Source organism: Pinus tabuliformis, chromosome 4_1, assembly GCF_031772625.1.
Source record: "Pinus tabuliformis cultivar Carrire ecotype Pingquan chromosome 4_1, CPIR1, whole genome shotgun sequence".
In the NCBI taxonomy this organism is placed as follows: Eukaryota; Viridiplantae; Streptophyta; class Pinopsida; order Pinales; family Pinaceae; genus Pinus; species Pinus tabuliformis.
In genome coordinates, this window is record NC_142303.1 from 467,148,421 (window position 1) to 467,220,509 (window position 72,089).

At 35.7% G+C, this 72,089-nt stretch overlaps 3 protein-coding genes and 1 pseudogene across 3 annotated transcripts; 2 read left to right on the forward strand and 2 right to left on the reverse strand.

Moving 5' to 3' along the window:
- Positions 1 to 20,834: 20,834 nt before the first annotated feature.
- LOC149176459 (uncharacterized) lies at positions 20,835 to 32,127 on the reverse strand. Its single transcript, XM_089423115.1, has 3 exons — positions 31,619 to 32,127; positions 31,447 to 31,527; positions 20,835 to 21,070 (listed from the first exon to the last, which is right to left on the reverse strand). Exons 1-3 carry the CDS (start codon positions 32,098 to 32,100, stop codon positions 21,067 to 21,069), a joined length of 567 nt encoding a protein of 188 aa, XP_089279241.1. The 5' UTR covers positions 32,101 to 32,127; the 3' UTR covers positions 20,835 to 21,066.
- Positions 32,128 to 32,425: 298 nt separating this feature from the next.
- On the forward strand, positions 32,426 to 53,907 carry LOC149176460 (ethylene-responsive transcription factor TINY-like). The gene is made up of 2 exons (XM_089419922.1): positions 32,426 to 33,299; positions 53,834 to 53,907. The coding sequence occupies exon 1, from the start codon at positions 32,575 to 32,577 to the stop codon at positions 33,169 to 33,171; it is 597 nt and encodes a 198-aa protein (XP_089276048.1). The 5' UTR covers positions 32,426 to 32,574; the 3' UTR covers positions 33,172 to 33,299; positions 53,834 to 53,907.
- LOC149176461 (ethylene-responsive transcription factor ERF016-like) lies at positions 38,899 to 39,405 on the forward strand. Its single transcript, XM_089421475.1, has one exon. It carries the CDS (start codon positions 38,899 to 38,901, stop codon positions 39,403 to 39,405), a length of 507 nt encoding a protein of 168 aa, XP_089277601.1.
- LOC149176462 (glutamate decarboxylase 1-like) lies at positions 39,796 to 43,232 on the reverse strand (annotated as a pseudogene).
- Positions 53,908 to 72,089: the final 18,182 nt, after the last annotated feature.

Below are 72,089 nucleotides of genomic sequence, written 5' to 3' on the forward strand. Positions count from 1 at the left end.
TTTCTCTTCTCCTTGGTAAATTTGTGATGGTAAATGATGTAATGTGATGTAAATTTGATGAAAAATGACTTGAGGGGGTAGATATATCAATGAAAAGTGGTTTAAAACTGAATGTATCAGTTTCCTTGGTTTTAGAGGCAAGTTGTTCCACTGCCTATTTTCTTGTTCCTAGTTTAGATGTAGTTGAAACAACTCCTTAACTCTTGGATTCGACCCTAATGGATAACTCAGATGGTTTTGATGTCTATATTATGTACTTTCTTAGTCATTTGTAAAGGTTGGACTCTTGTGGATGCTTTGAGCTTCATTGTACATCACTATAGTAGTTTGGCAAGGAAATAAACCAAGGTCTGCAGCTATTTTTGTGGGATTATTGTGGTAATGTGTCTGAGCATTGTTCTCCTTCTATTATTTGTTATTCTCAATCCAACATCTATTTCATTCCTCTTAACTAAATGAATCAGATTTGACTAAATAAATAATATTTTCATAAGAAGAAAGGGGCTAGATTTGATTAAATAAATAATATTTTAATATAAAGAAATAATTGTTAATATTAAATTGGGGAAAATAATTAATCAAAATGAAAATTTTAATGAAATGAATATCTAAAAATAAAAATAAAAATAATATTTAAGTCAAACCTAAATAATCAAAACAATAAAACAATTAGTATAATTAATATAATAATATAATAAAATAAAAATAATATTTGGATCAAACTTATATAATCAAAACAATTAATTCTAAAAACTTAAAAATAAATAAAAACAAATAAAAATAATAAATGTTCAAACTTAAAATAATAAAAATAAATTAATAAATAAATAGTATTAATTAATTAATTAGATAACTAAATAAATAAATCAATAATGAAAAAATAATTAATCGTTTATTAGTAGTCAAGAAATGCCAGGGATCCAACAACTGCTAATTTTCCAGCCATCAGCTCTATTCAGATTGCTTGACCCCCTTTCAATCTCTATAGCTTCCCTAAAATTACGGTGATGGAAATGATCTATCTTAGCAATGACTCGAGCGTCTTCAATGCAGATGTGGTGTTTTATCTTTTCCACATGTTTTGCTAATGCTGAGGAGTGGGTCCTCCCATGTTTGATGTCTATTGCATGTTCCCAAATCCTATGATTTATTGAGCGGCCAGATTGACCAACATAGGGTGTTCCACATGAACAAGGGATTACATAAACACCTTTCATATTCTTAGGGTCCATCGAGTCTTTTACAGATCTTAGGGAACTTTGAATAGTGTTAAGGGGTCTAAAGGTTGAGGGAACCTTGTGTTTTCTTAGGATCCATGCAATATTGTCAGTGATCCTTTGTATAAAAGGAAGGTGTACCCTAGAAAATCGATCATTGGGTTCTCTTTTAATCTTGGAACCCTTATCAACTTTAAGGAAAGTCCTAATACATTGGAGCTTATTATAACCATTAGTTTTGAAAGCCTTGAGGAGATGAGTTTTCTCATCTTCAAGATGAATTTCATAAAACTCTAAACGCACGAATGACTAAAGTGTTGAGAACACCCAACTTTTGAGTAGGGAAATGATGGGACTTGGTGTGAAGAAACTGCTCCATGTGAGTTTTCTTCTGAAAGACCTGGTGTGAGAATCATCCATTGTCCTTTGAGATAAGGGCATCAAGAAAATGCAGGCTTCAGCCTCCCATTGATTTCACATCCCATAGTAAACTTTATGGAGCTAGATTGATTATTAAGATGATGGAGAAAGAGATCCAACTTATCTCGACCATGAGGCTAGATTACGCAGGTGTCATCCACAAATATCTTAAAAAGATTTGGTTTATATTGACCTAAGGAAAAAGCTTTAGATTCAAAGTCCTCCATGAACAGATTAGCTACAACAGGGGAAAGAGGCGAGCCCATGGCAACACCACACATTTGTTTGTAAAATTCCCCTTCAAAGATGAAGAAAGTAGAGGTAAGACAAATCTCAACCAATTTAGCAATATCAAGATCCGTGATATGGTTGATGACCTCAATGGCCTCATTGATGGGGATATTAGTGTAAAGGGAGACCACGTCGAAACTCACAAGAAAATCCTCAGGCTCAAACCTTATACCCTTTAACTCATTGACAAATGATGAAGAGTCTTTGACAAAGGACTCTGTAAGGCCAACAAGGGGTTTTAGCTTTTGGACTAAATACTTTGCCAGAAGATAGGTTAGCCCTCTTATAGTGTTGACAATGGGTCTCAAGGGAGCCCCCTCCTTATGGATCTTGGGAAGACCATAGATCCCTAGAGTGATAAGGTTACTTTCGATGAGTTTATGGCTCAAGGAGCTAACAATGCTACTAGCTTTTATAGCTAGAGCCACTTTTTTAGAGATCTTCTTTAAGGGATTCTTATTGAGTTTTTTGTAGCTTCCACTATTACAAAGGTGGTCCAGCATTTTTTTTAAGTAATCTTCCTTATCTAAGATGACTACAGCTACACCCTTGTCTACTTTGAGAATAACAATTTCCTTGTTATTATTCAAATATTTGAGGGCATCGAATTCAAGCTTGTTAATGTTTCTCTTAGGGGGCTTTGTCTTTCTAAGGACAACTACAAGTCTTGCATTAGTGGATTTTTGAGGTCTAAAATGGGCCTCCTAAGGAAATTATAAAATAATAGTGGAAATAATAGAATAAGATTAGATTACATCATCAAATTTTAGAGGGAAAAAAAGAAAAACTATTTTTTCAACTCGTATTTTCAACTTATCTCCTTATGGGTTTACTCAAATTTCGAGCGACAACAATTGTTGGATGCAAAATTTGATTCCTCATCCAAGGAGTACCCATGTTGCATACTTTAGATGGACTCTGTTACACGAAATATGAGAAATACATGAAAAACATGATTGCAATCATGTTTTATCATGTATTTCTTATTTTTCGTGTAGCAGGGTCCATCGAAAGTATACAACATGGGTGCTCCTTGGATGAGGAATTAAATTTTGCATCCAATGAGTACTCCCGCTTGAAATTTGAGTAAAACTTTAGGGAGATAAGTTTGAAATATGAGTTCAAAAAATAGTTTTATTTTTTCTACTCCAAATGGTGAATCTTACCCCATGCTTGACATCATCATCTTGAATCCTATTGGTTCTTATAAATTTTATTTTGGTTTTACATTTTTCTTAGGAGGCCCATTTTAGACCTCAAAATTTCCCTAATGTCTGATGATAGCCTTAATCTTGTCCAATAAACTCGTAATCCCAAATTCGATGCCACAAATAATCTCATCAACATGAATTTTTTTAGGAGCAAGGGTAAAATCTAATCCTTTCTCCAGAAGACTAAAGACGGGAGGGTCAAAAGAGAAGCTAGAAAGATTAACCACCCTATTATTACAAAAGGAGGAATAAAACTTATTATCGTTATTATTACTATTAGTATTATTATTATTATTAACTACATTATTGTTATTATTATTATTATTGTTATCAACAATTTTATTATTATTGTTATTATCACAGCAAGGAGGGCAAGTAGAGGATTGCTTATCAGCGTCAATAAATACGCTGGAGGGAAGAGGGCTTTGAGGAATGGTAACAGTGATGGAATCTGGGCGAGGATGAGAGGGACAAGCTAAGTAAAGATCCTTGGAACATGAAGAGCTCAAGCAAGAAACTTCTCGAGAGACAGGCACGTTAAGAAAATATTTTTATAAAAATGTTATATATAAAAATTTAATTGTATGTTCTCATTTTTAGTTTCTAATATTTTTATAATTGAAAAATACATTTTTTAGTATTTTATAGATTAATTAAACAGTACATTTAAGGTTATAAATATTTCAGTTTACTTTGGTATATTTAAGATTAGATATAGTTAAAAGATTTTTAAGATTGTAGAGATTTCAATATGTAAAGAGAAGTCTTCTGGATACATCACATCACATAATTGAATAAATTATAAACGCGTTTAGAACCAACCAATGTGGTTCATCATTGATGATTTACATGAAGAGAAGAATAAAAAGAGGGGAAAAAGTAAGGTCAAAAGTCAAAGAAACTAGCCATTAGAAACTAATCACAAGAAAATAATAACAATAAAAAAACAAATAATAATAATAAAATCATTAAAAAACAATGGGATAAGAAAATAAATAAAAAGTTTAGGTAATAAGAGAAAGGACTAAAATATTAATGAAATGTATTCTAAATAATAATAATGATAAAAAAATCATAATTTCAATTATGTAAATATTAAAGGCGAAGAGGTAACAAATAAATAACAATTAAAAAATAAATAATTAAGTACTATAAGTATATAAATAGTTATATAACAAATATTAGGATTCAGATAAAGAAAAAGATTCAATAATAATAATAATAGATGAACTTTATTCAAAATAAAATAAAATAAAACTACGGAGAATTATGTGATAAAATTTATATAGATAATAATCACAATAATTCAAAATCAAATTATAAATTAAATAGATATAATATTATATAAATTATATAATTAAAAGAGGATTAGAGGCTAACGGTTTATAAATAAATAAATAAAATTATTATAAATGAATAATTATTATGAAAATTAAAAAAACAAAAAAATATCAATAAGAGTGGGGAGTTAAAAAGCCATGGTGATAGGAGATAATGGAAGATAGAACAAGAATAAATAAACAAGAAAGAAAATAAAAACCAAGAATGAAAAGAAAAGATGGGAAACAATCAGGGCCAAAAAATAAAGAATCAGGGAGTCAAATTATGAAGAATATCTCGAGAAGATAGCAGGAATCCAATTTTTACTAGTTTGTCAACCATTGTTCCTGTGAAGATTGTTGGTTGCTCCCTTCAAGGGAACCTAGATGGGAAAATGGGTATGGAAATTGGAATACCCAATTCGATTAGCAGAATTTGGCTAGGCTCCTATGACTCCCAGCGTCTATGATTTTGCCTTCTATTATCTAAGAGGAGCGAAAGCCAAGTTCAATTTTCCTCACCCCATCGCAAATCCCCTGTGCTTCATCTCCATCACCGCCACAAATGCAAGTCGTTGTTGCTAAGTATGCTGAAGAAGAATTCACATTGGATTCAGCTCTATCACCACCACATATTCCAGCCGTCCCCGCCCAATATGCTACATAAGAATTTTGGCTGCCTTTCGAGGATGTGGCATTCTCATTCTTCAGTATGGAAGCGAAATGTGGCCAAGTGACTTCAACGTTTTGGGACTTTCTTCTTAAAGATATGGATAATGGCAGGTCACTAGGTTTATAAGACTTTCCACCATTGGATGTGCCCATGGAGTATTTTGAGGTTCTATTTCAGTTGACGGAAAATTGGGACTATGAGGGTTTCTAAATTAGTGGACGGAAAATTAGGACTATGAGGGTTTCTAAATCAATTTTTGTTGTTGGAGATTTTCCTACGAAAATCCAGTTAATGTTTTAACAAAAATATGACTTAATATTTTTTTTTTTTAGGATGAAATCATTCAAAGTTTGACTTGAATGAAAATCATAACTATATAATCATTATCTAATCATAGGATTGCTACTTGCAATTTACAGTGCTATCACGATATCATTAACAATGACAATCTCACAGATAAGAAGGCAGTTATGGTGGATCCAGGGGCTTTGAGCTTGACCTAGGAACAATTAGTGGTTGGTAGGCTTAGATATTTGTATCAAGGATCTATCTTTCATTGTCATATATGTAATGTTTGAGTATGTTAATTAATGGATTATTTTATTTTTTAAGGATTTTGTATTTTTTTCATAAAAATATATGAAATTGATATTGAAATATCTTAATTAATATTAATATTTCTATAATTATATATTTTCTTCTTATCTTTTATATAATGTTGATATAAAATTATGTTCAATATTTTATATATGATTGAAAGTAAAATGTTATTTTTGTTATTAATTTATATATTTTTAAATATCATATGTCAACTCTATGTTAAGTATATAATGAATTAAACAGCTCTTTCATAGTATATAATGAATTAAACATCTTTTTCATGGTAGGTTGCAATATGGACAATCAATATTGCTTTCAAAAAAATCTAGCCAAATATGTACATCAGGTTTTGTTACTTATTATAACCAACAATGTGTTTTTATTTAGCGATAATTTTCTTTTGTTTATAGATGTATACATCTCAGATTGAGAACAAAAAGAATTACACATCTCCCTCATATTTTACTGTACAATATGCTTCTCAATACAATTATCATTTTTTATTATTTTGAAATTATAAGTGAAAAATGATTGGACTTAAACCATTAAAATTAGAATTAGAGTTAAATTTGAAAGATAAATGATTAATTTGTTAAAAACATTGCTTTCTAAGTTTTAATAAAAAACAATGAAAAATAAAGTAATTTAACCTTATTATAAAGAAAGAAAAAAATTGATTTCTTTTTAAGTATCATGATCATGTCTAAGATTAACACTAGAATACATCATGGTCATGTCTAAAAATAACACTCGAATAAAAAGAGAAATTAAACTAATGACTTAACATCTAGGAGTGTTTTATTATATTTTATATTATAAAAATATGTTTTATTATATTATATATTATAAAAATATTTTATTTTATTTTTATTTGTTAATTAATTTTAAAATAAAAAAATTAAATTTATAGTTATTTTATCAATTACTAATTATATAACCTATTTAAGATTAAACTAATAATTATATAATATATTTAAGATTATAGATATTTATGTTCATTTTGATATATTTAAGGATATAGAGATTTTAATGTAATTAGTGAAAATACGGAAACAAGTATAAAATGGATTTTAAGATTTCAGAACGTATGGTATTACTTTTTTTCAGCATGAAAAAATCTTTATATTGATATTATATAATCAACAAAATGCCTTTACATAGACAGCTGTGCGATATTTTTTCACATCTATAAGTATGGCGGAAGTTATGAAGAAAGTTCTGTTGTATACAAAATAATGATGGAGATTGTAAGCATATTATCTTCAGCTGTTAAACAAAACTGTATTCCATGCCAAGAGAGAAGTTACATTCATACCTTTTGCTATGTATAGTACCGATGTAAGATCCTAGCATAAGAAAAGACATAACATGAGAACAAAAACATAGATGTGAGTTATATGTTAGGGAGACAGAAATCCTGGATCTGGAAGCATTTGTTTGCCATTTTAATCTGCATCCTCCATACGCCCTGAGGGGAAGTTAGGCCTTTTTTGGATAATGCATCAGCCTCCCTGTTATTAGCTCTGACAATGTGTGAGATAGAATAGCTCTTCTTGTTGCTCCATAAGTCTGCTATTCTATCCAGCCATCCAGCGAGATGAGTGTTTTCTATTCTATGCTTTGACAGAACATGATCAATAATCAACTTAGAGTCTCTGAAAATATTTAATTTCGGAATGTCAAGGAAAGTGCAGAAGGAAAGAAGTCCTGCCAATGCCACCGCCTCAACCCTGTTGTTGGATCCCTATCCAACATTCCAATGGATTTCGAAGGACTGTTCTGCTGTTGTCTTGATGAAAACGCCGCAAGCACTGCTCCCTTGTTGAGCTGCACCATCAAAAAAGGCACAAGGAGGAACCATGGACTGACTTCTGTCGCTCCTGAGCCTGATGTTTATTGCTGTATTTTTTATCCTTTTGCAGTTCCTGATTTGTCCAGACATATCCAGGGCGTTGTATAGAGTTATGATTGAAGTAATTACATTCGAATTGGGTTCCGATTTTGCGTCAAATAGTCTGCCATTTCTCCATTTCCATATGGCCCAAATGGTCAGCAAAGGGACAGGCCTCCATCTTTTTTGCATGGTGCTCCATCTCTTGAAAGCTCCAGGAATGGAGGAGCATGAGTCGAGTGTAAAACCAAAATGTGCTGCTAAGTTTGCCTAGATAGACCGCGCTTGAGAGCATGTGAGAAATAGATGTGCAGTATCTTCAGAGTCACTCCTACAAAGGAGGCAGATTGCAGGCCCATGCCAGTTTCTTTTTTGCAAATTTTCCCACGAGAGATTCCTGTTGTGGAACACCAGCCATGAAAAAATAATAATCTTCATAGGACATCCTGTTTTCCAGAAGGCATGGGGGGAAACTTCTATGGAATTATCAGACTCCAAGGATAGAAGTAGCTGATATATCTGTTTTACCTGGACAGCCGAGGATCCGCCCAGGCCTTTCCATATAAGAGCATCATTTCCAGCAGACCGATAAATGCCATGCGCTTGTAGTGATATTATAACAATGTTCCATTGATTCTCCATATTGCCCCAAAGCTGTAATTCTTTTGTTGTTTTCCAATTAGGGACGGCTCCTTCCCATTTATTAATAGCGCTGGCCCAAAAGAAAATACCACGGCTGTGGAGCGCTTTCAGCAAATATGGGGAAATGTGAATTTTCCCAGCACCTCCAGCAAATTCGTCCTGTCCGATCATAATTCTTGCGCCTGTCTGGAATTTCCAAATGAGGTTTTGCCTGAAGAATGGTTCAAGTTTCCTGAACCCTCTCCAAATTGCGGATCCGTGTGGGGTCCCAATATGATTAGCCCTGATCCAAAAAGTCATGTCCCTATTATTCATGTATTTGGCTCGTATGGCCGAGCTCCACAGCGAGTTCCCCATGACTGCTCGCCACATAGATTTACATAAGAGCGCCTTCCTGAATTTAGATAAATCTAAAATGCCCCATCCTCCCATATGTTTAGGCCGAGATAAAGCAGATAGTTTTGTAAGATGATATTTGAAATGGTCTTTTTTACATCCCCATATAAAGCCAACAATTATCATGTTCATATTTTTTATAATTGCGGATGGAATATGGAACAGATGAGCCCAGTAAATCATTGTTTGAGCAAGAACAGTTTGGGTCAGAATTAAGCGGCCGCCTTTTGATAGATATATGTGCTCCCATGCAGCAATTTTTTTATAAAGAAGATCAGCTATCCAAGACCAGTCTGCCACCCGATACCCAATAGCTTTCAGATTAAAGCCCAGGTATTTAAATCCATTTTGGAGAGGGTTTGCTTTAATGTTGAATAAACGAGACAGGAAAGTGATAAGATTCCCGTTTATGTCTTGAACATAAAAGGAGAATTTCCCCTCATTAATATTCATACCAGTGGCGCATTGAAATATTCCCAGGATCTTATGAAGGCAAATCCAGGTTGTTCTACAAAGCAGAGCAGGGATGAGAATGTCATCGACGAAAAGGTTGTGGGGTATGGAAATCCCTCTGCATAAAGGAAGGGGTTGACAGACATTTTGTTGAATCACCCTCTTGATGTGGAGGTTGAGAGAGTCCATTATAAGGATGAAAAGCAGAGGTGACAAGGAACATCCTTGCCTAAGCCCTCTGGCAGCTTTAAAAAAAGGCGTAGGAATGCCATTGATCAATACTGCGTAGTTAACCTCTTCCACGCATGCCATGATCCATCTCGAACATCTGTTGTCAATTCCAATCCTTGCAAGTAGACAACGGATGAAGCCCCAGTCAACACTGTTGTACGCCCTTTTTAGATCGATTTTTAGAATAGCAGCTTCCATATTCCTGAGATGCATTGAATGTAGAGCTTCCTGTGTGAGAGCAACCGCTTCTAATATGTTCCTGTCTTTGAGAAAGCCGTGCTGTTCTAGAGTCAAGTGCTGAGATAGGACGTTTCTCATCCGCATTGCTATGATCTTTGATATGGTCTTATACAGAACATTACATAAAGAGATTGGGCGATAGTCAGAGAGAGATGTAGAGAGCGCCTTTTTTGGGATCAAGGCGATATAAGTGGATGTAATGCATTGACTGATTCTGCCGCTTAATCTTGATTCCTCAACCATGTTCAGAATGTCATTTTTGAACAAATCAAAGAAGTGAATAAAAAAGTCTATAGACTAGCCGTCTGGCCCAGGGAATTTATCTTTCTGAAAAGTTTTCATCGTTGTTAATAGTTCATCCTCAGATACCTTGGTGAAAAGAGCGGCATTTTGTTCCCCGCCAAACATACAAGGGTACAATTCTATGCCCCATAGGATGTCGGCAATATCACTACCTTTTTCTCTGCTATATGCCTTTTCAAAAAAATTGACCGCTTCTCGGGATATATCCTCCTGGGAGAAAACTGTTTTGCCAGATTCATTCTTAATCTCCCATATCGTGTTGACCTGTCTTCGCCTATTAGCAAACTTATGAAAAAACTTGGTGTTTTTGTCACCTTCCCTGAGCCATAAAGCCCGACTCTTGAGTCGCCATGTGGATTCTTCTTCTACCAGAATCTTTTGCTTCAATTTCTCAAGGTTCCATATTTGTTGCATATGAAGGGTATCTCTTATTACATATTTATGGAAGAATTTAATATTAAATTTTTGAATTTATCTAAATTTATATATATATTTTTAAGTTTAAGAGTTAGTATAAAAATAATCATCAAAATAATGAGTTATTTTTATATAAAATTATTTAAACGACAATATTTTTATAATTTTAATTTATTATTTTATTTGATTAGAATTTTTATTTATTATTTTATTTTTTTATTAGGATGAAAATATTATATTAATTCAAATTTTCTTTTGTATTGTTATTTTTACAATAACAGGGTATAATGAAAAACTTTGGAAGCTAATTATACTTATAACCTCACAAAGATATTTATTGTCAATATCTATTAGCCATTTTACTATCTAAATGATATGAAGTATTTGGAGGTGTAGATGCTTCAAAAGACATGTAGATATAAACAAAATTTGCACTACATATCAAACCTACTATTAAAGAATAGTTGCCAAGGAAGAAATATCTTTCCTCATTAGGACTGTTGCATCCAAGTTTACACCTATAAGATCATCTGCAATAGAATTGTTTATTCTCAACACATGAAAGAATTAATAGTAGAAAATGCTAGTTTCATATTTCCATAAATAAGGTGATGGATAACTAACTAGGAATCTCCCAACAACACTAAATCTCCTGTTTTCTTCATTTCCATAAATAAGGTGATGGATAACCAACTGAGAATCTCCCAACACCACTAAATCTTCTATATTTTCTCCATTTCCATAAATAAGGTGATGGATAACAAACTAAGAATCTCCCAACACCACTAAATCTTCTATGTTTTCTTCTATGATGAGAATGAACCCTTGCAGTAATCCATATGCCTTTACATTGTTATTTTCTCAATTACCTAACTCCCAAATGTACTCAATTTCAATTTTTCCATAGTGCCTTGAAAATAACCTCACCCACTCCCACCACCCAGGGGCTCCTGTCACGAGCTTGCTCTTTCTCTGTGTCTCTTCGTATTTCTCTGGTAGCCAACTCCTGATGAACCAGTGATGAACCTACTTGGATCTTTCACACTCGGCAGGCCTCAACAACGGCGTCCACGCCTTCAAATGGCCTTGGTGTCCCTTCGATCTTTTGGTGAACTTCCTGCGAACTTGGGATGAAAGCACAGAGAAAACTACTACCACAGCGGGCTTATAAATATACAGAGGTACTCAATAACAGAATGGCATACTCATTTTATTCAGAATGGAGAAAATTCTCACAGGATGCTTACAGAGCTTTTATAGAAATGGATTCTATACAGAGATAGACTAATCTCGCATTTACCGGACTTTTCACAGCTCAAAATTGAGCAAGTTACTACCGGAGGCTGCTGGCGAGGTATAGGCTCTGTCTCAGAATCAGACTTAACACCCAAACACTTGACTCTTCTAATGGTTCGGCCACTTTAGGTTCTTATCAGTGCCGAGCACACTGATACGCAGGCTTCTCAAACCAACTAAGGACTTTGAGTGATTTCTCGTGTTGCAAGCAGATCAGACTGGATGTCCGCAGATGCAGAGCAGGAGAACACTCGACTCAAACACACACACAAGACTCTTCAAATGCCGATGCCCAACAAATGAACCTTACCCTTCTTATATAGGATGAGAAGGGGGGACAAACATTACTGTTGGTCGGACAGAAATGACTTAAAGCTTAAAGAATCATTACTTTTCAGTCTTTATCAGAGCGACGTCCGCACAAATATTCGGGTCCATAAAACAGACAGAATAATTGCTTTCGGGTAACGCATGAGATATAGTCTGTAAAGTAGATTCGGACATTATGGCTATCTACACAGTGGATACTTTTGTACAAAAAGCCCACGGGAAAAGACTAGATAAGAATATTTACACTGTGGAAGCTTTTAAACAGTAAAGCCCACGGGAACTCTGGTCACAATTAAGCCCTTGTGACTGGTACGTAATCAAAATACAGTCAGATCAGGGAATCTGTTTCTTTTATAAAGTAGATCATCACATGCCTTTGTATAAATCCTTCGGACTATCATGGGTTTACCTAGTATGATTTGATGCTGGACTTTGGTTAAGACATACCATTCTAAGTGCTCTCTCATCTATTCCTGGAGGGAATAATTTGTCATGTGAAAAGGATCCCACTCTTGAACTGTCATTTCTTTGACTGTGCTGTATATGCGATGGAAACATTCCCCAATGTTGTACTCAAAACATCTATGACAATATTTTCTTTCATATCCTTCATGATATACTGGGTCCATGGCTGTTCTGTTAACTCCGTAATCTGTCCACCAATTCTGAAACCATTCACATTGTAGATTTTTCTGGGATGCTGCCATTGTACTGAATTTCAACTTTGTGTAATGGGTTTCTTCTCTGTCATCAACATTCAGGAAGTCCCACCACAACATTTTATAATCTGAAAAATCATAAACTGTGTTAGGGAACATTACTTTGGGATCATTTCTGGGCCATCGAGCACACGGTTGGACTTGGGGTTGGTTGATCCACAAGTCTCTGGTTCGGTAAATGCAATAATAGCTTTCATAGATTCCTGTGTCACGGCCTCCATGGTGCCAGATACCTCCAATGTCATGGAAATTCGTTTCCAGGGCCCGTCTTGCGGTTCTAGCATCTGCTTTTGCTTTGTCATACATCATATCATGGATCCATTTTCTGCCCTTTGGGTACACCTTTCTTTCAGGTACATAATGCTGGAGATCAGTGTGAGGCTGTAAGTTGGCATCAAGGACTTTTGTGTTCCTTAATTGCCATGTGGGTCTCCAATTGTCTCTGTATGTATCCCAGTCTTGATTATCTGGAATGGTTCTCAAGACCTCTTGTTTTTGGTGCTGGTCCCACTCAGTAATAATCATCATGATATGTGCTACATTCTGTTCAAGGTATTCCCTGCTGAGAAAGTCAGGAAGACAATTTTCCTCTCCTTTGATGTGCTCAATGGAAAAATCAAAATTTGCAAAGAGCGCCTGCCATCTGGCAAACTTTGCTTCTTCTGGTTTCTTAATGTCCTTGGATAGGACTTTCTTCATTGCTGACGCATCTGTTCTGAGAAGAAAAGGCTTGTTTATTAGATATACTGCAAACTTGCTAATGCAATTCCATGCAGCTTTCACTTCTCTTTCAATAACAGAATAATTCTGTTCTGCTGGGTTCCATACTCCTGAGGCAAACTGTACCACTTGTTCTTCTTTGGCAACTTTTTGTTTTAGAATCCCTCCCCAGCCTATGTCACTAGCGTCGGATTCAACTATCTTGAATGCCTCATCATCTGCTATGTATAGTATAGGCAAGGACTTTACCTTTGCTTTGATTTCTTGCACTGCTCTGGTATGGACATCTGACCATTGAGGGGGATTTTTGCCAAGCCGCTTATTGAGCACATTTCTGTCACTGGCACAGTCTTGATAAAAACTGCTTACATAGTTTAGGCAGCCAAGGAACCTTTGCAGTTGTGTCTTGTCTTTTAAGACATCTGGAAATTTGTCTGCAAAGTCAATGGCATGTTGTTGCAGAGAGATTTGTCCATTAGAAATCTGGTGGCCTAAGAACTTTATAGAAGTCTGGAATACTTCTATTTTCTTTTTACTAAGCACAAGCCCATTTTTCTTGACCAACTTCATGAAAATATTTACATGCTTAAAGTGATCATCAATATTTTTGGAAAAAATTAAAACATCATCAATATATACAAGTAGCCAATCAAAATATGGCTTAAAAATATCATCCATGACCTTTTGAAACTTTGAAGGAGCATTTTTAAGACCGAATGGCATGACATTCCATTCATAGTGCCCTGCAGGAATACTAAAAGCAGTTTTGAACTTATCTTCCTCATTAATGGCAACTTGCCAAAATCCTGCTTTTAAATCAAATTTTGAAAATATTTTTGCCCCTGCAATTCTCCTGATCAAGTCTCCTTTATGTGGAATGGGATAAGTATCATCAGCCAAAACTGAATTTAGAGGCTTGTAATTTATTACAAGTCTAGGGATACCTCTAATTTGTTCAGCTCTTTTGTTTACATAGAATCCGTAGCAATTCCAGGGGCTAGTGGATTCTCTGATCAATCCTCTGTTGAGCAATTGCTGAATTTCTTTTTGGCATAGTTCTCTGTATTCCTGGCTCATAGGGATTGCTCTGCTTTTACAGGGCTTTCCTGTGTATCCTTCTTTATAGGGCAACTTAATGGTATGTTGCTTTCTGTGCCAAAAAGCATTTGGCTCTTCTGAACAACATTTTTCTTCCAGTTTTCCTTTCAGTTCTTGGATTCTTCTTTTGATTTGGGGTAGTTTCAGCTGTTCTTCTACTCTCAATGTGCTTTTAAGATCTTTAAGATCTGATAGCAAAGATTCTGCTTTGTCTAATTTCTGCATGGCTTGAACCATTGTAGAAACTCTTGGAGTTGAAACATAAGGAAGCTCAATTCTTTTTCTTCTACCTTTAGATGTAGGTACAGAAATGAAATAACCAGCTCTACTTCCTTTCAACCTGGCTGAGCCATGAGGTTCCACTGCAGCTAAAAAAACATTCCCTAATATACAATCAACAGGGATGTCTGCTATGGCAAACTTCATGTATACACAGTGGGTATCAAAACATAGTGAAGCTCTAGGAATTTCATATTTGAGTTTCTTATTTCCTAGGCCTACAACTTCTCTTTCAGCAGAGACCCAATATTTCGCTGGAACATTTCTGATGTTAAGAATATTAATATCTGCACCAGAATCTAATAATGCAGTCATGAAAAATATCTGGCCTTGGATACAGATTTTTACCTTGACATGATGTTGCTGATATGTGATGGTAAACAATCTCATATCTTGAAAGCCAAAATTTGGGTCTGACCTTCCTTCAGCAACTTGAATTTCTTGGCTATGGGCTGTTGTGTTCCAGGATTCTTCTTCTTTTTCTTCTTGAATCTCCTTGCCTTTCTTAATTTCTGCAATTTGAGCTTTGATTGCAGAAATCTCTGCTTTGAGTTGGTGGATTTCACCGCTTACTTCTCCCAAAGTCAGGGATCTTACTTTCCCTGGTTTCTGGTGATGCATCTGGAAAGACTTAGTGTTCCTTTCATAGGATGCATCGACAAACAAAGGTTTCTTACCTGATTCTTTCGAGGCTTTTGATTTAAGCTGATCTGTGAAGTCTTCTATCAGGCGGTTCTTCATGGCTCCTTCTTCCATTGTCCTAATATGTGATAAAATCTTCATTTCTGCTTCTTCTTCAGCAGATGCCATTAGGACTTTTTCTTTAGGAGGCTTTGTTCTTTCTTCTTCTTCTTCGCTGGAACTGTACAGAAATTCAGAATCATCTTCATAAAATATATGACATGCACATTCTTCTGAATTAGAACAAGAACATTCAGATGATTCAGAATCAGTATACTGGCCCATATTAACTTGAAATTCTTCTTCTGAAGTGCTAAAAGAATCAAGAGACGATTCCTCTAATTGGTGCTGCTGGGCTGAGTCTTTGATAATAAGATTTGGGCACCTTTCTGTAGCATGGGTCTTTGATTTGCATCTCAGGCAAAAGCTTGGACCTGAATGCTCTTTTTTAACCTGTTTGGCCTTTTGAGCATAAACAGCTGTCTTTTTTCCCTTATTAAGCTTTGATTCTTCCCCTTGGGGACATCTTGAAGCTGTATGCCTAGTCTAGCCACACAACCAGCAAGTAATTTTGTTCCATTTTTCTTGCTTGGATGTATGCAAATGGATATCAGAAGGAGTATAATAATGGGTTTTTGGGATATATTTGTAGTGGCCCTTCTTTTTATGGCTTTTATCCCTTGTAGAATACTTCCTTTTATTTTTTGGATAATCCCTTCGATTTTTGTAGAAAGTCTCTTTGAATTCTCTTTTGGCCCTCTTCCTAGACTTTCTCTTTTTGACCAATGGGTCATCTATTGTCAGTCCATATTTGCTGCAAATGGACTTTCTATCTGGCAGTCTGGACAGTTTTTCCAAAGACTTGTTTACCTTCGAGCTGGTACAAAGACTTACCAGTGTCTTTGTAATAAGGGAATAAATTTCTCCCCATGTATAAGGCTCAAAAGGTAACTGAAAAATTTCTTGCAATCTAATATAGTCAACAAATCTAGAGGGTAGAGCAGCTAGATATACCTGCTTCCAGAGCAAGTTTTTGGAGTCTTTCACCTCATAGATTCGCTGCATCCAATCTCTATGGAAATCATCAAATTGAGACATCTTATGACATTTGAGGTTCATCAAAATGACCTCATGTTTGTTGGCAATTTCTGTCTCACAGCCACACCAATGTTCTAGAATCATTGATGTTAGCGCACCAATCATATTGCTTATTACAGTACCATCAGGATTATGAATAACATCTCCTTTTTCATCCTTGAGCACTTCTGCTTCCATGGTCTCAATAAGTTTAGGAGAAGATTCAGTGTCCCACCATCTGAGAAGAGTACCTGTAAAACATTGGATGATGGTTCTGCAAGCATCTACCTCTGATTTTCCTCTAAGACACATGAGTTTATATTCAGTATACATTAAATCAATCATCTGGCGAATTTGGCCAATGCTCATGTTGTCTATGTTCCATTCTCTGTGGGAATCAGGGAAGAAAGTATGGGCTTCAGGCAATTTTCCCTCCCCTTCAATGTCAGGAGCAGAATATCTGGAAAATCTATGTTCATGAGGCTCATAGATTGGGAGGATTTGTGTTTCCTGAGATTTTTGTTCTTCTGTTTCTGGTTCCCTGAATAAGGAAGCAATACTGATGTGTTCAGACTCATCAGTCTTTGAGATGGTTTCTTTGGGGAACAGTAGAGGGAATTTCTGTACATTCCTTATTGGATTCTCAATCTTTATATTTCTTTTTACCAGGAAAGAATTTGGAACTGGCTTTTCAACTTTTGTGACCTGCATCCTTTCAAATTTCTCATTTAAGCCAGTAAGGAGTGCCTTAGTTACATCAATATGTCCAACTAATTTTTCTCCTATTTCTTCAATCTTATTCAATGATTCCTTGGTGTAAGAACAAGTCATGCTGGAATCAAATTGTAAATTATTCAAACAAGAATTTACACAATTGAGAGAAGACTGTACAATATCTACTTGCTTCTTTACATCTTCTGCTTTAGCCACATTCATTTCTAGACCCTTTAGAGCAGTATTGGTCCAATTTAACTGTTCACTAGCCTTTTGAATTCTACCATCAATTCCTAAGGCATTATCATCTTTTTGAACCAGGGGAATGGCTTTGGCTGCATTTGTCTTTTCTCCCAAGATGATTCCTTTATATGGGGGAAAAGTAGTAGGGGTTTCAACTGTGGATCCATCAATTGCAGTCCATCCATGCTTATCAGTCATACTGCTAGAAGTAACACCAGTTAAAACATTTATAGGAGCAATTTTATCTTTCCATGAGTAGAAGGATATCCAAACATTATTTACTTCCATATAATGTTTCCAGTTTGTGGCTATCTTTCTTTTCTGATCTGGGGTATATCCCTGGTCAAATTCATCTGCTTGAGGATTTGTATACAAATCCCAATTCAACATTTCTTTCATCCATTTAGAACTGATTTGTGATTTTAAGCATCCATCCATAAGTGCAAAAAACTTATGCATTTCCATGACTGCAGGCTTTTTACAGTCAGAAGGAATCTGTTTGAATCTGCATTCTGGAATCAGTTCTGATTGCTCAAGTTTCCCCAACCCATACCTCGGCTTTGCTGGTCTCATTAAGCAAATCATCTGAGTAAGCCTAGGGTCTTCTTCTTCTATTGAATGGATCATGAGAACATGATCTGAATCGGGCTCAGGCTCATGTGGGAAAGGAATATCAGAACATTTAGGATTCGGGCATGAGCTAATAGAAGTGGATGGAGGAGCAACACCAGTGCGAGGATTATGGTGCAGATGAACATTCTGTTCGGCTAGAGTAAGCAGATTTACGACATTTGTACAATCTGGACATTTTACTTCTAAAGAAGAAAAATTAACAAGCTGAGCTAATTCGAAAAGCTGTGGATGTTTACAAGAAGAAAAGGATGATGATGAACAGGCGGTATCGACAATGGAAGGATCTCTGTAGTATTTGGATGATTTACAAGCAGCGTCTATTTTTCTCCGATCAATAGTTGACCTGCGAGGAAAGGATATGACTGCATTGGAAGCATTTTCAGTTATGTTGGCAGAAGTGATATTTCGGGGAATTTGTGGCCTGGAGTGGTTTACAACCCAATGTTTAGGGAATTGCATATCTTCCCACTTTATCAATAGATGTTCAATCTTTTGATTCTTTGGGTCAGTTTTGACTACCACACTTGATTTGGAATCTCGACTGGGAGTATGACGGATTGCTGGCCATAAAGTGTTGGTATGTCTGAAACAGGCTTTGATCTGGATGGCTATATTGTTCCTCTTCCTCTTCATATCAAAACCCGTAGTATGGATTTGCAGCTGTAAGATATCTTTAATGGTTTCATCAAACACATATATGGAAAAGTTTGGGAAACAATCAAAGTATACAGGGCCATCAGACAAAGGGGCTACAATCCCACCGATTATAGAATCTGTATATCTGTTATGTGTCAGATCTCTAACAGTAGCAAGCACAAATGTTTTTAATCCTTTATGGACCAAAGGATTGATGCCAACCCGAATACAACCAAGATGCAGATAATTTGTCTTTAACCGTTTTGCTTCTGCCTGTAAGGCCTGAGGATTTAGCAGTGGTATTGTCTGAATACTCTCAGAGTTCTCTTGGACTTGACTAACAGACTCTTTGATGGAAATTCTAGATGCAGCAATTAAATGGAAAGGAGCTAAATCACTATAGACTTCAGAGGGTGTTATATCTGGTAAAGCCCATCTTGCAGAAGGCTGAAATTCCTCATAAGTAAGTTCAGCAGAGTTTAAGGTTCTACTTGAACTATTTTCAAACATTTCTTTAAGAGGATTTTCTTCTGGATGAGGATCTTCTTCAAGCTCTCTAAATGAAACAGACTTTCTGAATGGTTCCATTCTTACTTAAAACAATAGAGGTCTGAGTACCAACCTTTTAGAACCAGACGTTACTGGCTCTGATACCAATTTCTAGCAGGGGCTCCTGTCACGAGCTTGCTCTTTCTCTGTGTCTCTTCGTATTTCTCTGGTAGCCAACTCCTGATGAACCAGTGATGAACCTACTTGGATCTTTCACACTCTGCAGGCCTCAACAACGGCGTCCACGCCTTCAAATGGCCTTGGTGTCCCTTCGATCTTTTGGTGAACTTCCTGCGAACTTGGGATGAAAGCACAGAGAAAACTACTACCACAGCGGGCTTATAAATATACAGAGGTACTCAATAACAGAATGGCATACTCATTTTATTCAGAATGGAGAAAATTCTCACAGGATGCTTACAGAGCTTTTATAGAAATGGATTCTATACAGAGATAGACTAATCTCGCATTTACCGGACTTTTCACAGCTCAAAATTGAGCAAGTTACTACCGGAGGCTGCTGGCGAGGTAAAAAATTTCTTCAAATTATTTTTAATTTCTATTAATTCACTTTAATTATATATTATAATTATTATTATTTAATTAATTTTAAAATAAGGTAAATTTCTATATAATAAAAAAACAAAATAGGATTAACTTGTTCACTACGTTGATATCATGTACGGCTGACAAAATACTCCTCTAAATTGCAATATAGCCTTCTTTAAATAAAAAGGCCAAAACAAACTTTATTGACTTTTAAAGAAATATTATATATCATGTAGGCAAGACAAAATATTCCTCTAAATTGCAATATAACCTATTTTAAATAAAAACGCCAACATAAATTTTATGAAATATTATATTTTAGATGAAGTCTAAGAGTAGCGAGAATTTGGCTTAAAAATTTAAGAAATTTTGTAATCATTGAATCATGTTTTTGAGGTAGAAATAGATTCAGTATCATTTTTCAAGTACCCAAAATTTTGAAATTTGACAATTGTAATTTAGATTTATAAATATTCTGCCAAACTTGATAAAAATATTAGCAAAATGTCCATAATTTTGAAGAAAAAAACAGTATCGTTAGACTATTGCTCGCTGATTAAAATAGTCCATAGGTTGTCAAATGTAATGACGTGACGCGTACAGAAGCCCTAATAAGTTGTCAATACAGACTCGAATTAAAAGTGATGTCACCGAAGTTGTTTTTGGCTTCCGGCGGGTTGATTGAATTGTGGTTTCAGGTTTTACCGCACAGTGATGCCACCGATATTATGGATGGATTATGTATCAGGTTTTACCACAAAGTGACCAAAATTACCATCTCTACACAAGGAAAGTACATCCCTTTGCTCGGTGGAACGACACACAGATATGCTACTCTTCTGTCAACGTCAATGAGATATTTTTTTTCGCAGACGACTTGGAAAAAGTGTCTAGGGGAGAGATTCCTAATGTTGTGCAGGGACCAGTAGTTGATATAATACTGGTCCCACCAAACCACCAGTGATTAAGACTTTTGAAACCAAAATTTAGACAGAAATAAATAACATTATGTATAAATAAGTATTAAATTATGTCCAAAAATCACCCATACATTGACTGGGCCCACAAGTGTCCATAAATAGTATTTTACTACTTAATATTGCAAAACATATTGACCCAAGTAGAAAACAGCTAGAGCCATAAAGGCTTCCAAACTGGTCTATTCCAGAAGTACAAAACAGCAGTCACTTCAACCCCCACTCATCAGAACTGCAACTTTGCATCCCAAATAAATATGCCTACCTGCACATAAGAAAAGGAATGTATGTCAGCATAACTGCTGTGTTGTTCAACAGCTAAACACCCTATGTTCAATAAATGACACCCAACCCAATAACAATTAAATCCACTTTGTTCAATAAATGACACCCAACCCAATAACAATTAAATCCACTTTGTTCAATAAATGATACCCAGACCCAATAACTGCAATAAATGACACCCATCTCACTCTATTTCTCATTAAAACAGATCAAAGCACATGGATCAACAAATAAACAATTCCCAACCATTAGATCACATCAAATTAAATCCATACCACACATTCAAAATGAAGCCATTGCAATCCATGTGCATCCATGTCCACCAATTAAAATCAAGTCCCCAAAACTATAAAAGAAGTCCACCCACTGTTGAAGTTCATCTTATGCTTTCAAACTATTCAGCAAACTTGAAGACAACATCACAAAACAGTGGCCAATATATTCAAGTTAGTTATATGAATTACAACTCATTCTTCTTACAGTTCTGTTTTCATTGTTTTCATTTATCAGATTTCTTACATTACAGTTCTGTCCATAGGGTGACAGTTAACCTATACAGTTACAGTTAACCTTTTTTATACAGAGTTTATGTATGTGTTCTAGCTTATTATATCATCAGCTTCATAGTGATTACAGCTTACATATCACAGAGGTTACGTATGTCGTGTTAGTACTGTAGTCATAGCTTGTTTACTTTACAGGAATTGAACCTTAGCTTACACCTTAGCTTACAGGAATTGAGCGAGCGATTATTATGGCTTGGGTTCTGCAGGAATTGAACCTTAGCTTACACCTTAGCTTACAGGAATTGAGCGAGCGATTATTATGGCTTGGGTTCTATGCAGAATGAGTTAAAACATAGAGCAAATAAGTGAATTTCTACTACTGGTGAATGGACCATAGAACTGTAAGATTTTAGATAATGAGAAAACACAATTATAAGTAACATAGCAGATGACCATCTTATTGGCCTTCATATCTTTTCACCTCGTTGAGCTCGAGACCTTAGGGTATGGAGAGCCCGAGCCATACGAAGTTGTAAAAGTTGGACCAAAGGAATGGGGATTTACATAACTCAGCTCTGTAAATTAAGTCACAGATAATGGAGAGAAATCTTGGAGCAGAGATTGTTCTTCACAATATTCAAAATAACTAAATAAATTATATGAAAAATATAAAAAATAAATGACTGCAATGAAACTCGATTAAACTGAAGTAAAACCGATTGTCTATGACACCTAGGAGACCATAGAATCAAATGTAATAGTGATTACAGCTTACATATCACAGAGGTTACGTATGTCGTGTTAGTACTGTAGTCATAGCCAATAGCTAATCACTGGAAGAAGAAACATGACTCGCTATCCTTCCAAGCAAGCAATCCCCACATCCCTTCCCGTTCCTTATATAGTTTCATCTCCCTAGCCATATCCAATCGGAGACCGAGTCTAACCTTGAATAGCATCAGAATCAAAGCCAGCATTCGAACCATTTCCAGCCCAAGATTGATGCAATGCAAAAAAAGGTAGGTAGTAAAAAGGCAGTTAGCACTGTAGTCATAGCTTGTTTAGCTTACAGGAATTGAAGCTTAGCTTACAGGAATTGAGCGATTATTATGGCTTGGGTTCTATGCAGAATGAGTTAAAACATAGAACAAAAACGAATTGTAACTTTAATGACTCTGATAAACTTAGTAATTTTTCACATATTTTCAGACCTTGACAATCATCATTGAAACATCACATTGAAACATAATCGAAAGACATTGAAACATAATCGAAAGACATGTATTTTCAGAAGCATGAAGCTATTGAGAAAGCAAAAATTTTGATATTGAGTCGAAAGAATGCAAATAAGTGAATTTCTACTACTGATGAATGGACCATAGAACTGAGGAATGGTTTCTTAGAATGGAAGCCCGAGCGGATTAGATGACTGTAAGATTTGAGATAATGAGAAAACACAATTAGGTAAACAAGCATGGTTAGAAAGAGTCATATGTAACTACTGTGTTCTAATTGCATAACTATTGTGTTCTAATACATAATCAATACATATGGATACACTGTAATCACTGTATATGTATATCCTAATGTAATACATATGGATAGACTGTAATCACTGTATACGCATATCCTAATGTAAGATGACTGTAAGATTTGAGATAATGAGAAAACACAATTAGGTAAACAAGCATGGTTAGAAAGAGTCATATGTAACTACTGTGTTCTAATTGCATAACTACTGTGTTCTAATACATAATCAATACATATGGATACACTGTAATCACTGTATATGTATATCCTAATGTAATACATATGGATAGACTGTAATCACTGTATACGCATATCCTAATGTAACAAGCTCTGTTTCCTCATTACTTTGATTTCCATGGTTCTACTTATGGCACTGATTCAACCATTAGTAATGATTACACTCTACTCTATAAGGTAAGTACATATTGAATAGACCTACTTATTACCTGTATTCCCTAATCTTTAACAGATATAAGGAGAATGACGTAATTCATACATGTTTACATACCTCATTGGTTTAGCTGTATAAAGCTGTTGAAAGTAAATGGAAAATGATATATGAAAACAGTGACATACATGTTGATAATTTCCTGTAATAGAGGAAAAGTATTTTTGCAGAAGTAATAAAGCATAATTTGACATATATTCTAATGTCTAAATGCAACATACATGTTGATAATTTCCTGTAATAGAGAAAAAGTAATTTTTGCAGAAGTAATAAAGCATAATTTGACATATATTCTAATGTCTAAATGCATGCAATAATTTTACAGGTTGTTGCATCTATGGCAAAAGGAAGTTACTCTGCTCGTACAAGGAGAAGTGGTAGGAGAGTGACAAGGGGTGCGCAGCTGCGATGCACATCGTCCGATGATGACAGGCCAGCTGATGTCAATGACGGCAATGCACCAGGGAACATTGTTGAAAATGACCATGTGACAGCCGCTGATGTTAACACAGCATCAGCCACAGAACCACCATCAACAACAGTCCAAGGGGCAAGCTCAACTAAAAAGATCAGTGCTATAAGAGGATGGACAAAAGAACAAATGTTAGTTGCAATTGACGACATAGAGTTTAATGGATACTCAGTTCGGGCATCTGCAAAAAAACATGGTATTCCTCCCTCATCAATACATTATTGGATAAATGGACTGACTCATACAAAACGTAGAGGGCCTCTTACAGTTATGACTGAGGAGGAGGAGGCCGAGGTGGTTGAGTGGTGTAAAGAGATGGCCCAACTGGGACATGGGCTAGAGTTGATACAACTCAAATCAACAGTTGCTCAAATCTGTCAAGGGAGGCCAAACCCATTCAAAGATGGGTTTCCTGGTAAATCATGGTGGTTTGGGTTTAAAAAAAGGCATCCAGAACTTGTATTGCGTACTGCTGAGGGCCTTGACAGAGACAGAGCATTAAATTTGCGCCCTGCAGTTGTGCAAAAATTCTATGACACACTTTCTAGTGCTTACGATAAACATTCTTATGGAGCAGACCATATATGGAACTGTGATGAAACAGGTTTACAGGCAGGGAGGAATTGTGGCATGCGGGTAATTGCCAAGAGAGGGAGCCGAAATGTGCCAAAGATTTTGCCCAAGAGCAGGGAGTGGATAACTATTTTATGTTGTGTTAATGCAATTGGTACTTCAATCCCAGGATTTTATCTATTCAAAGGTAAAAATCAACTGAAAAACTATATACAGAACTGTGAACCAGGTGCATGCATGGCTGCACATCCCCATGCATGGATGACTAAAGAACTGTTTCTAAGTTGGCTTTTTCACTTTGCTGCATCGGTACCAGGTGGCGTCTCGCCTAATAACAGACACCTTTTGATATTAGATGGCCATGGGAGCCACATGGCTGTACAAACAATTGAGGAAGCAAACAATTTAGGCATCGACCTGTTGACATTGCCCGCTCATACCACTCATAGGCTGCAACCCCTTGATGTTAGTGTGTTTGGCCCTTTCAAGAACTATTTCAGGTCGGAGCGTGCTGCATGGATGGCAAAGAATCCAGGGGTTGAGGTGAAAAGGTTTGAGCTAGCAGAGCTTGCAAGTAAAGCTTTTAAAAGGGCTTTGACACCATCAAATATCAAGGCTGGCTTTAGGAGGACAGGAATCTGGCCACTGAACTATGATGCTCTTATGCATGATACTGGTTGTAGCCAAGCGTTTCATGTGGATGGTCAGGAAGAAGGGAATGTCCAAACAAGTGTTGAAGTGCAAGAAGTAGATGACCAAGATGATGTTGTTGCAGCTGGCAATATGATTTCCCTGTCTCAAGGACACTTATATGCTGAAGATGATGAAACTGTATGTGAAACACAATATAACAATGAACAAATTCCTAGTAACATGGAGATTGTTCCACCAACTCAAGAAAATGAAATTCCTGTTGCTGATATTGCTAATGATATTGTTGAACATGCAGTTGACAATGACCAATTGACATTGCCAAGCCAAGTAACCCCACCTTCATGGCTAGCAGAAGCAATGATCAATATGAATGCACATAGTGTCTCAGCAACCAATGAAGAAAGCATGAACATGCCCTCACAACCAGTAGAATTGAACAGTGAAATTGTTCATTTTTTTGTGGACAATAGATCAATGGAAGAAGATGAAGGACATAATGAGGCATCAAATGAAGATAATGATATGGTTCAATCAGTTCCAACAGATACTGAAAGGGAAGTACCAAGCAATGACATGCAGGTGGGAGGGGTGGAGAAGACACTTGGACGGTTCCTAAAGCTACCAGTAGAGAGAGTATCAATGAAAAAAAATCAAGGTGCACCAGGTAGTCTTCGTCTGGGCCGAAGCTCACAGTTACTCACCTCAGAGGACTATATAAACCTGTTAGTTGAGTCAGAAAAAAAGAAATTTGAAATGCAAGAATTAAAACAGAAAAAGAAGGATATAGTCAAGGAGAAGAAGGCAGCAAGGATTGTTGCAGCACAACGTCGAGCAGAAGAACGGATTGAAAGAGATAAAGCAAGGCAAGTTAAAGACCAACAAAAGCAAATGGCAAGACAGGAAAAGGAAAAACGAAAGGCACAACAAATGCTTGAAAAGGAACAAGGGATGATCAACGATACAAGAATAGCTGATGAAACCAGGATTATTTCAAACTCATTGGACTCCATTGCAGACAATACACCATTATTCCAAGATCTCATAAACATTCAAGTGCCCCACTATCAAACTGAGGGTTTACCCACTTGCCTTGTTCCTACCAGAGCTGGTGTCAATTCTCTGTATGCTCATTACACACCTCCACTTAATGCAGGGGTCAGTAGGGAAAATGTGAGGTATGGGTACTCAGTACCTCCATGGTTGGAAGCTGCAAATTGGAATCAATCATATGGCATCAATCAACCATTTCCTAATCAGCCCTTGACTGGTAGGCCAACCTACCTGGCTCAAGAAGGTAACTCGGGGAGTTTTGGCACTCAAGATTCTCAGGGCCATAAAGAATAGGGGTGCCATATGTTTTTGGTTCTAACCACATTATGATGTGGATTTTGGATAGATTGTATCTTTTTCTTGGCACAGAAACATTTTGGCTTACAACACTAGATTGTATCTTTTTCTTGTCACAAAAATATTTTGGCTTAGAACACTAGATTGTATCTTTTTCTTGTCCTAAGAAACATTTTGGCTAACAACCTAGTAGTGATTTCTTGTGGCAACCTAACTGTGTGTTGATAAGAAATTTTCAATGGAATATGTCTTTCTGTAAAATATTAATTATGATAAAACTATTTCTATAAGTTATTCTGTGCACCCTCCCCGCCACGTCAGAAAACCACGCGTAAAAGCACATGGAGCCGATACAACACCTGTCCACCATGGAGCTCATGTGTTGGCCATCATATCATTGCATAAAACTTTGTGTTCGCGCCATTTCACAGGTTTGTTCGGGGTCATTGCTGCGATGTTTGGGGATTCAATAATAACATTTCAAGTTGCATATGAAAAAGGCTAAATATAGAAATCAAATGACCAGACAATCTTATTATGATTGAGAGCACTCATTATCAAGTTGAGTATGAAAAAGGCTAAATACAGAGATCAATGAGGAGGCAATCTACCTCACAATAAGTTTTATTAAATGTGAAAAAGCCACTAATAATTTTATTGATTGAGGGGACACTTGAGAAATTGAGAGCACTCATTATCAAGTTGCATATGAAAAAGGCTAAATATAGAAATCAAATGACCAGACAATCTTATTATGATTGAGAGCACTCAATATCAAGTTGAGTATGAAAAAGGCTAAATACAGAAATCAATGAGGAGGCAATGTACCTCATAATAAGTTTTATTAAATGTGAAAAAGCCACTAACAATTTTATTCATTGAGGGGACACTTGAGAAATTGAGAGCACTCATTATCAAGTTGCTCTCATTATCAAGTTGAGCATGAAAAAGGCTAAATAAGTGGACCGTTATCTAAAGGAACATCATTCAACTTGATAGCTCATGCTTCAACCATAATGCTTACAAAGCAATTTCTATCCATTGTATTCTGTAATAGCTAGTCAGTGAACCCCAAGACGGGTTGGAAACAGAGACTACTTCAGATATTCACACAATGAGTAAACAATTATATCATATACTAATTTACATTAGAACTTTGAAGTGAACATCTGAATCAGAGGGACCTAGGAATAAGTCATATTTGCTCATTTACATGATCCACATCCTTAATTAAATTAAAATGAACAGTAAGGCCACTGAATGTGCAAGCCCCATTCTTGGGAGCAATTGGAGGGATGACCTTGTTCGCTGGAAGTGAAGGAGGGAGAAGTATAGCTTTGTCCACTCAACTCCCTCACAATCAGATGGAAACCCTGAGACAGATACTCTTGATCATCCCGTATTGAACATTCTTTTGATTTCTATATGTGGTTCCATATTAATATGTCTCGGTTCTTCTACTTAGTGGACAGTTCACACCTCAATGGCTCAATGGCTAGACAGTTCGCACCTCAATGGCTCAATGGCTTTTCATGTGGTCAATAAATTTTGACATCAGATGTTAGGAGAGATGGGTTTGACACTCAACCCATTAATCTTTGGATGATCTTTTCTCTAAGAGCATTTTATACATTGTATTTTTTATGCCTTCGATCTCAACATTGAAGGCATCAAATTTGCAGCACTGTACAAAGCTCTAAACTCACTTATGGCTCCAATAAGTGGACCGTTATCAAAAGGAACATCATTCAACTTGATAGCTCATGCTTCAACCATAATGCTTACAAAGCAATTTCTACCCATTGTATTCTGTAATAGCTAGTCAGTGAACCCTAAGACGGGCTGGAAACAGAGACTACTTCAGATATTCACACAATGAGTAAACTATTATATCATATACTAATTTACATTAGAACTTTGAAGTGAACATCTGAATCAGAGGGACCTAGGAATAAGTCATATTTGCTCATTTACATGATCCACATCCTTAATTAAATTAAAATGAACAGTAAGGCCACTGAATGTGCAAGCCCCATTCTTGGGAGCAATTGGAGGGACGACCTTGTTCGCTGGAAGTGAAGGAGGGAGAAGTATAGCTTTGTCCACTCAACTCCCTCACAATCAGATGGAAACCCTGAGACAGATACTCTTGATCATCCCGTATTGAACATTCTTTCGATTTCTATATGTGGTTCCATATTAATATGTCTCGGTTCTTCTACTTAGTGGACAGTTCACACCTCAATGGCTCAATGGCTAGACAGTTCGCACCTCAATGGCTCAATGGCTTTTCATGTGGTCAATAAATTTTGACATCAGATGTTAGGAGAGATGGGTTTGACACTCAACCCATTAATCTTTGGATGATCTTTTCTCTAAGAGCATTTTATACATTGTATTTTTTATGCCTTCGATCTCAACATTGAAGGCATCAAATTTGCAGCACTGTACAAAGCTCTAAACTCACTTATGGCTCCAATAAGTGGACCGTTATCTAAAGGAACATCATTCAACTTGATAGCTCATGCTTCAACCATAATGCTTACAAAGCAATTTCTATCCATTGTATTCTGTAATAGCTAGTCAGTGAACCCCAAGACGGGTTGGAAACAGAGACTACTTCAGATATTCACACAATGAGTAAACTATTATATCATATATTAATTTACATTAGAACTTTGAAGTGAACATCTGAATCAGAGGGACCTAGGAATAAGTCATATTTGCTCATTTACATGATCCACATCCTTAATTAAATTAAAATGAACAGTAAGGCCACTGAATGTGCAAGCCCCATTCTTGGAGCAATTGGAGGGATGACCTTGTTCGCTGGAAGTGAAGGAGGGAGAAGTATAGCTTTGTCCACTCAACTCCCTCACAATCAGATGGAAACCCTGAGACAGATACTCTTGATCATCCCGTATTGAACATTCTTTCGATTTCTATATGTGGTTCCATATTAATATGTCTCGGTTCTTCTACTTAGTGGACAGTTCACACCTCAATGGCTCAATGGCTAGACAGTTCGCACCTCAATGGCTCAATGGCTTTTCATGTGGTCAATAAATTTTGACATCAGATGTTAGGAGAGATGGGTTTGACACTCAACCCATTAATCTTTGGATGATCTTTTCTCTAAGAGCATTTTATACATTGTATTTTTTATGCCTTCGATCTCAACATTGAAGGCATCAAATTTGCAGCACTGTACAAAGCTCTAAACTCACTTATGGCTCCAATAAGTGGACCGTTATCAAAAGGAACATCATTCAACTTGATAGCTCATGCTTCAACCATAATGCTCACAAAGCAATTTCTACCCATTGTATTCTGTAATAGCTAGTCAGTGAACCCTAAGACGGGCTGGAAACAGAGACTACTTCAGATATTCACACAATGAGTAAACTATTATATCATATACTAATTTACATTAGAACTTTGAAGTGAACAACTGAATCAGCGGGACCTAGGAATAAGTCATATTTGCTCATTTACATGATCCACGTCCTTAATTAAATTAAAATGAAAAGTCACTGATACAGTAAGGTTTTATCGTTGGAGCCCGAGAAGGGTTAGTTATTGAAATGCATTTTATGTATGAGAACATAATTCATTACTAAAAATATTTATTCTCTTATCTCTGTAACCATCAGTAACCGGTTTTGGAATCGACTGTAAAATGTGTGAACTTTTTTTTTCAGAGAAAAAAGCATCACATATTATATTGACAATATAAAAAACATCATAAGATACAAAAGGGTGGCATATGACAGCCACTGTCCGAGACATCTCGAGGAAAGGAAAATGTCAGAGGTCCGAAAACATATACATCAGGTTCAGGAAAATAGCAAAAAGCATCAAAATTAATAACCAGGAGTAACAAATTCCAAAAACGAACAAGACTTCTCTTCCTCCATAGTTAAATAACTGCAATGGTAGACTTATACTGCCCCATACATATGGCCATTAAAGAATTTGTTATTTTCAGCGCAACCAAAAAAAAACCCAAATTTGCTTAAACTGTAAATATACTCAAATTAGTCAATTGTGAGCAGCGTCAACATGGAAACAAAAAGGACTATGTATACAGGATATCCATATTGCAAAACATATACATCAGGTTCAGGAAAATAGCAAAAACACCAAAATTAATAAGCAGGAGTAACAAATTCCAGAGACGAACAGGACTTCTCTTCCTCCATAGTTAAATAACTGCAATGGTAGCCCATACATATGGCCATTAAAGAATTTGTTATTTTCAGCGCAACAAAAAAAACCCCATATTTGCTTAAACTATAAATATACTCAAATCAGTCAATTGAGAGCAACGTCAGCATGGAAACAAAAAGGACTGTGTATACAGGATATCCATATTGCAAAACATAGCAAAAAGCACCAAAATTAATAACTAGGAGTAACAAATTCCAACAAATTCCAAAAACGAACAGGACTTCTCTTCCTCCATAGTTAAATAACTGCAATGGTAGACTTACACTGCCCCATACATATGGCCATTAAAGAATTTGTTATTTTCAGCGCAACCAAACAGCGAAAACAACGAAATTTCAGATAAACCCTAAACCTTCAACAACAAACAGCTCAAAATATCCCATAAACCCTAAACCTTCAACAACAAACAGCTCAAAATATCCCATAAACCCTAAACCTTCAACAACAAACAGCTCAAAATATCCCATAAACCCTAAACCCTCGGAAAAAAATCCTCCAAAAAATGCCATAAAATGCCATAAAAGTTTACAAAATATCCAAAAATAGAGATGTTGTGTTGAAAAACACAGAGAATGCTGGTAGGATTAAAATCCTACCGGGTACATGGTCGCCGACCTCCCCCACCTTCCCTGGAGCTCGCCAGACCTTCTCCACACCTGCAACGACGTTCTGCACACCTGCAACGAGAAGAAAAATATATATTAGGGAACTGAAAACCACAAAAACACCACCACAAAACAGCAAATTGACAGCAAAACACCATTTGACCTCGAGCTCAGTAAAACAGCGACCGACTCCTCCCCAAACAACAAAATCGTCGAATAAGACCAGCAACAGAGAAATGCTAAACAACTGACATTCCAGAACGACCAAGAACTCCAGGCGGAAAAGCACAAGAAAAGGAGAAGCGCTGTGCCAACCACAAACCCTGAAACTCCAGCAAACATTCGCACCAGCACCTGCATACCAGGCGAAGCGCGCAGGTCCACAAACCCTGTCAACCGAACAAACGCCTCAAACAGCACAGCTATAAACGACGAAGTGCGCAGGTTCCGGGGCCGTCCCGTGCCATAATCGGCGGGGGGCTTCGCCCAACGACCGGCCCCGAGCAGAAACACACAGGGAAACTCATACATCGCAGCAAAAACCCCAAACGAACCTGTGAAATGGCGCGAACACAAAGATTTATGGGTTGATAAGGTAGCCAACACATGGAGCTCCACGGTGGACAGGTGTCGTACCGGCTCCATGTGCTTTTACGCGTGTTTATCTGACGTGGCGGGGAGGGCGCACATGTAATGGCGACCCTCCCCTATTTATCTTACTGGCATGGAGACACTGTTCAGCGTACTCCATGAGGAAACAGATCATCCCCGATGATGACTCATCAAATCAGATTCACCAATGAAATTACATCTCCCTTCGCATGTCTTTGCGCTTATCCACCTTTTAAGCGGCCAGGTGTACCACGCGCACACCTTACGCACACAACTCAGTCTTTTAAGCGGCCAGGTGTATTACCACATAAATCCTTTGGTGCTCAACGCGCTTTCTGTTTATCTATACATGTGCCGCCCTACAGCTAACACTATTATTCTCATCCGTTAGCAGGAATATCACTTGATAGTTCCTGAGTTCAAAACCTCTTACCAAAACACTCCCTTGGTTTAACCACCTCAAGCTTCGCAAGCCAGTCCTAAGTTAGCCTCCGGAATAGCTAGATCATGTCGAAACCCTCGCAAAACCAGACCCGGAACAAAAGATGCGAAAAGCGCTCACTGAAGTCGCGGCAGTTCAAGGGAACTCGAATGAGAAAATGGGGGAAATGGGTGTCGGAAATTCGAATGCCCAAATCGACTGCCAGAATTTGGCTAGGCTCCTACGACTCACAGCAAAAGGCTGCCCGCGCCTACGATTTTGCCTTGTGTTGTCTGATAGGAGCGAAAGCCAAGCTCAATTTTCCCCTTTCCCCGCCGGAAATCCCCTGCGCTTCATGTCTGTCACCGCCGCAAATTCAAGCGGCTGCCGCCAGGTACGCCGAAGAAGAATTCCCGCTGGTTTTATCTCTATCACCGCCAAACATTCCAGCTGTCGCCTCCCGGTATGCTGCAGAAGAATTCCGTCTGCTTTCCGAAGATGTGGCGTTCTCATCCTCCAGTATTGAAGCAGAATGCGACCAAGAGAGTTCAGCGTTTTGGGACTTTGTTCTTGAAGATCTGGACAGTGGCGGGTCACTAAACTGTCCACCCTTGGATGTGCTCATAGAGGATTTTGAGGTTCTATTCCAGTTGACGGAAAATTGGGGCTATGAGGGTTCCTAAATTAATTCTTGCTGCTGGAGATTCTGCCATGAGGATTTTGAGGTTCTATTCCAGTTACGGAAAATTGGGGCTATGAGGGTTTCTAAATTAATTTTTGCTGCTGGAGATTCTGCCATGAGGATTTTGAGGTTCTATTCCAGTTGGGGCTGTGAGGGTTTCTAAATTAATTCTTGCTGCTGGAGATTTTGCCATGAGGACTTTGAGGTTCTATTTCAGTTGACGGAGAATTGGGGCTATGAGGGTTTCTAAATTAATTCTTGCTGCTGGAGATTCTGCCACGAGGATTTTGAGGTTCTATTCCAGTTGACAGAAAACTGGGGCCATGAGGGTTTCTAAAATAATTTTGGCTGCTGGAGATTCGGCCATGTGGATTTTGAGGTTCTATTCGTTGACGGAAAATTGGGCCTATGAGGGTTTCTAAATTAATTTTTGCTGCTGGAGATTCTGCCATGAAAATACAGTTAATCTTTTCATGAAAATACGAGTTAATCTTCATTCTTATTTGAGAAACACATGAGATTATGACTTTCTACTCCACTTTAAAATAACTATTCTTCATGAAAATCTAGTGAAGCTTTATTCTTATTTTTGGAAATTGACGAGATTAATGAATTGATGCTCCACTTTCCAGAAATAAGACCCTGACCGGTTGCTTGAAAATAGGGCTATGTGTGGTCTGATCAGAGCTCTAAGTTTTATGAAGGTTGTAATTTATCACGAAGCTTGTTGGAACTTTATTGCGAAGATCTTGTTCCACTGTCATTTCAATCCAATTTAAAATTTAAAGAGAAGTGGGGCTATCTGTGGTATGATCAGAGCTCTAAGTTTTATGAAGGTTGGAATTTATCACGAAGGTTGTTCGAACTTTATTCGAAGATCTTGTTCCAGTGTCATTTCAATCCAATCTAAAATTTAAAGAGGCTTCATTTCAACCGGATATACATATAAAATATATATATATTTCAGCAAGTCTCACCAGTTTTCTCCACCCAATTCAATTTACAAATGATATTATAAATATTAATAATATTAACAATATATTTATATTCTTCATAGGGAAGATAATCACTTAAAATTTTAATTAGTAATAATTTTATTTGATTTTTAATTTTTATTTAAGTATTAATTTATAAAATATAATTAATTTAAAATTATTAAACACTTAATAATTATAAGATAATTACTTAATAATTTTAAATGGTTAAACAAAATACTATCTATAATTTTTTTTTAGGATAATTATTGGTTATTAGTATTAAATTAACTACTAATTTTAAAAAAATATATTTTAACTATATTGGAATGATTAATAAACTTAAATTGAATTTAAATTTATTAGTGGTTGAAAATCTCCATGCAATTAAACATTAGGATGGATAAATGAATATGATGGTGTTGACTTTGCTGCAAATTTATCATTCAAACATGCCAAAATTGTTATCATAATTAACTCTTTTCGATGGTTGGAAATCTCCCAGATGCAATTAAACACTAAAATGGATAAATGAATATGATGGTGTTGACTTTGCTGCAAGCTTATCATTCAAACATGCCCTCGTGAAGACAATATCACGATAAATATATGAAGGCGTTATAATATGTGAAATTAATTATTTCAACCTATAAATATATGAAGGCATTATAATATGTGAAACTAATTATTTTAACCTGATTTTTTTTAATTATTAAAGGAAAATTGGTTGAACTGTAAAGAAATTTAATCAAATTTAATATGATTATCACATAGTTTATAAAAGTGAATTTGATTAGAGTTATTTAATTTTTTTTTTAATTTTATCATATATACAAATTTTTAAAGTACATATTTATGATGTGAGAGAATGAGTCTTTAGCTATAACTATAGTATTTTTTTTATAATTTATGTATTTATTTAAATTAAAAATAATAGTAAATTGTATGTCTATTAAATACAATATCAATGTTAAAAATTTTAATAAATTAACCTTATATTATTTATAAACAATTATTCTAAAGTGAAAATAAACTTATATTAATTTTTTTTAAATAAATTTTCAAATATAAATATGATATGATTTAGGTAATTGTGTTGATAGTTGTTTCGTCTATAGGGTTGGGGTGAGGTCACATTATTGACCCCAGCCAATAGGAGGTCTCTATTTTCATCCTCCTTTGTGTAATCTACCACCAAGACTATCACCAACAATGTTTGGGCCTGTTCATTGCTCATTACATGTTTGCCCCTACACAATATATCCATAGAATCATTGCTCATTACATGTTCGTCCCTGTACAATATATTCATAGAATCACTGCCACCAAGACTATCATCAAGAGTGTTTGGGCCTGTTCATTGCTCATTACATGTTTGCCCCTCCAATATTCAGAGAATCACAGCTCAACATTCCCCATATCTCCCACACAATCTACACATTAAATATTTTTCCCTGCCCTGTATCTCCCACGCAATTTGCGCATTCAATATTCTGCCCCACCCATATCTGCACCGCCATTTGGGTTTTTACAGTTTTTGCATTCCCTCTATCTCCATGCAATCTCTACCCAAGCAATCACCTCACATTCAATAACAATATTCACTTCGAAATTCATTCAATATCCACCTTATGTATACCCAAGTCCCCTGTTTGCGCATTGAATAGGCATGGAGGCATAGCCCTCTTTCATTTACTCCATTTAATTTTGCCTCTTTAGCTTTATCTACTTTTTAAATTGTTCGGAACATTGGCTCGAATTTGTCCTGCTGCATGAGCCCCTGTTGTAAATTTTTGGTTGTTTTTGTGGGCATGCCTTCCCGTTCGTCCCCTGCAGTTGTGGGTCATGCTCCACAACTATCCTTGTTCATTATATACTAGAAAATTCACTGCCACCAAGACTATCATCAACAGTGTTTGGGCCCTTTCATTGCTCATTACATGTTTGCCCCTGCAATATTCAGAGAATCACAGCTCAACATTCCCCATATCTCCCACATAATCTACACATTCAATATTTTTCCCTGCCCTGTATTTCCCATGCAATTTGCACATTCAATATTCTGCCCCACCCATATTTGCACTGCCATTTGGGTTTTTATGGTTTTTGCATTCCCTCTATTTCCATGCAATCTCTACCCAAGCAATCACCTCGCATTCAACAACAATATTCACTTCGAAATTCATTCAATATCCACCTTATGTATACCCAAAGTCCCTTGTTTGCGCATTGAATAGGCATGGAGGCATAGCCCTCTTTCATTTACTCCATTTAATTTTGACTCTTTAGCTTTATCTGCTTTTTAATTTGTTTAGAACATTGGCTCGAAGTTGTCCTGCTGCATGAACCCCTATTGTAAATTTCTGGTTGTTTTTGTGGGCATGCCTTCTTGTTCGTCCCTTGCAGTTGTGGGTCATGCTCCACAACTATCCTTGTTCATTATATACTAGAAAATTCAACTGGAAGGAAAATTATATGTGTTTTGGTATGCTATTATCTTTGGAGGAAGCAATATTCTTTTCCTATTTTGATCTTCCTCGTAGATCTAGAGTTGGTTGTCCTATTACATAATTACGAGCAACTAGATCCATTGCTAGAAATCACCTATTTTTGTGGTTTTGAAGCTATAAAAGGCCTGCAAGTCATGGAAGCATAACACCAATTCAAAACACTAAAAAAATTTTACAACGCTGGAGGTTTGGGCACTGAGTTTGATTAATGACGGTGCTTGTATTAAAGCTAGAGAATTGTTTTCTTCTCATTGAAGAAAGGGAAATTGGATCCTCACTGGGGAGGGTGCTTGAAATTAACACATATTATGTTGTTGTTTGTATGCTTAGGATTCTTCCAACTCTTTGGAACTTGTGTTTCAAAAATCTTTTATCATTGCTTATTCTAGTTATGAAATTTAATCAGAGTAAAATACTCAAGTCTAAGTGAGCGTCCTATGTATGGCGCTTTGCCATATTGCTGATGTTTTTTGTAGGGATTACATTTGTTTAAAAGCTATAACACACAAAGTTGTTGTTTGAAAATTTTGAAAATTGTTTCACAAGCCTACTCGTGGCACTGAAGTGGACAGGGTAATACCATGGTAAGCAGTCAACTTATGTTTGGTTTATAAGACACATGTTGAGTTAGAGGACGATGAATCTCTATAATATCTCTAAAAAAAACTTCTACATAATTTTTACGGTAAAAAATAATATTGCTTAAAAAACCTCTTAATATAACACGACACCTATCAACATAATTAATACACATTAGTGTTCAACACACATTAATAATGAATTAAATACCATAAGTTTTTTTTGCTTTTCGACAAAGCATAATTAATGCACATTAATAATGAATTGAATGCCATAAGTTAGTTTTTTTTTCTTCTTCCGCTTTTGGTAAGATTTAATAAAACAAATAAATGCTTTTCCCTTTGGTTAAATTAGTTGGTGAAGGAAGGTGCTGTTAAGGCGCTCCGTAAGTAAAGGTCACCGGTTCTAGTCTCACCGATACCAAAAATCCAGCATGGTTTCTGCTGGTGCGGCGTGCGATCTCCGGGTGACTTTGACGGCGTAGATGCCCCTAAGTCGTGACCTCTCAGCGGCGAGAGAGTAAGAGTGATTTTCAGGATTCACCCACTTATCAACCAAAATAAACTACTCTAATGGAAATATAATTTTGTATGCAAAAATCATAAATATTTTTTAAAAATCATGTATTTTAAAAATAATAATTATATTCTTTAATCATTATGTATTTTAAATATAATGTGACATATACAGAAGCACGAGCAAGTCTCGAATTAAAAGTGATGCCACCGAAAATAGGGTTGGATTCACGAGACGTTGATAGAATTGTAGTTTTATGTTTTACGAAGAAAAAACAAAAAACAAAAAAACAAACAAACAAATTAAAACAAAGTGTATAGGGAATTGTTAATCTCTTCAGATAAATGCAATAGCTAGTAATAGAAACTTATAGTTTAGATCAGATCTGGATGTTTAGAGATTATTGGAAATTGGCGTTGGGATCCCAAATTGCAACAAATAGTTTATCTTCGAAACTTTACCATGACCAAAGCTATCTTTCTAACCTTACTAGAAACTTTACCATGACCAAAGCTATCTTTCTAACCTTACTATGGCCACCATGTCTTTGTGGAAAAATAACATCCCGTGCCGAAAACTCTGGAAGGACCATGCAAAGTGCAAGCGAGCCGATAAAAAAAATAGGACTCGTAAAACAACCTCAAAAAGACAACCAAATTACCATTATTACACCATCCATCTCTACATACATGCATCCATTTCCTTCGTGGAACTACAAACGTTAATGACATATTTTTTATGTTGAGCAGACGACTGGAAAAAGTGCCCGATTACCTTAGAAGCATGGAGAAAGTGTGCAACGTGCTCCATGACCATTGACGACCCATGTTATTCTGATGACTCATCAAATCAAATTCACCAATAAAATTATATTCACCTTCGCATGTCATTGCCCCGGCAGCTTTATCTATCCTTTTTGCGGCCAGGTGTATCATCCGTACGCACTTAGAGCGGCTTTTTAAGCAGCCACGTGTAACGCGGTTTCTGTCTCTCTATATATGTTGCTCCACAGCTTACACTCTCATTGTCATTCGGAAGCAGTGATATTTACTTGCCATAGTGTACAAACAGCTTTATGCGTCCTGAATTTGTTCGAGCTTTGCAAACACGTGCTGAGTTCGACTCCGGATTTCCCAGCAACAACCCAACATGGCTAAACCCTCGCCAAACCAGAACCGCCGCAACAGACGCGAAAACCGCTCACGGAAGTCACGAAAGTTCAACGGAATCCGAATGAGAAAATGGGTGTCCGAAATTCGAATGCCCCATTCGACTCGTAGGATTTGGTTAGGCTCTTATGACACGCCAGAAATGGCTGCCCGCGCCTACGATTTTGCAGTGCATTGTCTCAAGGGATCGAAATCCAAGATCAGTTTTCCCCACACCCTGCCGGAAATCCCCTGCGCTTCATCTCTATCACCGCCGCAAATTCAAGCCCTCGCCGCCAAGTACGCCGCAGAAGAATTTCTGCTGCTTTCTGAAGATGCGGCGTTCTCAACTTCCCTTACGAAAGTGGAATGTGGTAATGACGGCCAAGAGATGTCAGCATTTTGGGACTCTGTTCCTCAAGATGTGGATAATGGCGAAACTCTACTTCCCAGGATTTTCCACCCTGGGATGTGCCTATGGAGGATTTTGAGGTTCTGTTCCCGATAATGGAAAACTAGGGCAGTGGGGGGTTTCTAAATTTATTTTTCTCTGTTGAAGATTCCACCATAAAATTTGAGTTTTTTTTCCAAGTTAAGATTAAGCTAAGTACTTACGGCCATTTGATAGGTGATTTATCGTAAGGAATACTTTAATAGTGCACCTATTCACCATCAATCCAAAGTCCCTTAATCTCATAAAATTCGAATTAAGTGAGGTTTCTAAATTTATTTTTTCTCTGCCAAGGACAAGTTAAGTGGAGGTTTCTAAATTTATTTTTCTAAACTGAGGCAGTGGGGGTTTCTAAATTTATACTTATATAATAAATTTATGAGATTCCATGAACGAGAACCTGAGCCGTGGTTTGAAAATGGGATCATCTCTGGGAGCAAACAAACCTCAAAACGTTGAATCTGGCCAAATTCCTTCATTAATGTTAAAGAGAAATGACTTATTCTTTTTTCTGTGATCAGTGAGCTCAAACTCATTCTTCACACACACAAAAATTATATCTGTGAGCAGAGAAGGCAGAACATAAATAAAAAAGGAAACACAATCCCTGGGTGACATAAAGACCAAAAAACAGGGTGCCCTTAAAGCATGATCCAACGAACCATTTCCAAAGAAAAATACTAAAAACCAGGAAGCTAGAAAGCTTAATTCTGGTTTTCTGGATGGCCTGATAGCTTAATTCTGGATGACCAAAGATTGCCAAGGTTTCTGCTGCCATAATTGAAGGAAGGGACAGTCTATCCTGGAAAATCGTTTGATTTCTCGCGATCCACACTCCCAACATATAATCAGTGGAAGCATCTCGAAGGCTGGAAAGGTTGGATTTGAACTCCACGTCCTCCAGGCCTCCTCTACCGTCTCTCCTCCCCATATGCCTATTTGTCCATATCTGTTGACAAAAAGCACATTCCAGGGATTACAAGATTTAACTTAATTAAAACTGGTTCACAATTCAACCTTTTAAAAAATGATATCCATATATCTTTACAGATAAATACCAATAATTCTACTATATAAAACTTTTCAATAATATCATTTATATTTAAATTTTTTATATCTTCCCTTTGTTGAAATATTAGATTCAGTGGTTTTTTAAATTTGTAATTTATAATTCATTTTATAATTAAAAAAATAATAATAATTTTTCAAAATAAATATTAATTATATCTTTAAAATGATAAACAAATATAATGGTCGCTAAAGAAATAAATATAAATATAAACTAGCAATTGTCCCAAAAGGTACAAAGAGAGGCCGACAGGATTATTAAATTAGAATTGTTGAATTTCTTTAGAAGAGATGTTGGTCCAAGTGAATTATTAGGCAGTATAAGAGGACCCAGAGTTTAAATATGGGCTACTAAAACGCTCTTATAAGCTCACACTCTTTTGAAATTGATTACCCATAAATTAACCACAACACTCAAAATAAACAGATCTAAAGTCAACACGTTCACAACCTCTAGCTTTGTAGCATGAAGAGCATTTCAACAAATTTTAAGAATTAAATGAGGTGAGACTGAATAATCTGAACAATGCCATGAAATGGAATGGAATGCAAACGAAATGGAATGCAAACGAAGACTCGGCCGAAATCCACTGACAATGAACGTGACTGCAATGCAATGTAATGAATAACAAGAATCGAGTGGGGAGCACTGCGCTTCCCTGCTATTTTGTTTTGTTCCCTACTTTCCACCACTCATACAGCTGTGAAATTAAATTAGAAAATAGCAAGCTCTAATAATAACAGTGGGCATTCATGTAGCCCAGCCTGTAAACGAAAACAATATCGAATAATAATAGAAAGCTTCCCTTAACTTAAAAAATCTTTGAGCTTTATCCATTTGTAAATCTAAATACGAAGTTGGCTTTTGACCGCCTCATGCTTAGAAATCAATCAACCCTGTAATGTGTAACAACTGCCTGTAAACTCGGCAATGGTATTACAGCTAATAAAAGTTTGATGGGCAACAACAAACCTCGAACCCCAGACGTATGAGCTGGTAATATTGAGCAATTATTTGGCTGGCCCCTGTAGGGTACAAGGTCATGACTTTAATTCAAAGATGTTTTGTCCAAGGGAAACATCCAAATATCCCATTGACCTAATAAATTGAAATGAAATACAGTGATCATCAACTAAGAAAATTTGATTTAACCTTTGGAGAAGTTGAGGGTGAAGGTGGGCTGATCGGCCCCCAAATAGTTGATGTGAAAGATAAGATCTTCTGGGAGGTCGTGCTTTGCTCTCCAGATAACCCATCCGATTCCGGCATAGACGAGTCCATACTTGTGCCCGCTCATGTTTATGCTCTTCACCAATGGAAGCCGAAAATCCCATTCCAAATCAGGATAGAGGAACGGTGCAATAAATCCGCCGCTTACCGCGTCCACATGTATGGGTGTGTCCCACCTGCAACCATCGAGCGCAATCAAAGATCATGACCACAATCACAATTTTCAGCCTAGTCAGTCTTATTCAATGAGCAGGTAAATCGAAGGAGATCTGATGGCTCACCTTGTTTCCTTGTTTTTCTGTAGGAGGAGATCGTTCAACAGCTTTACATTTTCGAACTCGCCATTGTAAGTAGAACCCAAAATGGTTGCCACACAAATAGTGTTCTTGTCAACCATCTCGACAGCTTTGACGGGATCCATCACATAGTAGCCCTCTTTCAGTTTAACTTCTTTCAACGCTACTTCAAAATATCGAGCAAATTTCTCCCAACAAACCTGCAAAACAAAACCAAAGAATGTAGATTTGGAACAATTTTGTCACCAAGTTTGTGCAAAATATATCTAGTTGAATGACATTTGCATATAATCTACCACTCAGGTGGGATGATGATTCTGATGGACTTTATATACACTTAATCTCAAGCCTCACAACCTTCATATTACATATAAGTCCCTTTCAATCTGGGTTCTGATATTCAAATTACCAGTCCTAACGCCCACCTCACTTCTTTCGTAGTTACAACAAAAATTGTTTTTAATGGATTTGGTTTTGATGTAATTGGTTACTTCATATGAAAAACTTGATATTACCTGCACATTTGCACCAGTAACAATGTTTGGCTTGTCACATGGCTTCCCCTCTGCCTTGCGCTTGTTCTGCCATTTGCGTTTGAATGCAAGGCCCGCCATCATGATCGCCTATGAAGATCCAACCTTTCCCACACCAACAACTTCCTCTCCATGGCCGAGTGGGGCATTAAACAGTTTGTCTATAATGTTCACGTATTGATTCTTTTCCAAACCAAAAAAAAGAGGAAAGCACCCAAACCTTTCAGAAAATTTCGAGGGCCTAAATGATCAAAATAGATCTGAGAGCGGATTTCAGATCTAGAAATAATAAAAGCATAAGTTTATCACAAGAACTGCCATTACCTGCAATTCTATGGTGACAAGATACTCGTCCATGTTAGCATAGTTCTTGTTGATGGCATGCATGATGAGCTTATCACATTCAAGTTCCATCCATGTAGTCACGAAAGAGGCAAGATTGAGCTTGGGGTTCCCATCCAGCATCAGCTCGTCACTGATGATTTGATACGCAGCATCTTTTGGAATACCTTTCCGGCATTCGAAACTTGAGAACACACACATTCAAACCAGACTAGACAGATGGAAAAGATCCTGAATGCACCCATTATTTTCTAGTGGAATTTAAACGATCCTTGGAAAAAGCAAAGCAGTAGAATGGGGGTGAAGGAAGGAAGGAAGGAAGACGTACTGAGGCAAGGATTCCTGAACATATCTTGAAGCAAAAGTTGAATGAACCGATCCATCCGTATCAACCGCAGCGCTGCTCAAAGCCATTTTTGGCTGAAATCTGAATATCTAAGGGCGGATCTTCAAAAGGCTCTTATTACACAGCGGCTACAGCCAGTGTTTCGTCGGTTGCAGGGAAACTGCAGAGCGATGTCGGAGTATGGTGTTTAAAGGAGGCTTTGACAGAGGGCGAGCTTGTTCATGGCGGGAGTCATTTTCTTTGTATTGTCAACTATTTTACTACAACCAAAGGAGACTAATTAATAAACTAAACTTGTATTCCATCAAAATCATTTGACAACAAGCAAAACAGTAAAACATGAGTAGCTATAGTTGCCTCTGTTCGTAACATGTTCCGATAGTTCCATAATAGGAAATGATAGTGCTTCATGGCGGAAAGGCATGGGATTGATGATTTTTCCACGAGAAAAAGGGCAGGCTTTCTTGATTTTCTGCATAGAATCCTTTCTCGTGAGCTTTTGTGCTTTTTTGACTTTCTGTGCTTTCTTGATTTTCCGTTGTTTCGTTTTCTGGTTCAGATCAACGGTTGAAAGTTTCTCACCGGATCGAACAGAGCAAGGTAAAAGTGTTGACGAAGAAGTTGATGCATAGGAAGGCCTATCGGCCTAAAAATAAAGATTTTATTTTAAACTATTTTGAATTATTGTTTGATAATTCAAAATGAGATAAAAATTAATAATAAAATGGACAAAAAGTATTTGTTGACAATTTATAATGAATGTTTTATTTGCATCATTTGTATATGGAAATGCACAGTTGCTAGCATTCAAAAGGTTGTTGTAATTCCAAAAAAATATGATTTATCACCGTTAACTTCTTCTTCTTTTTTGTAGTTGACAACATCTTTGTATGCTTTTTAATATGATTTATCAATGTTAATTCTCTTTTGTAGTTGGAAATCTCCTTTTCACCTCCTAAAGTTTGTTCTAGTCCAATTAAACTTCCTATTATGATTTATCAATGTTAACTCTCTTTTGCGTATAGTCCCAAAACAAAAACAAAAAAAATATGATTTATTAGTGTTAACTCTCAACATCGTTTTTGCATCCCCTAAAGTTATCTTAGATAAATAAGCTATTTTAGATGAACATTGAAGAATGTAACATACCACATTAGCTGAATTGGATGAACAAATCCAATGATGCATTGAAGAAGCATTTGTTGATTTAGAAGGCCTTCCACCATTTAAGCAATCCTCGTATGAAAGAAGGTTAGTTGAGGCATACAAAGATCTAGTCAAACTCAATATGACTATAACCTAGTTTTTTAATGAAGTTGGTTGAGATATATATAGATTTAGTCAAACTTATAGACCCTTATAAATAGTAATTTCATCAGCTATTGCATATCTCTCATGTTTTTTAATCTCACTTTGGGTTATTATGTTTGAACATTAATCCTAACTTTGAGCATTAATATCAACTTTGGGATTGTTGTTGGGTATTGGTAACTTCATTTTTATTTTTTCTATCGCCTCACATTCCCTTCACTTTCTACTTGTGTTTCCCTTGCAAAATTAATTCCTATCAAATAATAGGGCATCTTTATTAGATGATTACAAAATATTTACTAAATAACAATTACAATAGACTAGTATATTTTCCTCTTTATTTATAGTTTATTCTTATTAAGAAGTTGATTTGGTCTGAACTCTATTTTATGTTTTCAATTTGAGTATTTAATTTTTGACCTTCCCAATATTTTGTCTTTTTGATGATTTTGATATATTTTTTAAAAGTTCAACATGTCCAACATGGTTATAGTGGGTTGTTGGCATGTCATTTAAAGTTGCGTTGTGTTATTTTTCAATTCATTATCTCATGCTTCAATGTACCTAGGCTTTCTAACCAATATTATTTTGATAAATTCACATCTTTTTTTTCTCAAATGTACTTTTCATTATGTATGGTAGGCCTTTCTGTATAATGGAAGTTGTTTTTGTAATATACTTAAGCAACAAAAACAATGATTATTAAGCAATTATTCAAGAAATATAAATTAAAAAAACACAAATAATAGAGACAATGATATAGAACTTACATAGCATAACTCTTGTATTGATAATCTAGAAACTAATAGAGAAATGTTCACGGGCCTCATAAAGGGGCAAACTTATTTATGCAAAGCTCCAACACAATAAGGACACATGGCAAGACATTAGATAGCATCTATCATTATAAATAGTTTCTCTGTAGCAACACCTAACTACTTGTAGCCCCTTCACTAATGAGTATCAACTACATAATGAGTTTTAATAAAGATGACCTTTTACATTAAAAAACAACCTACAAATTACTTAATGTGTGTTATTTAAAGAAGATGACCTTGAACCTTAATCACTTAGAGCTAAGTACCTGAAAGTAGGGAATTCAAGGTAGGGCCCTAACATGCCCTCCCCTTCAAGAGTAGTGTTGTCCACAAGGCTAGAGGTGTGGAAAGTACAATAAAATTTTTGCTAGTTCCCAACTAGTGTCCACTGGACATGTATCCTTCCACTATATAAGGAATTCTTGAATTATGCATTGACACAACCTACATTCTCTTATGGCTAGTATTTGCCTTTCGTTGTAAGCAAATAGAAGTCTTCTTATTAAGTTCTAGAAGGTTGGTTTTGAATTTGGAAATATTGCTACATGGCCTTCTTCAAATAGGACACATGAAGGACTAGGTGAATCATGGGTTAAAAGAGCCAATTAGTATGCAATTGATCAAATTTTTTAGAGTATCTATCAAGGTCCATTATAATTTTAGTGCTAGCTTCTAAGAGCACTTGTCTTTGAGAGGTATGCTTATAGTGCTAGAGATGAAGGAACACCTAATCCCCCAATGTTTATTGTCATATTGCATCATTTAATTATGAGCCAACAAGAGATTACTCTTAAGTATTCAAATAGTCACTATTCTATAGCTCGGTCTGCAATCCACTTTTTGAAATGTAGGATGATATCAATAAATATGAAGCAACAAAAGTATATATTTTGGACATAAATAGCCTCATATGGTGCATTTTGGTGGCACTATGATAAGTGGTGTTGTACCACCATTCAACGAGTATCGATCGCTAAACCCATTGGTGTTGTCTATCAACTATAAAACATCACAAGTAGGCTTCCAAGAATTTATTGGCCATCTCAACTTAACCATTTTTTCAAGGATGATAACTTTTGCTCATGTTCAATTGTGTGATTTGTAGATTAAACAAAGGCTTTCTAGAATTTTTTAGTGAAGGTGGTGTAGAAATTCCTTGTAGATTCAAACTGCAGATTGTAATATGCTAAAACAATTGACTTGAATCTACTCTACTCCTCAATGGAAACAATAAATGATCAATGAAATCATGAAGCATAAAATAGAAAGAATTCAATCACACATAACAAAATAATTTTCTAGGGAAAGCCACAGCTAAAAACCCCTGCTATCTGTATATTGCATTAATAAAAAAATATGAGAAGCTTACAATGCTTTGCTCAAGCCTAAGCAATCTCTGCACAATCTCAATCTGTCTCACTACCAACCTGTGCACACGATTCTCTTGGCACACCTTTCTCTCACAAGCTCCACACATAAACTTGTGCTTCCTATTGCTTGGTCTCACCAACTCGTGCTCACCAAAACAATTATTAAACTTGTGTCTTCATTCCTCCTTTTAAAGGCAATTCGAATGGTTAAAATTAGTGAGTTTCCTAATTAAGGAATGATTTATTTTAGGCCTTCTTCTGATTGCATGCACCATTTGTTTAATTTAGATGATTTTACAACTGATAATACACTATCCCTGAACTCCAATCTCAATTGGGTCTTTCTATGATTTGACATGCATGAGTTAATTACGAGTAAATCTTTAGTTTATTGGTTGATCACCGCAAGAAGCACCACACTGCACTTCAGGCAACACCCCTCTGTTCGATAGGATACACCTCACTACTGCGGGTTGCACCCCACTACTATAGGTTGCACCCCACTACTAGACCTCCCACTAATTCCTCCATCAGTTGGAACTAGTTTAACTGACTTTAACTCAGTTAGAATGAATTAAATAATTACAACTCAAAATAAGCTCAACTAGTGCTCCTAATTGTAGGAGACACTATACATGACTCTAGTTAAATCCTCAACTCGAATTAACTGAGCCAACTAAGTCAAATTAACTTAGTTAACTATTACAAGTTGTCATGAGATGTGGAATTACAATTTTATTCCCAATTTAATTCAATGACAAATTAAATTAGGATTTTTTATTGATGTTATTTTTAACATTTCTTGTTGTTATTTTCAACACTCCCTCTCAACAAGAAAGGAATTCAACTCTATCCTAATCTGATACCTTTGAAATGTTATGCATGCAACTATTGTCACCGTTTTTGTTGCTACTGCAACATCTGCAACCAAAAAGAATCTAAACCAAATAATCTGAATCAACTGTGTCTACAACTGTCTACTGGGAAAATTTTGCTATTGTTGACTCTTCTACTGACCCTGTTGCTCTGTTGTCAACACTTCTCTGCACTTCTCAGTATCTAACTGACATTGATCCTCCTGCTACTGATATTGTGGGGCATTATAGCAAGATAATGATCCATGAGGAGAATGCCTCAATGGACCCTGCCCAAATTTCTGCAATTCTAAGACTAAGGTTTCATATTGCCCCACCTCCAGTATGGAAGTGAAATGTGGCCAAGAGACTTCAACGTTTTGGGACTTTATTCTTAAAGATATGGATAATGGCAAGTCACTAGGTTTATAAGACTTTCCACCCTTGGATGTGCCCATGGAGGATTTTGAGGTTCTATTTCAGTTGATGGAAAATTGGGACTATGAGGATTTCTAAATCAGTGGACGGAAAATTAGGACTACGAGGGTTTCTAAATCAATTTTTGTTTTTGGAGATTCTGCTACGAAAATCCAGTTAATCTTTTAACAAAAATACGACTTAATATTTATTCTTTTTTTAGGATGAAATCATTCAAGGTTTGACTTGAATGAAAATCATAACTATATAATCATTATCTAATCATAGGATTGCTACTTGCAATTTACAGTGCTATCACGATATCATTAACAATGACAATCTGATAGAGAAGAAGGCAGTTATGGTGGATCCAGGGGCTTTGAGCTTGACCTAGGAACAATTAGTGGTTGGTAGGCTTAGATATGTGTATCGAGGATCTATCTTTCATTGTCATATATGTAATATTTGCGTATGTTAATTAATGGATTATTTTAGTTGTGATTGGATTATTTTATTTTTTAAGGATTTTGTATTTTTTTTCATAAAAATATATGAAAATGATATTGAAATATATTAATTAATATTTATATTTATATAATTGTATATTTTCTTCTTATATTTTATATAATGTTGATATAAAATCATGTTCAATATTTTATATATGATTGAGAGTAAAATGTTATTTTTGTTATTAATATATATATTTTTAAATACCATATGTCAACTCTATGTTAAGTATATAATGAATTATACATCTCTTTCATAATAGGTTGCAATATAGACAATCAATATTGCTTTCAAAAAAATCTAGCCAAATATGTACATTAATTTTTGTTATTTATTATAACCAACAATGTGTTTTTATTTAGTGATAATTTTTTTTTTTTTTTTTTGTTTATAGATGTATACATGTCAGGTTGAGAACAAAAAGAATTACACATCTCCCTCATATTTCATTGTACAATATGCTTCTCAATACAATTATCGTTTTTCTATTATTTTGAAATTATAAGTGAAAAATGATTGGACTTAAACCATTAAAATTAGAATTAGAGTTAAATTTGAAAAATAAATGATTAATTTGTTAAAAACATTGTTTTCTAAGTTTTAATCAAAACAATAAAAAATAAAGTAATTTAATCATATTATAAAGAAAAAGAAAAAATTAGTTTTTTTTTTTTTCAAGTATCGTGGTCATGTTTAAGACTAACTCTCATAGTCATGTCTAAGAATAACAGTGGAATACAGTGGGGAATCAAACCAATGAAATCGTCATATCCTCCAATAACACTCAATAAAAGAGAAATTAAACTAATAACTTAACATCTAGGAAGAGTGTCTTAATACCACGTGGCGTGGAGTATAAAAATATTATATATAACAATATTTTATTTTATTTTTATTGGTTAAATAATTTTAAAATTAAAAATTAAATTTATAACTATTTTATAAATTCCTAACTATATAACCTATTTAACCTATTAGATTAAATTAATAATTATATAATATATTTAAGAATATAGATATTTATGTACATTTTGATATATTTAAGGTTATAGAGATTTTAATGTAATTAGTGAAAATATGGAAACAAGTATAAAATGGATTTTAAGATTTCAGAACGTTGTGTGGTATTACTTACTAATATCAAGGGTATTTTTATTAGATATTTATGGAAGAATTTAATATGGAATTTATACTAAATTTTTGAATTTATTTAAATTTATATTCTTTTTAAAAATTTAAGACTTAGTATAAAAAGTAATCATCAAAATAATGAGTCATCTTTATATAAAATTATTTAAATAGAAATAATTTTATAATTTGAATGAGAATTTTTATTTTTTATTTTATTTTATTAGAATTTTTATTTTTTATTTTTTATTAAGATGAAAATATTGTATTAATTCATTTTTTTTGTATTGTTATTTTTACAATAACAAGGTATAATGAAAAATTTTGGAAGCTAATTATACTTATAACTCACAAAGATATTTATTGTCAATATCTATTAATCATTTTACTATTTGAATGATACAAAGTATTTGGAGGTGTAGATGTTTAAAAGACATGTAGATATAAACAAGATTTGCACTACATATCAAACCCACTATTAAAGAATAGTTGCCAAGGAACAAATACCTTTCCTCATTAGGACTCTTGCATCCAAGTTTAGACCTATAAGATCATCTGCAATAGAATTGTTTATTCTCAACACATGAAAGAATTAATAGTAGAAAAGGCTAGTTTCATATTTCCATAAATAAGGTGATGGATAACCAACTAAGAATCTCCCAACACCACTAAATCTTCTGTGTTTTCTTCATTTCCATAAATAAGATGATGGATAACCAACTGAGAATCTCCCAACACGACTAAATCTTCTATATTTTCTCCATTTCCATAAATAAGGTGATGGATAACGAACTAAGAATCTCCCAACACCACTAAATCTTCTATATTTTCTTCTATGGTGAGAATGAGCCCTTGCAGTAATCCATATGCCTTTACATTGTTATTTTCTCAATTACCTAACTCCCAAATATACTCAATTTCAATTTTTCTACAATGCTCTTGAAAAAAGGTCAGTATTGCAACAAAGATTTTGACACTGAGATCTAATGTGGTTGTACGTGGGACACTCATAGAGATGGCAGAACCTTTCCATCCATGGTGTTTTAGGAACTGCCCAATGACCCGTTTCACTATGGAGCTCATGAGAGTTCATTCTAATCTTGGCTATATTAATTTTCTTCTTTGAGCTAGTTAAAACAGAGAGATACTTTTGATCTTCTAGGGTGGGGTTGATGACCTCCTTATAATATCTTAATTTCCTTTTAGCTGCTAAATCTTTCTCACACCACATTTTTTCTTTGAACTTAGAAGTACAACATTTTTAATGTTATTAATGTTTTGCAATGCAACACTCTCGTCGATCTCCCAATGGTTTAACCAGGCCTTGGTGTCTTTATACCAACCTCGTTTGAGCCTTAGGTGGTTTTCGCTGGAATTTAAAGCTAGCTTAGGAAGTCTATGGTCTCCTATGTTATTGAGTTTGTGCTTGTACAATAGAATCCTAGTCATAGCTAGGCTCTCAATAGGGGAAAGACCCACTTCTATAAGGAGAATAGGATAGGGTGTGTTGCTTTTAATTTTGAGGTTATACGTTATAAAACGTTTCTGGATTTGCTCAATCTTTCTCTAGGATTCTCTAGAGATGCTACAACCCCAAACCTCGCATCCATATAAAATAACCAGAGTGACTAAAGTTTCAAAGAGGAACTTCTTTCTATCCCACATTACGAGGTTTGTCGTTTTACAATTATTTTCAAGACCAAAATAAGCTTTCCATCCCCCATTAATCATTTTCCCAATGCTATAGTTCCAATTGAGCTTGTGATGAATATCAATTCCTAGGTACTTGTAGGAAGACACTTCCTCTAAGTTACTATTGTCATACATAAAATTAGTGTAAGTGTCCTTCTTGGATTTGATAATCATAACCTTTGTTTTGTCAGTGTTAACAATCATACCCATGGTAGAGCAGAAACCCTTAAGAAGTATAAGTTACTTATCAAGATCAGATGGGCACCTCGCGAGAAGAAAAATATCGTCAGCGTAGAGAATAAGGATGATGACTATCCCAGCTAAGATCGTGCCAGCACATCTTGCTTCCTCTAAAAAACCTTCTAGCTTGTCGATGTAAATGCCAAATAGGGTAGGGGAGAGGGGGCAACCTTGTTTAACTCCGATATTACATTTAATATCTTTCGACCACCCCTCATTGCTCTTTAACTTGGCAATTACATTCTCGCATAACCTTATAGCGGCAACTCTCAACTCAAAAGGAACCTTTAGCTCTTCTAATCTGTTCCAAAGGTTGTTTCTAGGAACTGTATCGAAAGCCTTTCTAAAGTCCACAAAGCAACAAAAGAAATTGGATTTATCATTGCGGCATTCCTCCATAATGATCCTAAGAGTAAGGAGGTGGTCTATTGTTGAGTGCTGCTTTCTAAAACCCGCTTGGCCTTTAGCCCGCTTACCTTCACTTTCAAGCCATATGCTCAACTTCCTTTCCAAAATAATACCATATAACTTGGCTAGGAGAGGGCTGATCATAATTGTCCGATAATTAGAGGGATTATTTGTATCCTCACTTTTAAAAATAGGGATAATGAAGCTTTGAGTCCATGGTTTAGGGAACCCTTGCTTGACCGCTTTGATTGAAAAACTTGTGAATGTGGGGATGAGGAGAGGACCTCCAATTTTTAAGATTTCCGCTTGGTAACCTTCAATGTCTTTAGCTTTCCCATTAGCCAAGCGATTAACCCCAAAATCTATGTCTTCTAATGAGAAAACTTCTTTAGTTGTGCGCAGGGTTTCATGTAGGCAAGACAAAATATTCCTATAAATTGTAATATAACTTCTTTTAAATAAAAAAGCCAAAATAAATTTTACAAAATCTGGGTTAAAAAATTAAAGAAATTTTGCAATAACTGTGATTGAATCATGTTTTTGAGGGTAGAAATAGTTTCAGTGTCATTAAAAACTTTTAAGAGTACTCAAAATCTTGAAGTTTGACTGCTGCAATTTAGATTTACAAAAATCTTGCTAAACTTCATCAAAATATTACCAAATTTTCCATAATTTTTCAAAAAAAAAAAAACACAATGTCGTTACACTATTGCTCGCTCATTAAATTACTCCATAGGTTGTCCATTGTAATGACGTGACCCGTACTGAAGCCCTAATAAGTTGTCAATACAGACTCGAATTAAAAGTTGATTGAATTGTGGTATCAGGTTTTACCGCACAGTGATGCCACCGAAATTATGGATGGATTATGTATCAGGTTTTACCACGAAGTGACCAAAATTACCGTCTCTACACAGGAAATTACATCCCTTTGCTCGGTGGAACGACACACAGATATGCTACTCTTCTGTCAACGTCAATGATATATGGTTTTATTTATCTTAGAAGCATGGAGACACTGTTCAGCGTACTCCGTGAGGAAACAGATCATCCCTGATGATGACTCATCAAATCACATTCACCAATGAAATTACATCTCCCTTCGCATGTCTTTGCGCTTATCCACCTTTTAAGCGGCCAGGTGTATTACCGCATAAATCCTTAGGTGCTCAACGCGCTTTCGGTCTATCTATATATGTGCCGCCCTGCAGCCAATACCTTTATTCTCAACCGTTAGCAGGAATATCACTTGATAGTGTATAAACAGTTTTATGCGTCCTGAGTTCAAAACCTTTTACCAAAACACTCCCTTGGTTTAAGCACCTCAACCTTCGCAAGCCAGTCCTAGGATAGCCTTCGGAATACCAAGATCATGTCGAAACCCTCGCAAAACCAGACCCGTAACAAAAGATGCGAAAAGCGCTCACTGAAGTCGCGGCAGTTCAAGGGAACTCGAATGAGAAAATGGGGGAAATGGGTGTCGGAAATTCGAATGCCCAAATCGACTGCCAGAATTTGGCTAGGCTCCTACGACTCACCGCAAAAGGCTGCCCGCGCCTACGATTTTGTCTTGTGTTGTCTGAGAGGAACGAAAGCCAAGCTCAATTTTCCCCTTTCCCCGCCGGAAATCTCCTGCGCTTCATGTCTGTCACCGCAGCAAATTCAAGCGGCTGCCGCCAGGTACGCCGAAGAACAATTCCCGCTGGTTTTATCTCTATCACCGCCACACATTCCAGCTGTCGCCGCACGGTATGCTGCAGAAGAATTACGTCTGCTTTCCGAAGATGTGGCGTTCTTATCCTCCGGTATTGAAGCAGAATGCGACCAAGAGACTTCAGCGTTTTGGGACTTTGTTCTTGAAGATCTGGATAGTGGCGGGTCCCTAAACTGTCCACCCTTGGATGTGCTCATAGAGGATTTTGAGGTTCTATTCCAGTTGACTGAAAATTGGGGCTATGAGGGTTCCTAAATTAATTCTTGCTGCTGGAGATTCTGCCATGAGGATTTTGAGGTTCTATTCCAGTTGACGGAAAATTGGGGCTACGAGGGTTTCTAAATTAATTCTTGCTGCAGGAGATTCTGCCATGAGGACTTTGAGGTTCTATTTCAGTTGACGGAGAATTGGGGCTATGAGGGTTTCTAAATTAATTCTTGCTGCTGGAGATTATGCCACGAGGATTTTGAGGTTCTATTCCGGTTGACAGAAAATTGGGGCCCTGAGGGTTTCTAAAATAATTTTGGCTGCTGGAGATTCAGCCATGTGGATTTTGAGGTTCTGTTCCGGTTGACAGAAAATTGGGGCCCTGAGGGTTTCTAAAATAATTTTGGCTGCTGGAGATTCTGCCATGAAAATCCAGTTAATCTTTTCATGAAAATACGAGTTAATCTTCATTCTTATTTGAGAAACACATGAGATTATGAATTTCTACTCCACTTTTAACATAACTATTCTTCATGAAAATCTAGTGAATCTTTATTCATATTTTTGAAATTGACGAGATTAGTGAATGGATGCTCCGCTTTCCAGAAATGAGACCCTGACCGGTTGCTTGAAAATGGGGCTATCTGTGGTCTGATCAGAGCGCTCTAGGTTTTATGAAGGTTGTAATTTATGACGAAGCTTGTCGGAACTTCATTGCGAAGATCTTGTTCCAGTGTAATTTAAAGAGAAATGGGGCTATCTGTGGTATGATCAGAGCTCTAAGTTTTATGAAGGTTGGAATTTATCACGAAGGTTGTTGGAACTTTATTGCGAAGATCTTGTTCCAGTGTCATTTCAATCCAATCTACTTCATTTCAACCGGATATAAATTAAAAAATAAAAATAAAAAATAAATTCAAAAAGTCTCACCAGTTTTCTCCACCCAATTTCAATTTACAAATGATATTATAAATATTAATAATATTAACAATATATTTATATATTATTAATATATTTATATTCTTCATAGGGAAGATAATCACTTAAAATTTTAATTAGTAATAATTTTATTTGATTTTTAATTTTTATTTAAGTATAATTTATAAAATATAATTAATTTAAAATTATTAATAATTTTAAATGGTTAAACAAAATACTATCCTAAATCTTTTTTAGGATAATTATTGGTTATTAGTATTAAATTAACTACTAATTTTAAAAATATATATTTTAATTATATTGGAATGATTAATTAACCTAAATTGAATTTAAATTTATTAGTGGTTGAAAATCTCGAAGCAATTTAACACTAAAATGGATAAATGAATATGATGGTATTAACTTTGCTGCAAGCTTATCATTCAAACATGCCAAAATTATAAATCAGAGTTAACTCTTTTAGATGGTTGGAAATCTCCCAGATGCAATTAAACACTAAAATGGATAAATGAATATGATGGTGTTGACTTTGCTGCAAGCTTATCATTCAAACATGTACTCGTAAGACAATATATATCTTAAGGCATTATAATATGTGAAACAAATTATTTCAACCTATAAATATATGAAGGCGTTATAATATGTGAAACTAATTATTTTAACCTGATTTTTTTTTATCATTCAAGCAAAATTGTTTTTTTTTTTAATCATTAAAGCAAAATTGATTGAAATTTAATCAAATTTAATATGATTATCACATAGTTTATAAAAGTGAATTTGATTCTAATGTATAGAGCTATTTAAATTTTAAATTTTTTTCTAGTAATTTTTCATATATACAAATTTTTAAAGTACATATCTATGATGTGAGAGAATGAGTCTTTAGCTATAACTACACATTTTTTTGGGTATAATTTATGTATTTATTTAAACAAAAAATAATAGTAAATTGTATGTCTATTAAATACAATATCAATGTCAAAAATTTTAATTTAGTTAAATCAAATTAACGTTATATTATTTATAAACAATCATTCCGAAGTGAAAATAAACTTATATTAATTTTTTCTAAATAAATTTTCAAATATTAATATGATATGATTTAGATAATTGTTTTGATAATTATTTCTTCTATAGGGTTGGGGTGAGGTCACATTATTCACCTATTTTCATCTTCCTTTGTGTAATCTGCCACCAAGACTATCACCAACAATGTTTGGGCCTGTTCATTGCGCATTACATGTTCGCCCTTGCACAATATATTCATAGAATCATTGCTCATCACATGTTCGCCCCTGCACAATATATTCATAGAATCACTGCCACTAAGACTATCATCAAGAGTGTTTGGGATCATTCATTGCTCATTACATGTTTGCCCCTGCAATATTCAGAGAATCACACCTCAACATTCCTCATATCTCCCACACAATCTACATATTCAATATTTTTCCCTGCCCTGTATCTCCCACGCAATTTGCGCATTCAATATTCTGCCCCACCCATATCTGCACCGCCATTTGGGTTTTTACAGTTTTTGCATTCCCTCTATCTCCATGCAATCTCTACCCAAGCAATCACCTCACATTCAATAACAATATTCACTTCGAAATTCATTCAATATCCACCTTATGTATGCCCAAGTCCCCTGTATGCGCATTGAATAGGCATGGAGGCATAGCCCTCTTTCATTTACTCCATTTAATTTTTCCTCTTTAGCTTTATCTACTTTTTAAACTGTTTGGAACATTGGCTCGAAGTTGTCCTGCTACATGAGCCCCTATTGTAAATTTTTGGTTGTTTTTGTGGGTTTGTTTTTGTGGGCATGCCTTCCCGTTCGTCCCCTACAGTTGTGGGTCATGCTCCACAACTATCCTTGTTCATTATATACTAGAAAATTCACTGCCACCAAGGCTATCATCAACAGTGTTTGGGCCCTTTCATTGCTCATTACATGTTTGCCCCTGCAATATTCAGAGAATCACAACTCAACATTCCCCATATCTCCCACACAATCTACACATTCAATATTTTGCCCTATCCTGTATCTCTCATGGAATCTACGCATTCAATATTCTGCCCCACCCATATCTCCACCGCCATTTGGGTTTTTACGATTTTTGCATTCCCTCTATCTCCATGCAGTCTCTTCCCAAGCAATCACCTCACATTCAATAACAATATTCACTTCGAAATTCATTCAATATCCACCTTATGTATGTCTAAGTTGCCTGTTTGCGCATTGAATAGGCATGGAGGCATAACCCTCTTTCATTTACTCCATTTAATTTTGCCTCTTTAGCTTTATCTGCTTTTTAATTTGTTTGGAACATTGGCTCGAAGTTGTCCAGCTGCATGAGCCCTTGTTGTAAATTTCTGGTTGTTTTTTGTGGGCATGCCTTCCTGTTCATCCCCTGCAATTGTGGGTCATGCTCCACAACTATCCTTGTTCATTATATACTAGAAAATTCAACTGGAAGGAAAATTATAAGTGTTTTGGTATGCTATTATCTTTGGAGGAAGCAATACTCTTTTCCTATTTTGATCTTCATTGTAGATCTAGAGTTGGGTGTCCTATTACATAATTACGAGCAATTGGATCCATTGCTAAAAACCGTCTATTTTGTGGTTTTGAAGCTATAAAAGGCTTGCAAGTCATGGAAGCATAACATCAAATCAAAACAGTAGAAAAAATTTACAACGCTGGAGGTTTGAGAACTGAGTTTGATTAATAAAGGTGCTTGTACTAAAGTTAGAGAATTGTTTTCTTCTCAATGAAGAAAGGGAAATTGGATCCTCATAGGGGTGCTTGAAATTAACACATATTACGTTATTGTTTGTGTGCTTAGAATTCTTCCAACTCTTTGTAACTTGTGTTTCAGAAATCTTTTATCATTGCTTGTTCTAGTTATGAATTTAATTAGTTATGAATTTAATTAGAGTGCAATACTCAAGTCTAAGTAAGCGTCGTATGAATGGCGCTCTGCCATATTGATGATTTTGCGGGGGATTAAATTTTTTTAAAAGCTATACACAGCGCTGTCATTTGAAAATTTTGAAAACTGTTGCACATGTCTACCTGTGACACAGAAGTGAACAAGTTAATACCATGGTAAGTTGTATTCACCTTCGCATGTCATTGCCCCGGCACCTTTATCTATCTTTTCTGCGGCTAGGTGTATCCTGATGACTCATCAAATCAAATTCACCAATAAAATTATATTCATCTTCGCATGTCATTGCCCCGGCACCTTTATCTATCTTTTTTGCGGCCAGGTGTATTCTGATGACACATCAAATCAAATTCAGCAATAAAATTATATTCACCTTCGCATATCATTGCCCCGGCACCTTTATCTATGTTTTTTGCGGCCAGGTGTATCATCCGTACGCACTTAGCGCGGCTTTTTAAGCAGCCACGTGTAACGCGGTTTCTGTCTCTCTATATATGCTGCTCCACCGCTTACACTCTCATTATCATTCGGAAGCAGTGATATTTACTTGCCAATGGCCATAGTGTACAAACAGCTTTATGCGTCCTGAATTTGTTCGAGCTTTGCAAACACGTGCTGAGTTCGACTTCGGATTTCCCAAGCAACCACCCAACATGGCTCAACCCTCGCAAAACCAGAACCGCCGCAACAGACGCGAAAACCGCTCACGAAAGTCACGAAAGTTCAAGGGAATCCGAGTGAGAAAATGGGGGAAATGGCTGTCCGAAATTCGAATGCCCCATTCGACTTGTAGGATTTGGTTGGGCTCTTATGACACGCCAGAAATGGCTGCCCGCGCCTACGATTTTGCCGTGTATTGTCTCAAGGGATCGAAAACCAAGTTCAATTTTCCCCACTCCCTGCCGGAAATCCCCTGCGCTTCATCTCTATCACCGCCGCAAATTCAAGCCATCGCCGCCAAGTACGCCGCAGAAGAATTCCTGCTGCTTTCTGAAGATGCGGCGTTCTCAACTTCCCTTACGAAAGTGGAATGCGGTAATGACGGCCAAGAGATGTCAGCATTTTGGGACTCTGTTCCTCAAGATGTGGATAATGGCGAGACTCTAACTTTAGAGGATTTTCCACCCTGGGATGTGCATATGGAGGATTTTGAGGTTCTGTTCCCGATAATGGAAAACTGGGTTAGTGGGGGTTTCTAAATTTATCTTTCTCTGCTGAAGATTCCGCCATAAAATTCGAGTTAAGTGGGGTTTCTAAAAATATTTTTCTCTGCTGAAGACTCCGCCATAAAATTCGAGTTAAGTGGGGGTTTCTAAATTTATTTTTTTAAACTGGGGCAGTGGGGGTTTCTAAATTTATACTTATATAATAAATTTATGAGATTCCATGAATCAGAACCTGAGCCGTCGCTTGAAAATGGGGTCATCCCTGGGAGCAAACAAACCTCAAAACGTTGAATCTGGCCAAATTCCTTCATTAATGTTAAAGAGAAATGACTTATTCTTTTTTTCTGTGATCAGTGAGCTCAAGCTCATTCTTCATACACACAAAAATTATATCTGTGAGCAGAGAAGGCACACAGAACATAAATCATAATGTACAGAACATAAATAAAAAGGAAACACAATCCCTGGGTGACATAAAGACCAAAAAACAGGGTGCCCTTGAAGCATGATCCAACGAACCATTTCCAGAGAAAAATACTAAAATCCAGGAAGCTAGAAAGCTTAATTCTGGCTTTCTGGATGGCCTAGTAGCTTAATTCTGGATGACCAAGGATTGCCAAAGCTTCTGCTGCCATAATTGAAGGGACAGGCTATCCTGGAAAATCGTTTGATTTCTCGCTATCCACACTCCCAGCATATAATCAGTGGAAGCATCTCGAAGGCTGGAAAGGTTGGATTTGAACTCCACGTCTTCCAGGCCTCCTCTACCGTCTCTCCTCCCCATAAGCCTATTTGTCCATATCTGTTGACAAAAAGCACATTTCAGGGATTACAAGATTTAACTTATTTAAAACTGGTTCACAATTCAAGCTTTTAAAAAATGACATCCATATATCTTTACAGATAAATACCAATAATTCTACTATATAAAACTTTTCAATAATATCATTTATATTTAAATTTTTTATATCTTCCCTCTGTTGAAATATTAGATTCAGTAGTTTTTTAAATTTGTAATTTATAATTCATTTTATAATTAAAAAAATAATAATAATTTTTCAAAATAAATATTAATTATATCTTTAAAATAATAAAGAAATATAATGGTCGCTAAAGAAATAGATATAAATATAAAAAATAAAGATTCGATTTTAAACTCTTCTTAATTATTCTGTGATAATTCAGAATGAGATAAAAATTAATAATAAAATGGACCAAAAAAAAAAGTATTTGTTGACCATTTATAATGAATGTCTTATTTGCATCATTTGTATATGGAAATTCACCGTTGTTAGCATTCAAAAGGTTGTTGTAATTCCAAAAAAATATGATTTATCACTGGTAACTTTTCTTTTTTAGTTGGTAATATCTTTATAGGCTTTTTAATATGATTTATCAATGTTAATTCTCTTTTTCAGTTGGAAATCTCTTTTTCACCTCCTAAAGTTTGTTCTAGTCCAATTAAACTTCCTATTATGATTTATCAATGTGAACTCTCTTTTGCGTGTAGTCTCCAAACAAAAAAATATGATTTATTAGTGTTAACTCTCAACATCGTTTTTGCATCCCCTAAAGTTATCTTAGGTAAATAAGCTATTTTAGATGAACATTAAAGAATGTAACATACTACATTACCTGAATTGGATGAACAAATCCAATGATGCATTGAAGAAGCATTTGTTGATTTATAAGGCCTTTCACCATTCAAGCAATCCTAGTATGAAAGAAGGTTAGTTGAGGCATACAAAGATCTAGTCAAACTCAATATGACTATAACCTAGTTTTTAAAATGAAGTTGGCTTTTATATATATATATATATATATTCAAACTTATAGACCGTTATAAATAGTAATTTCATCAGCTATTACATATCTCTCATGTTTTTTTTATCTCACTTTGGGTTATTATGTTTGAACATTAATCTTAACTTTGAACATTAATATCAACTTTGGGATTGTTGTTGTGTATTGGGTAACTTCAGTTTTATTTTTTCTATCACCTCACATTCCCTTCACTTTCTACTTGTGTTTCCCTTGCAAAACTAATTCCTATCAAATAATAGGGCATCTTTATTAGATGATTACAAAATATTTACTAAATAACAATTACAATAGACTAGTATATTTTCCTCTTTATTTATAGTTTATTCTTATCAAGAAGTTGATTTCCTCTGAACTCTATTTTATGTTTTCAGTTTGAGTATTTAATTTTTGACCTTCCCAATATTTTGTCTTTTTGATGATTTTGATATATATTTTAAAAGTTCAACATAACCAACATCGTTATAGTGGGTTGTTGGCATGTCATTGTTGGCATGTCATTTAAAGCTCGTTGTGTTATTTTCCAATTCATTATCTCATGCTTCAATGTACCTAGGCTTTCTAACCCATATTATTTTGATAAATTCACATCTTTTTTTCTCAAATGTACTTTTCATTATGTATGGTAGGCCTTTCCGTATAATGGAAGTTGTTTTTGTAATATACTTAAGCAACAAAAACAATGATTATTAAGCAACTATTCAAGAAATATAAATTAAAAAACACAAATAATAGAGACAATGATATAGAACTTACATATCATAACTCTTGTATTGATAATCTAGAAACTAATAGAGAAATGTTCACGGGCCTCATGAAAGGGAAAACTTATTTATGCAAAGCTCCAACACAATAAGGACACATGGCAAGACATTAGATAGCATCTATCATTATAAATAGTTTCTTTGTAGCAACACCTAACTACGTGTAGCCCCATCACTAATGAGTATCAACTACATAATGAGTTTTAATAAAGATGACCTTTTACATTAAAAAACAACCTACAAATTACTTAATGTGTGTTATTTAAAGAAGATGACCTTGAGCCTTAATCACTTAGAGCTAAGTACCTGAATGTAGGGAATTCAAGGTAGGGCCCTAACATGCCCTCCCCTTCAAGAGTAGTGTTGTCCACAAGGCTAGAGGTGTGGAAAGTACAATAATTTTTTTTCTAGTTCCCAACTAGTGTCCAATAGACATGTATCCTTCCACTATATAAGGAATTCTTGAATTATGCATTGACACAACCTACATTCTCTTATGGCTAGTATTTGCCTTTAGCTGTAAGAAAATAGAAGTCTTCCTATTAAGTTCTAGAAGGTTGGTTTTGAATTTGGAAATATTTCTACATGGCCTTCTTCAAATAGGACACATGAAGGACTAGGTGAAACATGGGTTAAAAGAGCCAATTAGTATGCAATTGATGAAATTTTTTAGAGTATCTATCAAGGTCCATATAATTTTAGTGCTAGCTTCTAAGAGCACTCATCTTTGAGAGGTATGCTTATAGTGCTAGAGATGAAGGAACACCTAATCCCCTAATGTTTATTGGCATATTGCATCATTTAATTATGAGCCAACAAGAGATTACTCTTAACTGTTCAAATAGTCACTATTCTATATCTAAGTATGCGATCCACTTTTTGAAACATAAGATGATATCAATAAATATGAAGCAACAAAAGTATATATTTTGGACATAAATAGCCTCATATGGTGCATTTTGGTGACATTGTGATAAGTGGTGTTGAACCACCATTCAGCAAGTATTGACCGCTAAACCCATTGGTGTTGTCTATTAACTATAAAACATCATAAGTAGGCTTCCAAGCATTCATTGGCCATCTCAAATTAACCATTTTTTCAAGGATGGTAACTTATGCGCATGTTCAATTGTGTGATTTGTAGATTAAAAAAAGGCTTTCTAGAATTTTTTAGTGAAGGTGGTGTAGAAATTCCTTGTAGATTCAAATTGCAGATTGTAATATGCTAAAACAATTGACTTGAATCTACTCTACTCCTCAATGGAAACAATAAATGATTGATGAAATCATGAAGCATAAAATAGAAAGAATTCAATCACACATAACAAAATAATTTTCTAGGGAAAGCCACAGCTAAAAACCCTTGCTATCTGTATATTGCATTAATCAAAAAATATGAGAAGATTACAATGCTTTGCTCAAGCCTGAGCAATCTCTGCACAATCTCAATCTGTCTCACTACCAACCTGTGCACACGATTCTCTTGGCACACCTTTCTCTCACAAGCTCCACACATAAACTTGTGCTTCCTATTGCTTGGTCTCACCAACTCATGCTCACCAAAACAATTATTAAACTTGTGCCTTCATTCCTCCTTTTAAAGGAAATTCGAATGGTTAAAATTAGTGAGTTTTCTAATTAAGGAATGATTTATTTTAGGCCTTCTTCTGACTGCATGCACCATTTGTTTAATTTAGATGATTTTACAACTGATAATACACTGTCCCTGAACTCCAATCTCAACTGGGTCTTTCTATGATCTGACATGCATGAGTTAATTATGAGTAAATCTTTAGTTTATTGGTTGATCACTGCAAGAAGCACCACACTGCACTTCAGGCAACACCCTGCTATTCGATAGGATACACCTCACTACTACAGGTTACACCCCACTACTATAGGTTGCATCCCACTACTGGACCTCCCACTAATTCCTCCATCAGTTGGAACTAGTTTAACTGACTTTAACTCAGTTAGAATGAATTAAATAATTACAACTCAAAATAAACTCAACTAGTGCTCGTAATTGTAGGAGACACTATACATGACTCTAGTTAAACCCTCAATTCGAATTAACTGGGCCAACTAAGTCAAATTAACTTAGTTAACTATTACAAGTTGTCATGAGATGTGGAATTACAATTTTATTCCCAATTTAATTCAATGACAAATTAAATTAGGATTTTTTATTGATGTTATTTTTAACATTTCTTGTTGTTATTTTCAACACTCCCTCTCAACAAGAAAGGAATTCAACTCTATCTCGATTTGATACCTTTGGAATGTTCTGCATGCAACTCTTGTCACCGTTTTTGTTGCTAATGCAACATCTGCAACCAAAAAGCATCTAAACAAAATAATCTGAATCAACTGTGTTTGCAACTGTCTACTGGGAAAACTGTGCTATTGTTAACTCTTCCGTTGAGCTTGTTGCTCTGCTGTCAACACTTCTCTACACTCCTCAGTGTATAACTGACATTGATCCTCCTACTACTGATATTGTGGGGCCTTGTGGCAAGATAATGATCCATGAGGAGAATGCCTCAATGGACCCTACCCAAATTTCTGCAATTCTGAGACTAAGGTTTCATATCGCCCCACCTCACACCTGGAGTTATGGATGCATGTGCTCTTTCTGCTCACTTGGCTCGAAATTCCCCCCTACTAGAGGTCTATGCTTGAGTTGATGGTTCTACCATGTCTCCTCTCTGCTTCTCCAATTATGGTTTCTCCACAACTTTTTGAGGTTGCATGTTGAGAGGTAATTCATGCTCCCTCTCAATCATGAAGTCTCTAACCTTTTCCTTTCTCCTCAAAGCTTTGCATGCATGAGCTAAATATGATCTACTCATATTGTTGTTGCTACTGCTCTATTGTTGCTTCCCCAATGATGTTGCAACTACTGTAATAATGAGCCTGATCTCCCCATATCTTGAAGTACTAGCTTCCATAGGGATTCTCCCTTTGAAACTAAACTCCCTCTAAGTTTCGATCTCCCTATGGGAAATATCTCCACTCCCTCCTGGAAACTTGCACTGTCCTCCTGCACTAGAAACTGGACTACAAAGCTCTGCGATGGGAATCTCCTGGCTGGAATTGCACCTGCGTATTGCAATTGGAAAATTCGCACTGCCTATGTCTACAAGGACTCGAATCCTTCTCTTATATCGTGATTTCAACTCTGATACCATGTATAAATTTCTTATAGATTCAAACTACAAATTGTATTATGCTAAAACATTTGACTTGAATATACTCTACTCACTAGCTAAAACAATAAACTATCGATGAAATCACGAAGCATAAAAGAGAAATAATTCAATCACACATAACATAGTAGTTTTCTGAGGAAATCCACAACTAAAAACCCCTGCTATCTGTATATTGCATTAATCAGAAAATCTGAGAAGATTACAATGCTTTCCTCAAGCTCAAGAAATCTCTACACAATCTCAATCTGTCTCACTGCCAGCTTGTGCACAATATTCTCTTGGCACACCTTTTTCTCACAATATCGACACACAAACTTGTGCTTCGTATTGCTTGGTCTCACCAACTCGTGCTCACTAAAGAAATTATTAAACTTGTGCCTTCATTCCTCCTTTTAAAGGAAATTCGAATGGTTAAAATTATTGAGTTTTCCAATTAAGGAATGATTTATTTTAGGCATTCTTATGACTGCATGCACCATCTATTTAATTTAGATGATTTACAACTGATAGTACATTGTCCCTTAACTCCAATCTCAACTGGGTCTTTCTCTGATATGACATGCATGAGTAAATTATGACTGAAACTTCAGTTTACTAGTTGATCACTACAGGCAACACCACACCGCACTTTAGGAAACACCCCAATGTTGGATAGGTTACACCTCACTACTGTAGGTTATACCCCACTACTACAGGTTACACCCCACTACTAGACCTCCCACTAATTCCTCCATCAGTTGGAACTAGTTTAATTGACTTTAACTTAGTTAAACTGAATTAAATAATTACAACTCAAAATAAACTCAACTAGTGCTCCTAATTGTAGGAGACACTCTACATGACTTTAGTTAGACCCTCAACTCGAATTAACTGAGCCAACTAAGTCAAATTAACTTAGTTGACTATTACAAGTTGTCATGAGATGTGGAATTACAATTTTATTCCCAATTTATTTCAAGGACAAATTAAATTAGGATTTTTTCTTGATGTTATTTTTAACATTTCTTGTTGTTATTTCAACAAGTGGCACCACATTATAAGTGAGCATGCCATGCAATTTGAAAATTTGATCCATGAAGGCTTAAGCCAATGTGGATTGAATAAGTGGTTCACGTTGCAAAGAAAAAAAATGAACATATTTATGAATATGGCCATCTACCACCATGATGATTGATTTTTTCTCTACTTTTAAGAGGTCCATTGTAAAATCAATGGACATTTCAATCTAGGTAGTGGTTAGAATTGAGGTGGTTGCAATGTCCCAGGAATCTTCATTGTTTCACCTTTGTCCCTTAAACAAACTTCACATTCAACTGCAAAAACATGGATGTCCTTTCATGCCTTCCTAAAAGAAAGAGCACTGAGTTCATTTACAAGTTTTATGAAAGCCAGATTGACCTATTGTAGAGTATGAATGCAATTCCTCCAACACCATTTGTCTTAAATTAGAATTATGCACCAAAAAAATATGCATTTTCATTTTGCAAGGTGTCATATTGCCAAGTATAGTCTTTAGTGGGTTTCGAGTTCCCTTGAAGTCTTTGAATGAGTTGACCACTACATCATTCACCCACCATTTTTCTTGGGCATCTATAAGCTAGTTGGGTATGGGTAAGGATAATGTGAAGATCGATTCTTCATCCTCATATTTCCTAGACAAAGTATTGGCCACCAAATTCTCTCTATTTTTATTGCATATGATCTCATAATCATACCCAAGCATCTTAGTTACCCACTTGTGTTGCTTCAGGAATTACAACCTCCTATTTCATAAAATAATTCAAATTGTGATAGTCTATCATGATTTGGGAGTGCCTCTTAATGAGATATAGGCACTAGTATTAACTACATAAAGGATTTCCATCATTTATTTCTCATAGACGGAGTTTCCCAATTTTATGTCACACAATCGTTAACTAGTAAATGTCGGTAAGCACCAATTTTACATTAGCATTGCTCCAAGACCTCTACCTAAGGTGTCAAATTCTAAGATAGAAGTCATAGTGAAATTAGGCACTTTAATATAGGAGTAGTACACATGACTTCCTCTAAATTTGAAAAGGTCTACTCTACTTCCTTAACCTAGGAGTTGGAAATGTTGAATCCATAAACTTGAACATAATAACTAGAATTGCAGCCCAAGTAGACTCCAAAGGTGATTTGCAAAGCTAGAATTGCACCCCAAGCTGAATCCAAAGGTGATTTGTAGTACCACACTTGAGATCATGACCACCATATTACTCATGCCCATTTATTAATGAGAATGTATCGTTCACTCAAAATCAACTTTAATATGATCATGTAGGGAAGCCATGAAAACTATGCCTAAAACTTGTACTTCTTGATCCTCATATTAAGGAAAACACATGTGAGACTGAATAGGATAGGGCCTAATTGATTGGTAATATGGAGGCCATAACTCTCACCTCTTACCCACCACAAAGCTTTTCCAACACTAATTAATCCAAGTCAAAGTTTAGCTATGGATTAAGATGGAAGAGAATTCTTGAAATTTTTGGTGAGCTTGATGGGTGGTGTGCGATGCATCTAAGAAATAAAAGGTTTAGATATGTAGAAGTTGTTAGGGTCCTATAATATAGGTAATCAAAGTCTATCTGTCCAGTTATTTATTTTGGGAATATGTTTGTAAAGTTTAGCCTAGAAATCCACCAGATCTTGTAGTCTAAATTGTTTTTGTACAAAGGTACCTAAGGGGTCATCATTGAGGTGTCATGAGTGTCTTGTCATAAGTGAATGTTGGAAAATTGATGGTGGTTGTGCTAGTATTGTGCATGAATGTTGGAACTGATGTCAACCAGACTGGCAAGAATGTGTGTTGCAATCCATGGCTCAAAAGGATCCTTATGGTAGATGCAGACTTTATGTAGAGGATCATCATGGTGGGGGTGATTCAGCTATCCGAAGAGAAAATCAGTAGAGAATTTTGCAGTCATTTTCCAAGCAACAAAAGGACTCAAAACCTACAACGAGCCCTATCCGTTAGAAAGTGCTTTGAACAAGATTTCCATTAGTATGTGGAAGTCCAAAAATGGACTCTTGGATCAAAATATATGTCCTGTTGAAGGTTAATGGTTTGAAGCCTTTGAAAGGAAGGAAAAAGAGCATACTGTCGATCAACGATCAACAATTGGATGTCTAAGGCATATTGGAGGTCCGAGAGATATCACATATCGCATGTCAGAGGTCCAGGCCACATTGACAATCGCATATCGCATGTCAGAGGTCCAGGGCACATCAACAATCACATATCGCATGTAGGAGGCACATGGCATATGGCATATCGGCAATTGGCGATCGACGAATTGAAAGTCCAAAGAATATCAACATTCAGTGATCAACGATCGACAAATTGCAAATAGTGTGATATGAAATGTTGCAATATATAAATGCGTTGATATGCAATGTTGTGATATACAAAGGGGACGATAGTGTTAAACTGTCGGGAAAAAGCGTTGATAGTGTTAAATTGTTGGGGAACGCCAAATCAAATTCACAAAGGATTTTCATCATAAAATTAGAGGTGGACGACCCTTTCCTCTCTCCTCCAGCGAGACACGTGGTGGAATATGATTAGTTTCAATAAAGTTACGTGGCATATGACGTCAACATGACATGGCAGTACGATAGACATCTGGTAGACAGTTTTGGTGTTTTGAGGTGTCATAAGGGGGAAATCAGGGTGACACGTGTCACCACTTACGAGGTGCCACGTGGTAGTGATGATGTCATATCGTAGGTTGAGGATATCGGCATTTTGTAACACTTGCGACTTGAAAATATCTGATTTAAAAGTTCTGATAAAGGGTTTGGCACGCGGACGTTAAGACTCAAAGAACTCGGGCGCTGAAGCATCTAACAAAGGAAAATAGCCCCCGACAATGAGAAAAAAATGCCTAGGACCTCAAGGGGTAAGCCGATGGTCATTGCCCTCAGTCCTATGTTAAAAAATGTAGGAAGGGCTAAATCAAAGGGAGCTAGGATAAAATCGGAAATTCACGTTAAATTACATTATAAAGGGGCTTTGGTATAGCATTAAGCTGATATTCACTGGCCTAGTTATATAAAAAAACAAAGGCCAAAGGAGAAAAAGCGCAAGGGGCTGAGGAGTATGGTAAAACAATAAGGTGGAAACCTCTCTGATAAGACCATATAGAGAGTTAACAGATGGATGGGTCGACAATTGTTGAAATCACAGGAAAAGAGGGGAATGGTAGTTTGAAATGGATAGTCAACAAACTTGTGTGAAAACAACTACAACCACTCCAAATTTAAAGGCAGAGGATCAACATTAATAAAACAATTTCCAGTTTTAAAGGCTAAAGATTTTCCAGCAGTTCCAGATTTCCTGTAGTTTTCGAGTGATTGTTTTTATCTTTAGTTTATTGTTCATATTTTTTCTAGAAATTGTTAGATATTATTTTGTAATCAATTCCTTTTTGGAATACAAAGTTAGTTCAATAGAAAGTCTATAAATATTTTGTAATAAGACTTAGTAAGGGTTGGAATGTGTTGGAATATGTTGGATTATGCATGAAGAAAAGAGTTGTACATTGATGTAAGTCATGGATTGTACTCAAAGTGATCAATTTATAGAAATACAGAGAAAGTTTGTTCCAGGATTCCCGTGTCAAGCAATTGGTGATGTGTTTTCTTATGTTAAATTGTTTCTTTTCTCAATTTCCATATGTTTTTCCCCTCCTTATTGTTGCAAGAAGATTAAGGGTCGAATTTTCTTAAGTGTACTCTGCTATGGCTTGTTAACAATATCAATGTTTTCTTTATGATATTAAGTATAGAATTCATCTTTGTATGCTCTATATTTAAATTGATCCTAAATTTGATTCATCTCATTCACACCACAAGCATTCTATAAGATCTAGGAGTTTTCCTACCCTGCCTTGTTAAATTTCCTTTGTCATTTTGTAATTGATTAGTCAAATCTTATGACTCCATGCCCAATGGATTTTCCAGCATATTTCAACCAAACTTTTGAAAAAACCCACCCCAAATCTTAATAACTAGCCTAAGATCTTAGGAAATATGGCAACAAGAATATTCCAATTTAATTTGTCCTTGAATTAAATTATGAATTAAAATCGAATTTAGTCTTAACAGCTACTTGGAAATAATTGATTAATTCATTTTGAATTAATTAGTTGGAGAAATTCGAGTTAGAAGTCTTTCTGAAGTCATGCAAGAGTTATCCCTTAAATTAAGGAGATAAGATTGAGTTATATTTAACTAACTGACTGCATGCATGCATCAACTAGCTATCTATTCTGAGAAAGACCCAGTTGAGATTAAATTCAAGGACAGTGTACCATCAGTTGCATGTGTTTTCTTATAAATAAAACTCATGCATGTAGTCAGGGATCATTCCTTGAGGATTGCACAGTTCTGATAGTGTGTGAGATCAGGTGATCATCCACTTGGTAGATGATTTTTCCACTTGGTTGAAGGAGAATCATCCCAAAGGAACAACTTAAGGAAATAGGAGCTTGGATGGTAGAGAGGAAGGCTTTTGAGAAGCCAAGATTGCCTGTAAGAAACTGTGAGGATTATACTAAGAGCTAGCTAGCTGTGAGAGCTAACGCTTTGTATAATTCCTATGTATTTCCACCTTGTATGATAATACAGATAGTGGGGTTTTTAGCTGAGGCTTTCCCCAAAGTATTTTCATGTGTATTGTGTGATTGATTCTTCTTCTTCTGGTTATATTATTCAGCTCGATATTTAAGCTTACACAAATTGATAGTAGAAGTAGGTTATAGTATTTTGTTTTGATTTATATTGCATTATCGAGTTAACCTACACCAGATTTTCTACAATTTCATATGGACTCTCTTTCCTGTGGATATTTGAGACAATGTGTTCTTGTAATCCCTCCAATATGATTTTCCTCGCTTTGGCTACACACTTCTTCAATTCTTCTAAATCAAGAGTATCAGTTGTTGTTGGTTTCGAGATGTCATTATCGACGAATTCGTTCAATCCATTATGTTCTAGCACTGCCTCCATGCGTTCCTTCCAAGCAACATAATTCGAGCTTCCGTCAAGGGCATACTCACGTCTTAGCCTATAGCAATCCATCCCTCTAGCTCTGAATAATGGATCCTGCAAATCTGATCCTCCTGCAATAACAACTTCGAAATTTCTGCTCTACTATGAATCATGCTCTGATGCCGTGTAGAAATTATTTTTTAGATATGAAACTACTCATGCAATTTACTAAAACACAAGACTCAAATCTACTCTACTATTCTGCAGAATTCACTTCATGATCGAGAACACAAATAATAAACATGTAAGAATAATTTTCACACATGCACAAAGATTTATATGGCAGAAAGAATCTACTCAAAACCCCTTCCTATATGTATTGCATTAATCAAAGAATATGAAATACATATGCTTGCTCAATCCTGAGCACAACCTGCAAGCGTATTGTCTATCCCTCTGCCTAACTGACTGACTCTAGCCAATGCTTAGCCAATTTGCAAGCCCCCCAAGCTCCTATTTTCTTTCTTTGTTCCTTGAGGAAATTATCCCTTATTATTTAGGAAATTCCCTCAATTGGATTGCGCAATTCCTCTAGTTTCTTCCTCGGATTGCATGCACCACCTGTACACATTGGAATAGTCTATAATTGATAGTGCACTACCTCGGAATCTCCATCTCAACTGGGTAAATCAAATTCTCTGCATGCATCAATTATTTTGGGTTGATTGATTAGTTAACTTGTTGATCACTGAGTGTGGTTGAAGTTCCACTTCCACAACTTGACCTCCACTAGCTCCTCTAATAGTTAGAACTAGTTTAAAGGACCATAACTCAATTTAATTAAAATAGATTGCTACAAATTAGAAATAAATCTTACTGAAATGAACTCAAGCTTCCCCAACTTGAATTAATTGAGTTAACTGAGTGACAAGTTCCATGTCACCTCAGTTAACTGCCTCCAAGTTTTCTGATGAAATAAAAATTCGAATTTTCATTAGTTTGACCAAGGCAAAGTAAAACTGAGATTTTCTTGCTGCATTTTCAACAACAGCCACTTAGTTTTCTCATTATTAAAAGAAAAAGAAAAAAACATGTCTAATGGTGAAAATCCCGCTGAGGCATTATTTGATGAATGTGGTGGTTGAAAACTAGCTTGCTAGTGGTCAACACAACTTTTTCTTATTTTGTAACAACATTGTGATATATTTTCTTATTTGTATGTACATGGTTTACTGATTAACCTTGGTTCTATTACAGACTCAATATTTATCAATTATCACAATTTGCTACACTTATCACAAGCTTGCATTCAACAACTTCAATTAATATAGTTTTCCACAATTTTTCTAATACAACTTTGAACGTCTACAAGCCACTTCTAC

What these genes read in the sequence shown, in the direction of transcription:
- LOC149176459 (XM_089423115.1), bottom strand. Translation starts at nt 32,100, where the DNA reads ATGGAGCCGGTACGACACCTGTCCACCGTGGAGCTCCATGTGTTGGCT. An exon ending in GCTGTTTTACTGAGCTCGAG is followed by an intron (nt 31,528 to 31,618) that starts GTCAAATGGTGT and finishes TTCTCGTTGCAG; the next exon opens with GTGTGCAGAACGTCGTTGCA.
- LOC149176460 (XM_089419922.1), top strand. Translation starts at nt 32,575, where the DNA reads ATGTCGAAACCCTCGCAAAACCAGACCCGGAACAAAAGATGCGAAAAG.
- LOC149176461 (XM_089421475.1), top strand. Translation starts at nt 38,899, where the DNA reads ATGGCTAAACCCTCGCCAAACCAGAACCGCCGCAACAGACGCGAAAAC.